Genomic DNA, 69,398 nt, shown 5'->3' on the forward strand with positions numbered 1-69,398 from the left:
ATATAAAATGAGATATCTTTCAGAATGATTATTGGATAAAATTAACCCATAATCCATTTGATTAATGTCCATCTGGAATGAGATAAAAGAACCGATTGAGATAAAGAATATTAATACCTCTCTTAATTATTAATGAGATAAAAGTAAATAAATGATTATAGTTAAAAAATATTTATAATTCAATAATAGACTTACGGTTCTTCAAATGCAAACTATTAAATTGATAAGTAATATTAGAAACACATTTTTATCCTACAACTATCTTTCCTCCAAATTTTGTTAGTGAAATTTATTTTATCCAAAATATATATTAAAATTACTAATGATTCTTCCAAATCCATCTATTAAAATTGATAAGTAAAGCTAGAAATATATTTTTATTCTACAATTATCTCATGCGCACGACACGTTACCAATGACACGTCACTAACGGTCCATTACCTAAAAAATTGAATTTTTGTAGCGTGCCAATCCACCTTTGAATATTTTTTTAACAATTAATTGTTAATCCAAAAGTGGATTGTACATACAATACTTTTGAATTATTTTTTTGTGATACATGGGTTAGTTTTGGCTGCCACATCTTCATAATAAGCTATAAATGTGGTATCATCTAGCATTTACATATGGAGGAAAACTTTATCCATATCAGAATTAATGTTTAATTAGGGAGGTTAACAATAACATGATCTATTGCTAATCAGGCTAAAGAAATTCCTTAACTTATTTGGATAAGTCCAACTATATGAAATTATCTAAAGGAAAAAAGACAAAAAATGAAACATTATGGAATGTGATTGTATTAGTGTCTTTGATTACTTTGATTAAATATAGGATTAATTCAGTAACAGCCATGCCCATGATCACCGCGCGTCTACGCAACGGAGACATACACTTTCCTATATTTATATACCATGCACCTCGATTACTTGCTCGTAATGTTCATGTCACTTTCATTTGCCTTTGTTAATTAATCTTGTTTTTTAATTAATTAATGTTATATTCTATATATGCTAATTCCATTAATTAATGCCCGGAGACCCTTCTTAATTAATTAAGATGAGGTCCAACTCTCAACTTTTTTAATTAGTTGCAAAAGGTTTGACATCATATTACTAAGCAGATTGTATATGCATTCACAATTTTTATTTTTATTATTTTTTTTCCGTTGGTTGTTGAAAATGAGTTAATAACCTAGTAGATTTTTATATAATTACCATATAACTGGATAACGTGGGCAACTGCACATGAGTTTACTTAGAGTCTATTTGGTATTGCGTTTGAGATTTTAATGTTTTGTAAAAAAAAAAAAAAAAAAAAAAACCTTTAAAAGTATTTCTTTAACTTTTTTTTATTCTAAAAAAATGTAAAAAAAAAACTCATTTTTTGGAAAAAACTTAAAAATAAAGTTTTTTATTTTTATTTTGTTAACTTTAAAAACTATATTTCTCAATGCAATTTCAAACGGAAAATGCTAGGTGCTCTTATGGTCTTAAGTTGATATTATTTTATAAAATAAAATAAAATAAAATAAAATAAAATAAGAAAGTAGCCATTATTTATCTTATCCGGTTTTTAGAAAATAATATCTACTTAGGACTAGGAGAACACCAGGAAAGGCACCTAGCATTTCCCATTTCCAAACATGCTCTAAATAATATTATTATTTTTTTTTTAACTTTGACAAACTTTAATGATTTGTTAAGCCTATTATCACCCTAACTTTGACAAAATTGTTTTATAGATTATTACTTCTAGGTGGAATAGTTATATTACTAGCCATTCAAAAATCTTAGGACTTAATCACTTAATTTATATACGGAGAATGCTATTTAATACTCTTTTTCTGTATAATTGGTATGTACTCAATTATATATTGTATATGAATCTACTAAATAAAACTACTCTGCTCATATATTAATATTATGATGTTCTAATCTTATTAAAAATGAACATGAAAACACATAATTTATTAGTTTAATAATCTAAACTGAAAAAATTTCTTCCGTCAAATTTAGAGGAGAATATGGTCGGATTAAACTCCATGCATCTAATGAACAATGTCGGTGCAATAAATGATTTTACCATTTCTGTTGTTGACCTCACAGAGAACTAGGTAGAAAAACGTCAACCAGACCGAAGTCTGCATGCCTTTATGATTGTTTTTTTCCTCTTTCCTTTTTTTTTTTAATTGGGGTTTGAGAATAAAAAATTGAGGTGGTAATATTTAAACCCGTCATCGGTGCCGGTGCCGGTGCGTTTAAGTGTGGTACTTGATATCATCGAGACTCTCAGCCTCTGCCCAGTCGATCCGTTGATCATCATCAATTGCAACCCTGAAAAATCGTGCCCTCCAATTCAGCTCCAAAGCTTAAAAAACATTAAAATAAATGGGACAGAAGAAGGGTGTTCCAGTTCATTTAATTTTATGTTGGGAAAAAAGTTAATTCATTTTTAAAAGGGTAGCATCAAATTTTCATTAACTAAATAGATGTAAAATACACATTGAGGGGGTAGGGATCTCAACAAGCTTCCTAGTACAATTGATACAAATAGCTAATAATTTAAAATAGGTCACATAAATAACTTGATCTAATTGCTTATTGGCCCATCGGCCAAGAAATTAAATGAGCTGCTTCAAAAGGCAGTTGCGACAGTAGCAAGAAGGAGTATTGATTGTTTTTGTTTTTTTTTTTTTTTTTTATATGTCCACAAAAAGGGAGGGAGATTCGAACTAGTGAAATCTGTTTCATGAGGCGTGATCTACAGCTAATTGAGCTACCCCTTGAAGACAGTCTTAATTGTTAAAGTTGGGTGGATTGCACTAAAATTAATTAAGAAACTTAATTAGAAGTCATGGCACCAAGATTAGTGGTTTCGCCACCATTGTTTTGGGCACTCCTCAATCGAATATTTGGCATTTGGATCTTGCCAATAAATTATCCTCAAGCATAAAACATGTCATTAGTTGAAAAGAGAAAATTAATGTAAGGAAAGGTAATAATGTGTTACCATTTCCATTTTGGATGCTAGAATCAGACCATTTATATTGGTATTTCCTTTCCTTCTGATTCTGTTTCTTACCTCTTCTTAGTATTATGTATTTGGACCACTGACTCCATATTTCAGAAATTTCCAAGCACACGATGAACTCAAGCTGCAAGCCTGCAAGCTAGGTTGGCACTTGGCAAAGACAGAAAGCAATGCAATTTATAAACCTCTTGGCTATTGCTCAGTTTCATTTACTGTATATAACTAATAAAATCCATGGGTAGTTGCTCTGTGAAAGCCCCTCATCGTACATGGTTTTCTTCCTTCTAGGAGTTCAAATCTTGCTTGCCATGAATCATTAATTAAAAAAAAAAAAAAAAACTTGATGCTATTGCACCAATTATTCATAAAATTGCATTAAGAGTCTGTTTGAGATTGTGTTTGAGAAATAAAGTTTTTAAGTCAAAAAATGTTTTTTTTTGGCAATTTTTAAGCTTTTTAGACCCTTAAAAACACTTTTAATTTTTTTTTTTTTTTATCAAATGAGTATTTTTTTTTCTTCAAACAGACTTTTTGAATATTAAAAGTACTTTTAAGCCTGTCAAACGTAATTTCAAACAAACCCTAAGTGGGTTAAATCGTGATTTTGAACGCATCTATTTGCAAAGACGGATTTAGGGGGGATCGGCAGTGGCCTTGGTCCCCCCAAATTACAAGAAAAACAAATTTTTAAGGCCAAAAAAAAAAAAAAATTGAAGGTAAAAATAATAATAATTTAAGGTATTTTTTTGCCAATTGGTTCCTCCCAAAAACTTTTTGGCCCTGAGTACCCTCCAAATTAAAAGCTGGCTCCGTTCCTACCCATTTGCCCGTGTATGTTTTACATTATTATTATTTTTTTCAAATGCACTTTAAATATGAAAGTTTTATGATTTTTTTTACTAAACAAAAAATACAAGTTTAGTCTACAAAATTAGGGGACTAAAACAGAGTCTATATAGCAATTGGGATGCGGGTGATGTATATAGATAGAACTCAAAAACTCTATGAACCACATCCACATACATGCATGATGCATGGGTAGTAGTAGTACCATCAAGCCACATCACAGGAACAGAACCGCAGGGTGTAATGAACCACGTGCAGTTGTGGAGTAGTCTAGAACTAGAAGACAACCCCCCCAGTCGAAGTTACCCGTTGTGGTGACTGTTTTGGATTTTCTATTTTGCATGTGATGTCACCGATCATAAAAGATGTCCTAAATATAGGATGGTGACATTTTTAGCGTGTTTTTATTGCTATTCTCCCATCACTCTCTCTGTATTATTAAATAAATAAAAAAATTCGATATATTTCAGTTTTTATTATGATTTTTTATTTATAAATTAATAGGACAGTAAACATAATGTTGCCTATCAATCACAAAAACCTTATAATAAAGGTTATATGTTATATCCCAATACCATATAAATATCTTACTATTCTAATGTGGCAAGGTTTAGTGACTTTTTTTTAAAAAAAGCTTATCTAATGACTACTAGACCCTATCACACCAGTACAGTGAGAATTGAGAAATGCTAAATATTGCACATCTATCCCACCCTCATCTTTAGTGCCTATCAGTCTGTGAATTTTTTTTCTGGTTAATTTTTTTTTTAACAATGGTTGAAGGAGCACTGCCTATTCAGTTAGTAAAATAAAAGTGTAGTATGTAATATTAATAGCTGATCCAAAGACTACTATATTCTATCACGTCATGTCATAAAAATAAAATATTAGTTTGATATATAGGATTCCTCTTTTTTTTAAAAAAAAAATAAAAATCAATCGTTTATGAAAAAAAAAAAAAAAGAGCAAGAAAAAATCACAAAATAAGAGGGAAATATGGGAATTGAAGGGCTTGACTTGTGTCTTCTGTCACCCGTCACTGAAGTAATTGAGAGGTGGACATACAGAAGAAGCCATTGGAGCCATCAATATTGACAATAAGGACGAATATGACCCTCAATTCGGAGGTCCATGCTTGAGTATATTATCCTTATATATGTTCTCCACCTCTCAGCTATTATCTCATAATTTAAGCAAGTTTCATGTGGCTGCCAATGAATAAGAACAAGAACCAGTTGCAGAAAAATTACAAGCACAACGTTTAGGAATTTGGGACTCTCTTTCAAAACGAAATGGCCAAATAATTTGGTCATTTCATCTCATTAATTAACAGCAGGACCATTAAATAGGGGTCGGCAAAAACCCGTCCACTCAACTTCTAACCCGCGTCGGTCCGTCCGCTTTAGATAAAAGTGGGTTGTATGTCGGATATCATTTTAGATTTTCGACTAGAGTCGGATTGGAAGTAGGAAACTCAAATTGGGTGGAAATCTTGCAATTAGTTTTTTTTTTTTTTTTTTAATAGGGCTTATGATTAACAAGTAAAGTTGAGGAGTCCGATTGAAGTCATAAATCCTATTAAAAAAAACAAATAGTTTATGAAGCAGTGTAAAAAATTGCTAGCCCTAAATGTTTTGTGCCGGCCCTATCGGGCATGAATTGTGTCGAATAATAGATATAAAACTATATAGATCAATCATAACCCGACCTATTTAAACAGGTTAAACTCTTCGACCATAATATACTAATTCAGTGTTGAATTCATGCACGATTCGTACTTAGTATAAAAAATTGGCCACCCCTAGAATGTAGATATCATTAACACTAATTAAAGTAACCATAGAAATTGGGAGACATTTAACGGGTCTAATTAAAGGGGTAAGAAAAAAGAAAATGTTTAACCACAACTAAGTACATGAGTAGGGCTTCTATTAAAATTGGCCACCCCTAGAATGCAGATATCATAAACACTAATTAATGTAACCAAAGAAAATGCTTAACCACTACGAGTAATGCTAGAAGTAGGGCTTCTATTCTCCTTTTATTCCCTAAAAGTAATATAGTTTTTATAATTACCAATTCATCAAAATTAAATAGTTATTATTCCAAATTCAATCCACAATTTTCAGAGGCAAGAGGCCTAAAAGTGCGTCTGTACATTGGGATGGAAGTGTAAATATATATACTATAATCTAATTCGGATGGAATCCAAGGGCACATTGAAAGGAATCGGTGAGAGAAGTGGGAATACAAGAAATTGCATGATAAACTCGGAAACAGAGGCCAATACAAGAGGACGCTTGGCGTGGGGGTGTAACCATTTATTACCAAATGTTCACCCTCTTCAACCCCAACTCGTATATCTCCTTCCTCAATGAGGAAAGAAAGTTTTTGTAGCTTGTGGAATATTACGCAGATTTTTTAGATAGAAAAACTTGAGAGGAGGAGGGAATTAATTTAATTAGGAGATCATATCAGAGAGAGATATGGGTGGAAGTTGTAACAAAAAGTGCTGGACGACATCATCGTCAGCTTCTGTCAAAGTTCTGTTGTTTATGGTTTCATTGATTGTGGTAACTGGGTTTGTTTCTGTTTTGGGTCCTTTGTCGTCCAACTGGTACCCCTGGCTATTGAGCTCTGGTCTCCCTGCCTCTTCTTCTTCTTCTTCTTCTTCTTCTTCTTCTGTAAAGTTTCCTGTTTCGTCAGTAAAAGAGAGCGAAAATCGTTTGGATTTGGTGGTGGTTGAGGTTCACAACATGGAAGAAGCTATCGCCGATGATTCTGTCGTGAACCGATCTTCTACTCCTCCACACGCCATGGAACCTCTACAAACACAGACTGTAAGCAGCTAGCTACAACTCTTTCTCTTTTCAGCTTTTCTTTTTGCCCCTTTTCTCAATTCCATTCTTTTCTCAAGATTATACTGACAAGGATTATCAGCTGAAACTCTATGATTTTCATCTTCCACCACCTATTTTAATATTGGCTTTGTTATATGTCATTTTCCATGTCATCTACTGCAAATTAGCTTGAGATCATTATTTTTTTTTTTTTTTTTTCCTCCTTTGAATTTCTATTGGGAAAACTTATTGTGATTTTAGTTTTCTATTTTTAAAGAAAAGCACTTTGTTTATACTAAAAGATGTGTATTCCTCCATGACGTGGCATATTGGTTTTGCACCCCCGAAGTAGTAAATGGAAGGAGAGACCTTTTAGTGATCTGTCCTTTAACTTTTGGCCTCATCAATTTAAGTAATTTGTAGATGGAACAATTTTTATTTTTATTTTTTTAATTGGGTCCAATTTAATTAATTAAACCGACATGAATAATTTCCTCCAAAATTGAGAGAACTTTGTGATTACACATTTATGAGTTTTATAGACATTAATGATTATTATATCAAAAAATTTTCATTGAATCCATATTTTAGTGAGTTTTTAACCAAGAATTAGTTAAACAGAATGGTACTAAGGAAGATATGGATTATACTCCCATGAGTGGATCCAGCAATAATATTGTTCCTCCCATGAATGAATCTGATCATGTCCCACTCTTGAAAGCCAGAAGAGATCACACCAACCTTGATAGAATTGAAGCTGGTCTCAGAAGAGCTCGAGCTGCAATAAAAGAAGCAAAACAGGGGAACCGAACTCAAGATCCTGACTTTGTCCCCAGTGGTCCGATGTATAGGGATGCCAATGCCTTTCACAGGTACGGCAATCGAGGTTTATCAAAATTTTCCTCAATCTTGTCTTGTTCTGCTTACTAATGGGGTAGCAATTGTTTGTCTGTCTGCAACAGGAGCTACTTGGAAATGGAAAAGCAGTTCAAGATCTTTGTCTATGGAGAAGGGGAGCCCCCAGTGTTTCATAATGGTCCCTGCAAGAGCATTTACTCTACAGAAGGGAATTTCATATATGGGATTGAGATGAACAACCAGTTCAGAACCAGGGATCCTGAGAAAGCACATGTTTTCTTCCTTCCCTTCAGTGTGGCAATGCTGGTCCGATTTGTCTACGTTCGTGACTCCCATGATTTTGGTCCGATTAAAAGGACTGTCATAGATTATGTCAATATCATTTCAAAAAAGTACCCCTATTGGAATCGAAGCCTAGGAGCAGATCATTTCATGCTTTCTTGCCACGATTGGGTGAGTACATTGCTCTGCCTATTCGTTTTATATTAAAAGTATTGATTAAGTAATTAAATTTATCTCTTTTTATCAATTCAAGTTTTTAAGAAAACGGGTGATTTAATATATATAAGATCCAGAGGTTCTGAGATTGAACTTTAACTTGATCAAATCATCCCTTGACGTGAGATTATTGATTAAGGAATTAAATTTACCTCTTTTTATAAGCTTAAATTTTTTGGATAACTGGTAATTTAACATTCTCTCATATGCAATTTATTCTTTTGTTTCAGGGGCCAGAAGCTTCCCGTTCCACTCTTCACCTATACAAAAACTCCATTAGAGTTCTGTGCAATGCTAACACATCTGAGGGATTCAACCCCGCCAAGGATGTGTCGTTTCCAGAGATCAATCTCCGAACGGGTTCGATACACGGATTTCTTGGCGGGCCGTCTGCGTCCCATCGTCCGGTCTTGGCTTTCTTTGCCGGAGGGCTCCACGGTCCTGTTAGACCCGTGCTTCTTGAGCACTGGGAGAACAAAGATGAGGATTTAAGGGTGCATAGATACCTCCCAAAAGGCGTATCCTACTATGACATGATGAGAAAGAGCAAGTACTGCATTTGCCCAAGTGGGTACGAGGTTGCAAGCCCAAGAGTTGTGGAGGCCATTTATGCCGGGTGTGTTCCGGTGCTGATTTCCGACCACTATGTTCCACCATTCAGTGATGTGTTGAACTGGAAGTCATTCTCCGTTGAGGTTCCGGTGAAGGATATTCCAAACTTGAAGAAGATACTAATGGATATTTCTCCAAGGCAGTATATAAGAATGCAGAGGAGGGTAGTGCAGGTGAGGAGGCACTTTGAGGTTCAGTATCCACCCAAGCGATTTGATGTGTTTCACATGGTGCTTCACTCTGTGTGGCTCAGAAGAATGAATGTTAGGGTCCATAATGATGTCGATTTGTTGTGACCATAACACTAATTTGTTTAGAATTTCTAATTATCATAACCACAGAGGGGTAGGCAACTCTTACCTTGAAGCTAAATAATAATAATAATAATAATCTTATTCATCTGTATTGTAAATTTCCAATTTATTCACCACCATCATTTGCAATAGTGTGAAATTACGGGCATGGTGGACTTGATAATCTTCCTTCTTGTCTCAAATGATGTGTATTGAACCTTATTCCCTCAAATCCAAGGTCATTCCTTTCTTGTACAACCCTTCTACGTGTCACCTTAATTTCAACTGGATTGGATTGTGTCCAATAAAATTTATTTAGGCTTCTTTGGCATGTAAGCGTTTGTTGTCTGTGTGGAAAACAATCCAAACTCATACAAACGGCAATGCTTGTTAAGGCGTGAACGGAGGCGTCACTAAACGTATTTGGTAATTGGTGCTGCATGTGGAAATACATAAGAAAATTAAATTTGTGCAAGAAGAGCGGTGTGAGGTATCCGAGAGAAAATTAAAGAGACATACGGTATTACGGTCAAAATCTATACGAACATTTAGTATTATTAAAACTTTTAAATAAATAATAATTTAATATAGTACAAGAATAATAGTAATCTCTCTTTCATATAGAATTTCAAGCAATGAAGCAAGAATATTTCTCGTCTCCGGCCCATTTTCTTACCACTAAGATGAAAACTTTAGATGCTGGTGGGCCGTATCTTAAAATTCTCTAGATACTGGAATTCACGTCAGAGTACATCCATGACCCGGGTCAAAATGGGGATCGTAGGTAAGCCCATTACGCCACGTGTATGGGACACGTGGAAGATAACCATCTCAAAGGACCCTTCTAGAGTTACTCTAACATGCGCATGCAAGACAACGTGTCAGTCCTCAGCAAATGTAAGACGCCTCCACGCGTCCAAGTAGTAGAAGCCGAAGCCACGGGGCTATCTCCGACGATCTCAGGCAATGCGTGTCATTTCTAAAGCAATTAACTCATTACTTTGTGAGGAATTATATATATGCAAATGCAATAAGCTGTATAGTACCTTCACAGAGTGGTGGAGCAAGACAAAGCGTTTGAAAAATCTGATTTTATATATATATATATATTTTAGAGAAAGTTTTGAGCGTGTGAAAAGCCATCAATGGCGTCTGCGAGGGAATTCAAGGAAAAGAGAGCCGAGGCCGCCGCGAAGCTTGCGGCGTCGGATCTCGAAGAGATTAACAGAGAGAGGGAGGAGTCTCAGCAGCAAGAAGAGAGGCCCGGTGTTATTGGGTCTGTGCTGAAGGCAGTTCATGAAACGTACGAGCATGCGAAGGAAACTGTTGTTGGGAAGAGCGAGGAAACTGCGGAGACGACAAGGGAAAGCGCAGAGAATGCCGCCGAGAAAGCAGGGGAGAATAAAGACAGTGCGGCGGAGAAGGCGAGGGAGGCGAAGGAGACGACGAAGGAAAAGGCGGAAGAGTACAAGAAGTATGCAGCGGAGAAGGCAAAGGAGACGAAAGACTCGGCATTGGGAAAGGCGGGGGAGTACAAGGAGTGTGCGGGGGAGAAGGCAAATGAGACAAAGGATTACAGTGCTGAGAAAGCAAAAGAGGGGAAGGATACTAGCTTGGGGGGCTGAAAGAGTCGGCTGCTGATGCTGCTCGAAGAGCCACGGGTTTCTTGTCTGGAAAGAAAGAGGAAGCCATGCAGAAGACGGAAGAAACCAAAGAGACAACCAAGGTATATATATAAATTCATCAGAAATATTGGAGTATTTTTTCTTCAATTCAATTAAATATGTTTTGAACTGTATATACTAGTTTAAATTTCATGAGAGAAAAATAATATGCAGGAAAAGTTGAGCGAAGCGGAGGAGGAAGCTCGGCGGACGGTGGAAGAGTTGAAGGTGCGAGGTGGCGAGGAGTACAAGGATGATGCTGATAGGTATTAAGATCGATTAAGATATAAATTAATTAATTAATTAATCAAGATGAGGCTTAATTAATAATTAATAATCAGGGGGAGTAGTGCGGCGAAGGTTGGGGTGGATGTGGAAGAGACCCGGCCGGGATATATAGCTGCGAAGCTGAAAGAGGCTGACCAGGTGTCCGGCCAGACTTTCAACGATCCGGGTCGCATAGATGATGAGGGCGTCATACGTTTGGACCGCCAGGGCAAGATGTGATATATCAACATGTTGGGTGTTTTGTTTTCTGCTTTTTATCTGTGAATTTTGTTGCTGTTTATATTAACTTAATTTCCTTGTTTTTTAATTTTTGGTTTTTGGTCCCAACGATTGAAAGGTCTTCGACATATATATATATACCTCGCGACTTAATTTGGTCGAACTAATTCCTAGAATAAAAATTTTGTACGCAATCTATAAAAAATAATATGCCGATGACATTTTTAAAGTGCTTTTTTCTTAAAAAAAAAAAAAAAAAAAAAAAAAATAGTGAATACTTAAACACATGTCATACGCAGTTTCCTAATAAATGATAATTTTAAAAGTTATTAGTCTTGTCATGTGACACAGTCTCTTAATAAATGGTAATTTTAAAAGTTACTAGTTTCAAATAAGAACTACGACTCATGAAGCGAAGTTCATTAGTTCGAGTGTGTTATGGTTTTAAATTAAATGATAAAAAAATATGACAAAAAAATATTTTATGAGGAAATATGTTTTTAAAAAAATTATAATTTGAAAATAATATATATAATGGGAATGGGTTTAGCTACATAAAGAAGGAAAGGCTGGACCTGGTTCGGCTGAGTCGATCGATGGATTGGAAACAAATCTCCATAATGGGTTGAAGAAACTCAACCTGGTGGGTTGGTGTTATGGTTGGGGTAATAACGCATAAATGTGGTCCATTTTAGTGCTTCTTTAATGTATTTAATTATCTCAACTTGGTGGGTTGGTATATGCACATTCACTTTTCAAACCCTTTTTTTTTTTTTTTTCAAAAATATTAATTAAATTATTTTATTTTATTTTTTTCTCAATTTAAAATTTTAAAATATAATAATATGATATAGTATTAGAGCATACTTAAATTCCAACTGTTTATGTAATTTACAGCTAACATCCTGAACAAATCCTCTTCAAATTACTTCTATTTACATGCTTTAGTACTTGGTATAAAAGGGATCAGATAGATTGGCTTAGAGAGTAGCTTTGCTTAACTGTGCCAGGCGATCCTTTTCCTTTAGGTCTTCTTCCTAGGGTTGACTAGATTGGTTGAAGATTTATACTTAACAAGTAACACAAAAGTCGTCGTGCTAACAAAGAAGCAACATATATTGAATTGCTATAAAGTTGTTGCGCATTAAAACAACCAACGGATTAAGTTGCCAATCTGCAGCCGACCAACCTTTGTGCAACCATTGGAGAATGTTTTAGCTGTTGGCCAATGGCCTCTGTTGGTTACCATTCTACAAGCCAGGATGAAGGGATAAGCAATAATCCTCCCATACCATATGGAAGATCCAACTCAGACAAGGGTCCGACGACTGTGACACTTTGTAAAGCTTTGTATCAATTAATAATGAAAATGGCCTCATTGTACGATGCCTCCTTTCATCATGATCACTTGGTTTCATCATTAAAGTAATATTCCAAAATTGGGGCCCAATTTCACACCTTCGTGGTGCTTGTTTTTAGCTCAACCTCTTCACCCTAGTGTAGCACACATTTTTAATATTAAAGTGGTAAATTCCTTTAAAGAAAGTTGTAAATATCATCCTATTAAAATGGCTGATAATTTTTGACACAATATGTAAATTCGACACGATCTCAATAAAAATTTAGTGGGTTAGAATTAAAAGATCTAATTTTCGTTTAATTAATTGGGTCCGATTAAAGTTAACATGAATTCAATACGAAATTTGCGCGTTAAAATTAGACGAAATTGTCATTGTTTCTCAACGTGCTTGTTCTTGTCGTAGTCATTGATGTTTGTTATAAGGCAGCAAATTTATCTGTCTTACAACAGAAACAGTAAAGATGTTATCATTAACCACATAAAGTCATGATTAATGAGAAAAAAGTTATGTTTTTTTTTTTTTTTCCTTTGATTAACATTTGAGTTTATGTCCTTCTCGTGATTTGTGGTTGCCTATTTGAGGAAGTTGCTTCACCTTTACTGCTGCTTTAGCCTGTGGCAGCCTTCTTTTTTGGGCTCAATATTGCCGTCAAGTGGACTGCCTGCCTGCCCACTTGGACTGGAAAATTATAAACAAAAAGAAAATATCCTCCAAAAAAAGAATTAACAAATGAGCAGATCGTGAAGCAATGATTGCGAACTCTCACTGTATTTTTCTGATTTTTGGCAATAGATTTTTAGACAATTTTTTTAATTGTTCTTATGCTAGAGATTGGCTGATTACCCACTTGTTCTAAAAGATCAAGACGCTGATAGCACACCTACCATTTGTAACCATTTGTGTTAGGTAACGACGTGTGGACAATGGAGATTATTACGTTGAAGCGCGGTCGTTGTTTGTTGTTTGTTGTTGTTTTTTTTTTTTTTTTCCAAATATAGAATTTTATTGATAAAATTTTACGAATATAAAGCTCTTACATCACTATCACTGAGCATACAGCTCTGAAAAAATATAGCAAAAAATTATGAAGGTTACAAAGTCATAAAAATGACTTCAAGCTTCCGCTAATCCATGTACAATTACATTTAAAAGAACAAATCTACTTTGCGCAGACTATATATATAGGACATGAATAGCCCAAATACAAATACAAAAAAAAAAAAAAAATCCTTCCGTAAGAGTTAAACCCCGCACATCAATCTACTACTTCCTCAACCGAAAGGCCATCAACCCGAAGGCAGGACAAACAAAAAAATATAAAACAAAAAACAAAAGCTCCACAAGCAGCAGCGAAAGAGCAAGGCATTTTAGATATTCCTTCGGCCGAAGAAGACGATAAAATCTAAGGTTGAAGATACTAGATCCGGATTTCGATCTAGATCTAAAGCAACCCGCTAAAAAGGAAATCGAAGGAGTTTACTGAGAAGACACCGAGCATTGCTACCGTAAAAGGGAGGAGGAAAGTTTCCTCCTCAGATCTAGATCTTTCCTCCCTTTGAAATCTAAGGTTGAAGATACTAGATCTGGATTTTGATCTAGATCTAACGCAACCAGCCAGAAAGGAAATCGAATGAGTTTATTGAGAAGACACCGAGCATTGTTACTGTAAAAGGGAGGAGGGAAGCTCCATCAGATCTAGATCTTTCCTCCTCTTTAAATTCTTTTTGGTGTTGTCTTCAAAAAAAAAAAAAAGATAAAAATTCTAGTTGCACCGTCGTTGTTCGTGTATATGCGATTGTGTTCGGATTGCAGCTAATTCTATGTGTAATCGTGTGAGAGTTTTTTTATGGTACTCACTTATTACTTGAACACTTGTTCAGATAACCGAACTTTTGATGGATCTTATAAAAAAATCTCTTACAATTACAAGAAACATCTTAAATTTTCTAATTAGAGAAAATCTCGATCCAATGTATATGTTGCCTTCAACAAGGACAAGGCTAGGACTTTTATTTTGAGGCGTCAAAATATGAATAAACGGTCAAAGCTTAAGCATTTTTTTTTTTTTTAACAAAATACATATATATTTAACTTACCAAAAAAAAAAAAAAAGACAGCTGGCATTTGTGAAAGCATATTTATCTCTCTCACGAGCCATGCCCAAGTCAAGTGGTACATTCAAAGGAAACAGCAAGTTTCGCCGTCCATCAAGAATCTTCTTAGCTCACACCACTGGTTAGTGGTTAGTGGTTTCTGTTCCATTCCACATGAATGGTCACGGTTACTTGGAAACCGGAAGGATTATGGGACCACATTTTAATCGTTCGCCTCTGAAATAATGTTAGAGAATGACCATTCCACATGGTTGCGGGTCTCACTTGGTATTGGTACCTTAAAGACGTGGAGTCCATCTATTCCGGTTTACATACAATCTTACCCAACAGCATGTCCGATTACATTTTGAGGTCTAAGGCAATGAGTAATGTTAAAAAAAAAATACAAAATACAAAAATTGATATAATTCTTAAAATTACCATTGAATTAAAATTACTATTGAATTTTGATTCAATAATAATTTTAAAAGTTACATCAATGTAAAAAAGATATGAGGTGATTTGAGCGGCCACTTAATTGGCCTAATGGTTGAACTGCCCAAGCCGGACAGTTTCAAGTTTCAATCACCTTGATCTACAAGTCTTAATCAAAGCAAAATAAACATGCTCATATATATCACTCTCATGTTTTAGCTTGGTAGTAATCAATTAATTGGGAGAATTTGGGGGATGTCTTTGAGCTTCATCCAAGCATTGTCTCGACAGGTGCCAAGAGATGAGACGGTGACATGCACTTAAAATCAAGTGCTTTGGAGCTTAGCTTTGAAATCAAGTGGTTAATCATTGAGCTTTTAATGGATATTGATTTGAATAAATCGTTTAACTCTATGACACGGACTCAATGGCAATCATTTTTCTTTTGGCGGTTTTAATCTCCAATCATAACTCATCTAGTGTCTGTTCTGATACTAATTTTTAAAAGACTAACCATTGATCCAAAAATCTTATGACTATTGAATATTAATTTGGTTAAACCCGTAATAACGATTAGGATTATAACAAAAGATTTATCACATGATCAATACGTTTCTTGTATGGCGATTTTCATTATTCTCCATTCTCTATTCGAAACCTCCAAATTTGTGTGGGACACATATTGGTTATGTTCTCCTAAAATCAAATTAATCAGGCAAGAGACACCAATAATTGTGTTAGGTTTGATTTAGACTGTGACTAGAGCTTAACATATAGCTTTGTTAAAAAAAAAATGAGCTTAATATATAGTGGATTAGGTGTTTAGACACCAATAATTGCATTGTTTTATGTCAAGCAAGAGTAACTCCCATGTAACTGGGGTCCAAAAATAATCTCCTTTCTATAATTTTTTCCTATTTTCTTCTAGATAACACCAAGAATAACTTCAAGAGGAAGAAATATCTAGATCTAGATCTTCCATCCTCCCCTTTCACGGTAGCAGTGCTCAGTGTCTTTTCTGTAGGTTCCACCGGTCTCCGTTTCTGGTAGGTTGCTTTAGATCTAGATCTAAATCCAGATCTAGTCTCTTCAACCTTAGATCTGATCGTCTTCTTCAGCTAATGCGTGTCTTCCAAAGAGATGTCTACGATGTTGTGCTCCTCCGCTGCTGCTTGTGGGGTTTTTGTTTTTGTTTTTTTGTTTGTCTTGGCCTTCGGGTTCAAGATGAAATTATTGTCCTAGCCTTCGAATTGAGAATGAAGTAGATCGGTGTGGAGGCTTAACTCTCATGGTTGAATTTTTAGTTTCAAGTTGTTTTTATTTTTGTTTTGTATTTGGGCTACCCATGTCCTAAATCTAGTATGCACGAAGCAGATATGTTCCTTAAATGTAATTGTACATGAGTTAGCAAAAGCTTGAAGTCATTTTTATGACTTTGTAACCTTCATAGCTTTTGGTTATGATTTTTAAGAGCTATATGCTTTGTACTGTAAGAGCTTTATGCTCATAAAATTTCATCAATGAAATTTCCATATTCCTCCCCCAAAAAAAAAAAAAAAAGTAACTCTCATGTAGACCGTAATTACAATTATATATAATATATAGATAATAATTTCAATTAGGTCGTGATGTAAATCGAGTATTTTGCACCTTTTAATATGAAGCAAACACCTTAGCTTGAAACATCAAAAAAATAATATAATCATTCACATCAAATCATTTTCATTTTCTTGACAAAATACATAATAAACAAAATACACATCGATAAAACTATTGAAGCCACCGTTTTGGTTGGTTTTTGAGACCATGGTGTTGAGGGCTCAAAGGTGAGTAAAAATTTCAGTGGTGGGTAGTAGACATTGAGTTAGAATGAATAAAAAAGTTTATATAATTGATTTGAATTAAAGATACATTATTTATATACATCTCGATTGAGATTTAAGTGCAAATCCTAAGCATTGCATCTAATGCAAATATGAAGTACTTTTTATTCGGATCATTTATTTCAAATGAACGGTCTAAATTAACCAAAAAAAAAAAAGAAGACAGATGTAGCTATTGGGATGGCTAACTGCCATTGTGGTAGGTAAATCACCAAAAAAAAAAATTTACACGGGTGTGGCATGCACGCGAGCGTGCTGTTTTGTTTCACCCGTACAAAATGTATTATGTCCACAATTAAATAATGGAGATAAAGACGAAAAGTAACTTGTATCTTACTTGATTGATTTGACCAAAATAATAAAAGTTAAGATGGTACGATTGAGGGCTTTTATCTCTATGCCACTCAATTGGACACTGGCCACTTTCATTTGTACTGCATTCTGATGACCATTAACCGTACAATCACCCTTGCACCTCATGTAGCCATCACCACTTGGGTTTATGCACATTAATTATTAAATATCTGTTTGATAATATTTGTTTATTTTCAAAAATACATTAATGCCCAAAATTACATCAATCTTCTGAGATAAAAATTGGTATTTTCTTTTTATACAAAAAAAAAAACATTCATTTTCTTTTCCTGGGGCCACGATATTTTATTTTAAACCATCTTGCACGATAGTGTAGGCGTGTAGCTCTCAGTCTCACGTTTGTCTTTGTCAGTTACATGATTGAAAAAAAAAAAACAAAAAAACAAAAAAGAAAAAACATTATAGTTTTAGTGACGCAGTTCCCCACGTAAGCATGCGCAGCTCTTGTTTACCCTTCCTTCATTCATCACGTTCCTACAAAGTAGAAACTCTAGATTTTTATTCTCAATTGAAAGTCATATATTTATGTAAAATAACTCTTTAAAATTTATTTTTATCTAGTTTAGTTAAGTTATTTTTAAGTGTCTTCACATCCGATTAGCTATATTTTAAAAAAAAAAATGTGAAAAAAGATTTGGGAAAAAGATAAAACAGGAGAGAAAAATACTAAAAAATAAAATGGCTTCCTTAAAAAGTGCTGCTACATTTAACTTTTTTTTTTAGCTCTTCTAATCAAATATCTATTTTACATATATTTTTGGCTCATCCAATGTGGGAGGTTTTTTGAACATTTGAAGAGCTATTCTAGATAAAAGTAATATTTGGCTCTTCCATTGGGAATGCTCGAGATTATTTGAGATTACGTTTGAAGGTCTTAAAAATGCTTTTAGGACTTAAAAAATTTGTTTGAAGAAAAAAATACTCGTTTAGTAAAAAAATTTAAAGCACTTTTAAGGGTCCAAAAAGCTTAAAAATTGTTCAAACGCACTTTTGACAAAAGTTTAAAAATAAAGTTTTTGTCCAAAAGCTCTTTTTGACTTAAAAACTTTATTTTTCAAACACAATTCTAAATAAGCTCTTAGAAAATTTAAAAAACAAAACCAATTCAAACATTCCAAGCTACTCGTTCTTTACTATAAATTATATTACAATGCATAAATTAACATGGTTGTTTAAATCTATCCTTGCTATTAGGGACCGGGTGTTATTACTTTTCTCATAAGTTTTTTACAAACTGACTTGATAGTTCAAGTGTCCTACGTACACATAATACTTATTATATTAACCAATAAAAAAATTAAATTTAATAATGTTATTATGTTAGTGTCACATAAATTATCATATTAATTTATAAATAAATTATAATAAAAGTCGTTGTACCTTAACCAATTTCCTAAAATCTACTCATGCCTTGAAGACTGTTTTGTAATTATTGGTTGTAAAGAAATAAAGAAAAATTATCAAAATTAAGGAAAAATGGTTCACTTTTCTGAAAGCTTAGGATAATCTTAATAACACTTACGGAAATAAACTTGCTTGGCATATGTTTTGGCTTTGGTTTTGTTAGGCTTGTATTCCTTCCAAGTTCCAAGGCAACCCTTTTATATTTTTGTGTTGGTCCATAAACGTCATTAATTACTTTCAACTTTCCTTTTATATTAAATTAATCTAAAACAAGTAACAGAAATGGCAAAACCAAAAGCTTCCTAAATTTCCTTAGGAAACCTTTGCTTTGCTTTTGTTTTGTTTTTTTTTTTAAAAAAATATATATATGCTATTTTTTTATAAAAAAAATAAAAAATAAAAAATAACCATTAAATTTGTAAAATCCACATAATTGAATGTGTGGGTTGACAAATTTAATGATTAATTTTCAAAAAGGAAGGATGAAAAAAATACTAAAATGCAAAGTAATTAACTATCAACAAAGAGAAATGAAATATGGGATGATATTTTCTCATGGGAAATACTAGGTGTTCTTTTGGTATTCTTCTCGTGTCTTCCTGATACTATGTGAAAATTATTTTATAAAAAACAAAAAAGAAAGTTCCTCTTATTTCTCTTACTTGATTTTTATAAAATATTTTTCACCTATGATGAGAAGAACACCTAGCATTTTTCTTTTCTCATATTGCCAACAATTAATATATTTCTATTTTCGCCATAATAAGAATTTCCCGGCCTCAATTATTTCTTCCAAAAACATAACATATATGAAGATTTTTTTTTTTTGGATTAATAATATATATGAAGATCGATGTTCCCGTTTAGGTATGTCAAGTGAAAAATTGGAGGTACAATGCGATATCGCATAATTTGCATAAAGTTTTATTTCAAATTTGGTTTGAGGAAATATTAAAAATGCATGTAATATATATAGTTTAATATATTGAGTTGAGGAAATTTCAAACCCAAGACAAATGTTTTATTTATTTATTATCTCCAAATTTATTTACAATAAAATGGGCAGGTTAACATTAATTCAATAAAATGGGTAGGTTAAAATAAATTTATTGGTTTCTATCATCTATAAGTAGTAACGTGGCCCATTTTTAAAAGAGAACGTATCCTAGTCAACTTGCAAGGCCGTGGCTATGACGTTGAGCTCCTATTAGATCGGCACCACCAAATAATAGTTATCTTTTTTCTTTGGGTTAAATACTCCATACCTCCTTAGAGTTTCTCAATTTTATTTTTTCTCTTTTGTGGTTTCATTTTTATCACAGGAGGTCCCTGTGATTTTGATAAGTGACCAAGTTAGTCCATCCGTTAGTTGACCGTTAGAACTGACACGTGGACCAATCAGACGTCGACACGTGGCACATTTTTTTTTAAAAAAAATGTATTTTTTTAAAATTAAAAAAAAAATGTAAAAGAAACGGAAAAAAAATTGGGGTTGGCTTTGGCCATGGGGGTGGCCTGGCCACCTCCAATTTTTTTTTATTTTTTTATTATTTTTTTTAAAAAAGCATTTTTTTTTATTTAAAAAAAAAAAGTTAAAAAGATTAAATATGTGCTACGTGTCAACATCTTATTGGTCCACGTGTCAGTCCTAACGGTAAACTAACGGATGGACTAACTTGGTCCTATATCAAAACCTCAAGGGGTCCTGTGATAAAAATGAAACCCCGAAGAGATAAAAATAAAGTTAACAAACCCCAGGGAGTATTTTGTATTTAACCATTTTTCTTTTTTGTAACTAAAATAATAGTTATCACTTATGACAACGGGGGGTCTATTTATGATATGCCACGCTTGCCACTTGCATAGTATGGTGACCACGTGGAAGTAGATCCGGATCTCTTGCACTTTGGTTCTGTTGGTTTGCAGAATATACCCAAGATTAGGAGGAATACTACACTTATTTTTATTTATTTATACAATTTTTAAAAAAATAGGTGGCCTTTTTTTTTTTTACATATCCGTACAAGAGAGGGAAGGAGATTCGAACTAGTAACCTCCGCTTCGTTAGGGGTAGTCCCAGCCGATTGAGCTACATCTTGAGGACCACATAAGTGGCTTTTAAAATTACAATTTGATCAAAACCCAATAAACATCTATCTTATATTCAATGGTGATTTTAAAAATCGTTATGGTTATGAAAAATTTGTGTAAATAAGTAGAAGTAAGTGTAGCATTATTTCCGGAAGTAGAATAACCATTCCTATAGAATAGTGTTTTTTTTTTAAAAAAAAAAAGCTTTTGTTCAATTCCAATTAGAACACATATATTGTTCCCAAACTAAAGAATAAGACTAATTATTTTATTCCACTATTGTTTATTCCTAGTAATTATAACTATTAATTTTTCTGGCGAAAATACAAATTGTACGAACCAAACGAAACCTTAGGGTTTTGAATTGCAAACAATTCAAACGATCTTATGAAGACGAGAATTGATCTATTTGGTTTGCAGAATAAACTCCTATAATAGAATGGTTATTCCTGTGGAATAATCATTCTTTTATTTGGTAAGAATATATTCCTAGGAATAGTTATTGCCGTAAGAATCATTAATCTCTTCCACATAAACATAGCTATTCCTCTCAAAATAGGAAGGAATTGACAACTTTAAAAAAAAAAAAAAAACCAATTTTTTTTCAAAAAGTTTATTTTAACCCTTAAATTTGTTTTTTATTAAAAAAAAAAAAAAAATCAGTTAGAATTCAAGGGGTAGCCGACCACCTCCTGGCAAGACCTGGGGGTGGTCGCACCACCCTCGGAATACCTTGGGGTGAACCCTCGAGGTGCCTCGGGGGCGGTGCGACCACCCCCAAGGTCATCGAGGGTGGCCTTGCCACCTCCAATGGCAACAGGGGAGAGGGGAGAGGGTGGCCGCGGCCTCCACCAAGCCTCGGGGTGGCCTTGTCCACCCCAAATCCACCGTTATTAGCCGGTGGCTTTGACAGTGACACCAAGAAAATATTAATAATAAATAAAAATAAGAGACACAAATATTTTAAGCGATTTATTTGCTCTTATTCACTTAATTATTGACTTGAAATAAAGAGTAATTTATTTCCATTTTACATTTGGTAAGAAATTAATGTCATGGCATATTTGAAAAGAGTAATATTAGTTATATATTTAAGAGTCATTTGACTCATTTATACCCTGAATTACAATAATTTTAAGAATAACGTGAACTTGATTTTTTTTCCTTAAACAAAAAAAAAAAATCTGTAAAACATCCACACCACCACTGTTATCATGCCACGTGTAACATTATCGTATTTAGTAACCTCATTTGATTTCGGTCTTTGGTCTGGCTCTGCCCTCTTGTGCTTGCGATGCATGTTAAATCACCTCCTACTTGCAGGGGCGGAAGCATTTGAAATTTCGGAGATAAAACTAAAAAAAATTAATTTTTAAGAGATTAGGGAGATATTTTTTGAAAGAATATTAGAAAAAACATCCCCAGCCAGCCACCATGTAATTCCCCCCTGCTTAGTATTTTCTATAAACGACAACCTAGTATCTCTCGCTCTCTCTGTCTCTCTCTATCTCTGTCTCTCCCTCTCTCTCTCTCTCTGTGACGCAGCAGTTTTTTATATAGCAGTTGATGATTGTATAGGCTCTTGAATAATTTAATCAGTGAAACCAGGCATCTGGGCGTTTCAGGAAAAAGAAAATTGTTGTGGTAGTTCTTGGAGGTAACGCCAATGGCGACAAGGGGATTCGTGCTCTATCTCCTTTCTGGTTTCTCTGTGGCTATTCTCTCTGTCCTGTTTATCAGCGACTTTAGCGGTTATAATCCAGACTATTCTCCGAACTCCGCGCTGCTCCACTCCTCCTCGTATGGATCCAGCACCGATGCTGTTTGGCCCGTATGTCTCTGTTATTCTCTTCCCTTTCGTCGTGTTTACATGAAAATACGAATATATGCGTTTGTAATTGTATATATGAGGGCATTGATGATATTTGCTTATTGGGTTTTCTTTTTTGGATGCAGGAATTAGAGTGTAATTGGAGACTTGTTGTGGTGACTCTGATTGGATTTCTGGGATCCGCTTGTGGAACTGTGGGCGGTGTGGGAGGGGGAGGCATTTTTGTTCCCATGCTTACTTTGATTGTTGGATTTGATACCAAGTCTGCTGCTGCGCTTTCTAAATGTAAGCTTCCTTCCATTTTTTGGTCTCACATTCTTTCTTCCTTCCTTTTCATCTCTCTCTCTCTCTCTCTCAAATATGGTGTTTCAATGGATTAATGACTTTCAGTAAAATAAATTTAATTAGTCAAATACGGTAACTACAATAGCTGAAAAGGCGGCTGAAACCTGCTCCTTTACATTTTCTGTTCCAATTGGTCCCTTTCAATTTCTGTGATTGGTCTCTCCGCTTTTCGCCTTTCCATTGATCCCAGAAATCAATTATTTTTCCTTTTCTGACCCCCAAAAAAATAAAAAATGTACCACTTTTTATGGGATGACCAATTGTATAATTCTTGTGATATATTTTACTTTACTTTTATAATTATAGAATTATATTTGTAACATGGAATTGTTGCAGGTATGATAATGGGGGCATCGGTATCATCAGTTTGGTACAATATAAGAGTTCCACATCCAACAAAGGAAGTGCCAATCCTAGACTACGATCTTGCCCTTCTCTTCCAGCCTATGCTTATGCTTGGGATCACCATCGGCGTGGCGCTTAGTGTTGTCTTCCCATACTGGCTTATCACTGTTCTCATCATCATCCTCTTCATGGGTCTGTTTAAAATCAACAATATTCTTTTACTGCTCTGTTCCCATCTGCAGAAATTATTGCTGACGTCTTTTTTCTTTTTTATGATCAGGGACCTCGTCAAGGTCCTTTTTCAAGGGACTCGAGATGTGGAAGGAAGAGACTATTTTGAAGGTCAGTTTCTATGATTTGTAAAGTATATACTGTTGTACTCTTTCTTGCAAAAGTGGCTCCTTTTGTGGTAATGATTGTTGGGAAAAAAAAAATATTGCAGAAAGAAATGGTCAATCGACAAGAAACAGTGGTTAACTCTCGTGGCGAACGTAAGGCAGCACATACAGAACAGAAGCCAAAGTATTTATTCCTTTTTCATGAATTATTTGTGAATGGCTTTAAGTCAAACTTTATTTTTTTATTTTTTTTTTGTAATTTTCAGTTCTGATTGATACACAGTATGAACCGTTAATACCTAGAGAAGAGAAATCTCCAATGGTGAGCAAAAGTTTACTTTATCATCTTTGAAGTTTCCCAATCCTCTTTGGTGAGACCAACTGATCTTATGCTCTATATCTTTCAGCAATTATTATGTTTCAACCTTAGGTGGAAAATGATTTCTGTTCTACTACTTTTATGGGTTGCCTTCCTCGCCTTGCAGATCATCAAGGCAAGTACTCTCTTTCTTAACAGCTCGTCGGGTTTTGGTGTAAAAAATTATGAGTCTTTATGGTTATAAATTTATTTTGCAGAATGATGTAGAGGTTTGCAGTGCATGGTATTGGGTGCTGTTCTGCCTGCAGGTGACACACACTTGCCTTTGATTTCTCCTACTATTCTGACTTTTTTTTCTGATGTGGGGTCAATCTCATCAACTCTTGGTTGCTTCTGTGTCAGTTTCCCATTGCACTTGGGGTGTTTGGATATGAATCAGTGAAGCTATACAAAGAACAGAAGAAGAGGATGAGCACCGGCAACACAGAATGCATTTGCGAGGCTTCCATCGAATGGACTGCTGTCCACATTGCCTTCTGTTCACTCTGTGGTATCCTAGGAGGCACTGTCGGGGGCCTTCTTGGTTCCGGCGGTGGATTCATTCTAGGCCCCCTTCTCCTAGAGATTGGAGTCATCCCCCAGGTTTAATAATTATATCTTCAATATCAATATATACTTTGAGATTTTCTGTTTTTTTTTTTTATTTATTTATTTTGTTTTTGTTTTTTTTTTTTTTTTGGGAAGAAATGAGAGAAGGGTTTGATTGAAATTACGTTTGAGATGCCTAAAAGTATTAAAAAGTTCGTTTGTACTCGTTTGATAAAAATCACATGGTTAAAAGAATATCTCCCTCGCTCTCTCTATTCATATTGAAAATTTTGTCTATTCATATTGAAAATTTTGTTGTTAGTGAAATCCTGTTGCTTGTGGTAGAGTAGTGATATTTGGCCTACCGGCGTGCTTGAATAGTAAGTACGTTGGTGTTAAAATATTATTAAAATAATATTTAAACATTAAAAAAATATATATTTTATAATATTTTAATACCAACGTGCTTACTAAACACGTCGTTTGGTGATATTTGGCCAATCAACGTGTTTAAATAGTAAGCACGTTGGTATTAAAATATTATTAAAATAATATTTAAACATTAAAAAAAATAATATTTTATAATATTTTAACACCAACGTGCTTACTAAACAAGTCGGTTGGCGGAATATCACTACTATTTGTGGTAATATTTTCTTACAGTCTCATAATTTTGATAAAGTAGTAATGATGAAGCAGCAAGAAAACTTGACAAACTTTTAACTTTTGTTTTTATTCGCAGGTTGCGAGTGCGACAGCAACATTTGTGATGATGTTCTCGTCGTCCTTATCCGTAGTGGAATTCTACCTGCTCAAGAGGTTCCCTATTCCCTACGGTATATATATATACCTCTCAACATCTGAAATATTTCTGCCATTATTTTTTTGTGTTCCATCTCTGTAATGTTTTTTTTTTTTTTTTCCTTTAACTTTTTGCAGCTGTATACCTGACGTTGGTGTCTGTTTGTGCTGGCTTCTGGGGGCAGTTCCTTATAAGAAAAATGATCACAATTCTTAAGAGGGCATCTCTTATTGTATTCATTCTCTCTGGTGTCATCTTTGCTAGCGCTATCACAATGGGTACAACAATTCTCTTTAACCTAAAACCACCTCTGGATTATCTAAAATCTTGGTCCCTTCGGTTTAGCAGTTTCATAAATACCAATTTCAAATTAAAAAAAAAAAAAAAAAAAGTTAATGAAACCGCTATTTTTAAAAGCGTAATTAAGGTCTATTTGAAATTGCGATTTCAAAACGTACGGTTTTAAATGTATAATTTTTAAAAACGCAGATAAGTGTTTGGTAAAATCGTAGTTTGACTTTTTAAATTGTATATTTGATTATTTTGGCTAATTAGTATGTTTTGGTTTTTTTCTTGTTAAAAAAAACTCTCAGGGGTCGTTGGTATTGAGACTAGCCTGGAAATGATACGCAACCATGAGTTCATGGGATTTTTAGGGTTCTGTAGCAGTCAGTGATATCTAGCAACGATTGGAGAAGGTAACCAAAATAGAAGTTCTATGAAGAAAATGGCAAGGAAAATGGGTTGAAGACCATTGGGGGAGTCATGGCCAATACCTAGTTGACCAACATTTCCTCCCTAATAAATAAATATATATTAAAATTTCTCATGGAACAATAAATGGCAGCTTTGTATCATTGTGTGGATTAGGCAGCTGGTTGCTTTGAGTGTTAGCTACTGGCTGACACCTCTATCATGCTTCTATTTTTCAAATAAATGCATTTGATTCTTTAATTGGCATATCTTTCTTTGTTAATTATTTGCTTCTTTTTATCAAATATTTGTCCATCTCCCAAAGTAGAATATTTGAAGTTCTCCTTCCACTCTTTCAAACTTATATCTCTCAGTTGAGAGATATATTTTTCGGTATTAGACGTCTCGAGTCTTATTAATATTTTAATTTGATTAGGTCAAATTATGGAATTAGGATTCCCTCGCCAGTTAATTATAGTATATGAATATTTTTATTCCCTCAAAAAGTAAAAAGACAAAAATACACATCTACTACTATAACTAATTGGATATTATCCAGTTTATTTGAACGGAAAAGAATCCTGTTTCCAAATTATGACTCAATCAAACTTGAGAAAATATTCTATACTTTTCAGCGAGCAAGCCAAAGTGCTACTATAATTACGTTCAAATAGAAAAACTATATACCATTAAATAATTTAAATCTCATTCCAACATACTATTCTCATGCTGATAAAAATGACATCTGTTTTGTTCTCTTATGTTAGCTTTTGTGCTTTTTGTTTTCTTCCGCGCACACATGGGCGGTTTAGATTGATTGAGACGACAAACACCCACTCCCACAACTCACATGGAGGTTCTAAGATAGACAGTTCGATTTGGTTTCTTCTCCTTTCACGTGTTATTTCTGAAAAAGTTGAAGGAAACAGGTCCTGTAGAGAGCAAAGCCAGAAGAACACGTTAAAACACCAAATCTTTGTCTAAAAGCATTTATAGATGGTAAAAAAATTTCGACTTTCTATGTAATGTCTCATAGTGAATTAAAAATTATTAATTGTAAATAAAAATATCAATAATTTTCAGTTCATACCAAACAACGAAAAATAATTTCAGGATGACTATTAAATTGTAAATCAAAAGCCCAAAAAAAAAAAAAAAAAATTGCAGAAAGTTTTTTCAATTAATTCTTCCGAAAATATTTTATGTTGAAACAATCACGCTTTTAATCATATGTTGTTGTCCTTGATCCTTGTGTCTTGGCCCTTTATAGACTTGGGATAATCCAGAACAGAAATCTTCAACAACGAACCAGTCTTCTTTATTTATTTATTTGTTTTTTTCTAGTCAGACGCAAGATTCCATTACAAACAATAGCAAAGCACACATGGGTGGGGAGAGAAGGACCCCCAAACAACAGCAAAGAAGGTTGTGATTCTTCTAGTGATGAATATCGAGGACGAAGGAAGACTGGTAGGAAGTTTAAAGGTTTACTTCCCACTCAGCAACTACGTCGTTTTCTTAACCTTATTGGAAATCAGAGAAATCGACGTCTGTAATAATTTAAATGTATAAAACCTGACCCATACGCTCTTAAACAAATAATTAATGATTGTTTTGGAACAGCATGCTTTATGACATGACATTTTGATCATTAAAAAGGAAAAGACCTTACCTCAAATGGGTTTGGCTTTGATCCAGTTCTAGTTGGAACTCAACACATTCCAACCGTTCTTAGTTTCAACTGGAATTCAATCTGAAAAGATGCTAGTCCCACTAGCCCAACCCGACCATCATAAAACTGAGAACATCTTATACAACATAAGCGAGCTCATAATGCAGATTTGGCTAAATTATGCATGAAGTCTAAAAGATCCAAAGAAAATGGAAAACCCACCTCAAATATGCTCAGGAAAAGATATAAGATTTGGTAAAGTATCAATACACTTTCAATAGAATCTGGATCCAGTACATGGGTCAAATTGAAATTGTTCAAATAAACAATGTTCATGAACAAGTCAGTCGTAACAAATGCCACACGTCCCGTTGTATGCGACTAAATGCGATGGAAAGAGCATCTTCTCAGAATCAGAGAATCTACTTTGTTTCAGCTGTTGCTTCGCTCAAGCTTCTTAGAGATATTAGAACCAAATGCTATCCACCCCACGCCCATTCACAAAACAAATACTCAAACGAAAACAAGAGAAGCAAGCAATCGTGTCTCTCATGAATGCCAGCGGCTATCTAACAAAATTATGCCGAAGATGATAATGATGACAAGGCAGGTTTAATAAGAAACGTGTGCCACGGTTCTACCTAGATGAACTACCAGAGGCTACCTTAGAAGGTTTATCTTTGACTTGTTTACAATCTGAGTTGATGGCAATGTTCCCCATACCAACCTCCATTGCTTCCCTTTCATCCTTCTCCCTCTTCTTTTTCTCAGAAACGACACTTTCCGCTGCATGGTTTTCATTAGAAGGAATAGATGGCTCCAAGAGGCGAGGTCCTGCATTGATCCATGGATGAAGGAGGCACTGAGCTGCAGTGGGCCGTTTCTCAGGGACAAAATCAAGGATTTGAATCAGGAAATCAGTCATGTCATTTGCATCTTGCTCGCTGAACTCGTACTTCTCTACAAGAACCTTGTTCAGCGGCCAGAAACGCAACCGACGGATGTGCCTTAAATCGCCATATCTGTTGAAGAAATCCCGGGAATAGCGGCCACCTAAGGCAATCTGAAAAAATTGTTGGCATTTGGGAAGTTAAGCCCAAGTGTCTTATGAAGTGAGCTTTTGTAAATGATGGGAAAGATACTTTTCTCACCTTGCGTGGCATCATTCCAAGAAGCTCCATCATTAATGCCAAGTGATCCTGAGATCATTAATTTTTTTTTCAAAAAGTTTATATTTGTCAAATATGCTGAAAGCTAAAAAAGTTGTATTACAGGTGAACACTTATCCATACCACTTAAGAAAACCCTGAATCTATGGCAGAAAGAACAGTTAGAACAGCACATATAATCACTCGGATCAATCCTCCTTCAAGGAAACTCAAATCTCATGTTATTAAAAAAAGAAGAAAGAAAGAAAGAAAGAAAAAGCATGCCATGTAAAACATCAAAACAGGCAGTCAAACACCAAGATACTCGAGGGTAATGCAAATGTCCACTCAAGGGAAACTAAAATGAAACAAGGAATTGGAAGAAGAACAGCTTATGCGACCACTCATATAAGACCATATCAGCATTAATATAATATGACCACTAGACAAACTTTTACAGATTTTATACAGAAGTGTTTGCATGTGAATACAGTGACAGGAATATTGTAGCACAGAATTTCATATAAAGGAAAAATATACAGAACATAAACTAAATTTAATGCACTTTTCAAATTAATGCGAAGAAAACGTTTGAAGTAGTGCACAAGTTCTAATCCAGTGACATGGAAAATTATTTCGAAGCACTTCATATATACATCCAAAAAGGCAGCAACAGCACAGCAGGTCAGCAATGAATAAGATCAATATCAAGCCAAGGAGAAACTCTTAATACTCAAAACCTGTTTCTGAAAGGACACTGTCGCAAGAGAATATACTGCTTTTTTTTCAAGTAATTATTTATGATGAAAATAAACTGCTCTTCTATCATCAAACTGATGCTTGCTAAGATGATTGTATGTCAAAATGCACTTTTTAATCCAATCCAGAAAAATATTTGAAATAATTAGTGTTTTAAAGAGACGAAGGATTTCGTAGTTCCACAATCCATCTTGTTGATAGTAAATTATATACATGCATATCACAGACTAAGAACATGACGGATAAGCAAAAAGGACTATGAATATACTTGTCTTTATTAGGTCTCTGAGAACTAAGTTTATCCTAGAAAAGCGCAAACAAAGATTGTTTATGTTCCCCCACTAGATATGCAATCTAGTGGACTTTAAAGATTCAGTGCTTGATCAAATGAGTTTTTGTTCCCCCCCTTTTGGAAATATCATCTCAGTTAAGATCAATACTTTGGCAGCTTGAGTTTTATTCTGCAAACCTAATTTGTCTTAAATTAGTACATTGAGATTAGGACCCCAAATGTATTCAGATTTTAATGTAACAACAAATACTAAAGAAGAAGACACAATCATTCCTTTTAAGTTCACATTATATTCATCAATTTTAAATGTAAATACTAAATATAACTCAAAAACCCATACTAGACTGCACCCAATACCTCATACTCCACCCTTTTTTTATGGGAAGAGGAGATGCCATTTGATTCAAAGACCATTGACAAAGGTAATATTCATATTCATCAGTTGGTTGCATTACCAACAGATGGTACCATATAGAGCTAATATATTTTTAAGTTAACAAAATATGGATAGCTTTTAGCTTGGGTCAGCAGCATCTCCACCCTTGTTTTATGGGAAGAGGAGATGCCATTTGATTCAAAGACCATTGACAAAGATAATATTCATATTCATCAGTTGGTTGCATTACCAACAGATGGTACCATATAGAGCTAATATATTTTAAGTTAACAAAATATGGATAGCCTTTAGCAGCAGCATCTACTAAAGTCCTCCAAATTTAAGTATCTGGGTTGTTTTAAAATCTGAAGCATTAATTTGAATTAAATGTAAAGAAAGGTTAGACAACATGAAAGTTGATGGAGATAAACATTACAGGCTGGGAAATGTCCTTCAACAGCATTGCAAATGATAGTCAAAGCTGTGGCCAAAGGCAAAGTTATGGATGTAACCAGGGGCAGTTGCAGAACTGTTCAGCAATAATTGATTACATTAACCTAACACTATGTTTGACTGAAAGCAGGGGAGGAAAAGGAAGGGAAAAGTTTCGTCCCTTGAGTTATTTAAAAGAAAAATATCATGGGTCCCACAAGAATCAAATATCAAGATACTCTCTCTCTCTCTCTCTCTCTCTCTCTTCATGTCCTTCCAATATGGGAGGAAACAAAAGGTTGGGCCCAGACAGAAGGGAGATCTCTCCATTTCCCTTCCCTTCCCCGCTTTTCTCCCCTCAATCAAACAAAAGACAGTACTTTCCTCTCAACATTTTCCCTCACCCACTTAACTTTCCTTCACTCTTCATTACATTGAAAATAGTGCGAGGATGACTATGAGCAACTAAACCAACATTCCCATGTTCTAGGAATCGGTAAGTTTTTTTTTCTTCTTCTTTAATATCTATCATATACTTGTAGGTTTATAAGAGTAATAGTATTTGGCATTCAAACCGCTAGATATTCTTGCTCATGTGCATGGCAGCTGTAGCATACATAAACAGAATAGAATAGTAAATTAAAGTTACATATGTGACTATAATGAGCTACCAAGAAATCAAGAATTCTATTATCTAGCATTAGAGAAATGTTATGACATGTCCGTGGAACTAGTCAAGATTGAGAATAAGTTGTGTGAGTTCTGAATCTAAGAGATCATGAAAGTGTCTGTATGCATAATATAGCATGGAAAACTTGGTTAAAGTCTACTTCATCAGTGTTGACACTGATTGTGTAGGATTTTGTTTGTATTGACAAATTGCTATTATGGTTAGCGACATGTTGCAAATGCATTATTGCAATATTACTAGCATTCTTGTCCAGCAAAACCACATGATAAAATCACTTGCAATATTATGTTATTCGACACTATCAGCCTGTTTTCTATATTTGAAAATCTTGGCTGAAATATTTTTTCAGAAAATAATAATTTTAATATTCTTTTTTTATAAAAGTAAACGAACTTCATTAAAACGCAAAGGACAACCCCAAGTACACAAGAAGTATACAAGAAAAATACTTAACCAGAAAAGGAAAAAAAAAATGAAAACTAGAAATATGCAAACGCTAATAGACAACCATACATTGAAATAGGGTATTGAAGAAAAAGGCATCCACCATTGTTCTCGATCGTTTTTTTCTCTCCAAATATACCACATCAAGCAAGGCAGGATCATTTTCCAATCAGTTTCACTTTAAAGACTATCATACTGCCCTCTCCAAAAAGCGAAGAGATTTATTACTCGATGGGGTATGACCCATGCTAAACCAAAGAAACCGAAGATAGAGTTCCATAAGGCACTACCTATCTCGCAATGAAGTAAAAGGTGATCAGCGGTTCCCCACTCTTCTTACAAACGCAATACCAATCTATCATAATAATCTGCCTCTTTCTTAAGTTATCCAAAGTGAGGATCTTACCTAAAGCGGTTGACCAAGCAAAGAAAGTCACTTTAAAGGGGGCCTTACTCCGCCAAATAATGCTAGAATCTTTAAGTGGGGAAGATATTTGTTATGTTTTCTTACTTGCGAACTCACTAATCGCGTGGAGAACAAAAATAATGCTAGAATCTTACACAGGACCTACAACCCCTATCTTCTAGAAGTATAATTTACAAATACAGCAGCAATTAGAGGATTGTGCAAATTGCATAACTCCTACTCATTTCATTATTGACCATTCCATTAGTACTCAAAAAAATGGCAAAAAATATTGAGAAAGAGGCGGGGGCAGGGGAGCAGAGATGAAATTAACATATACATGGCACAAAAGCAAAAAGCTAAGAAAAAAAAAGGGATGCAGTCCATATAACATGTTGCAAAAAAAAAAGAAAAAAAGTAAATAATTGAATAACAAACATACCTCATCCCTATCAAAGTTGTCGCCACTATGAGGATCAAAGAGTACATCACCAGTTGCAAGTTCAAAACAAATGCAAGCAAAGGACCAAAGATCGGCTGAAGTAGAATATTTAGATCCAAGGATCACCTCTGGACACCTATACTGTCTTGTCTGAATGTCGTTCGTGAACTGTTTGTACGTCCAACATGCATTCCCAAAATCGACCAACTTGCACTTGAGTTCAACTGATGCCAACAGCTTCTGCCTATTGGAGCGGTTTCCTCTCTTACTAGCCTGATTTCCTAGCCCAGTGCCCTTCGTTCCATCAGCATCTGACAATCTATTTGTCCCGGCAGAACTATTAGGATGGTCTTCTACAGAACCCACATTCAATTTCGCACTAGGAGAAGACTCCACAGCACTAGATGATTCTGGATCTGCATCCGCTTCCACAGAAACTTCCTTGTCCGCACAACCCTGAGCCGCTCGCTTAGCCTTTCTTCGAATCTTTTTCTTCTGGTTCTTAGTCAAATCCCCATTTAATGTCTTGATGTCCTTCCCAACTGCAGACTCCAATGCAGACTTATCCTTACTATTTGGAAGAATGAGTGAAGCACCTGACTTTCTGGGATCCTTAGAAGGGTCTATCATTGACATTAGCAATATATTTTCTGGCTTCAAATCAGTGTGTATGATAGAGAGTTGTCTATGCAAGTAATCCAACCCCGCCAAAATATGAAAACAAATCTCCTTCACCCTATGAATGGGCATACCCCGGTATTCACTATATTTTATAAGGGTCAAAAGATTATCTCCTAAGTACTCAAAAACCATACAAACATGCTGCCCATTGGGACCCGAATGCTTGAAATGATCCAAAAGCTTCACTACACACTTTTTATCATCTGGGTCACCTTCAGCAATTTGCTGCAGGATGGTTATCTCATCCATGGCCGCCTCAGTGTAATGTTGGGCACTCTTTTGCACTTTCAGAGCTACATATCGCTGCCCCAATTCGCAAATTAACATAAAACAAACAGGAAAGAAAAAATCCATTCATTCAGTTACTAACAAAACAATAGCATTTTTTGGGTCTCAAAACATGAAACATTTTTCAGAATTTAAAAGTTCACCTTTTCTCTTAAAATTTTCTCTCGGCAACCAAATATAACACAAACCCAGAAACGAACAAGATCAATTAAACACTACTATTCTCAAAAATCACAATCTTACAAACCCACACCAAGTCGCATTCAACTATCAAAGTTCACTGCTTTTCATTCACAGGCTACATTCAATCAATCACGAAGATCACCCAAAAAAAGCAGAGAGAGAGAGAGAGAGAGAGAGAGAGTTACCGAAAAGCGGGTGTCCCAAGCGAGCCAGACGGTGGAGAAATGGCCCCAGCCAAGCTTGCTCTGGACGACATAGCGACCGCTCTTGAACGTATCGCCGACTCGCACCGCGTGGTACCCTCCACGCCTGTAGTCCTCCGTGCCTTCGTCCTCCGACGTGTAATCGCTGCTCTCGCAACTCCCATCCTCCGAAGAACAACGTTGCTGCTTCTTCTTCTCCTCCCTTTCCATAACCCCTTTCAAAATTTAGCGATCTTTAACCAAATCTATATAGGGTTTTTGGCCTTGGGATTTAGGGCTTTGGTCTTGGTTGGGAAGAATGTGAAGAGAGAGAGGGAGAGAGAGAGAGAGAGACGTGACCGAAATTTCTCTTTGCTTCCGGAGTTTTGTCTAGCTGTAAATTTAGGGTTTCTTAACAGGCTGAAGTGATCGATGGGGGCTTTCTTGGGAATCAGTGAGGTGTCGTCATCATCATCATCATGAGAAATAATGAGAAGAACTACTGCTCCACCTTTGTGTGCTTTCACCCTCCTTTATTTATTTATTTTTTCATTTTCTATTTTATTCGTGTTTCTCTTTTTATTTCCCATTTTTTTAGCATTTTCTTTATTCTTTTGTTCTTTATTTTTATTTTTAAAAATAACAAAATAAAATAAGTGAACATTAATGTCCCACAGAAATAATAATATTGAAAGATATACACTTGAAAATGTTAAATAGCATTTCTCCTCTCTTATTAATTGAAAAACTTTGGCAATTTTCTACCGTGTAGAGGCATATGGGCTCCTAAATAATAATTTTTACTGTATAAATTTTTTAACACAGCCTATAAAATATCATGTGTTATTTGAGTATGTGAGAAGCACGTTCCGTTTTTGTAATGTTGTTAAAAAATATATACAACAACCTTATACTATAAAAAAATAAACATATACAGTTCTCATATGATAAGGGACGCTTATCACTTTTATAAATTGGGTTTAAAAAATCTTCCTACAATCCAATTTATTTTGTCCTGAATTTTATTAAAGTTAAAATAGATATTTAAGGAGCGGGAGGTCGATCTCCTACAAAAAGTCCAATGAAGTCAATACAAAGCTCTTGTATTGCTAAAAAACAAATAAAAGCAAATACAAGAGAGCTCAATCAAATTATTTGAAAAAAGGAGCATTGCCCAATCGAGTATCTTCTTGATTTGACCACCAAGAAAGCGCCATTAGATTGACAATTTTTTTAAGCAATCCAAATGATGAGCTATACTTATTTACATAATAAAAATAAAAATAAAAGAAAAAAGATGAACTACTTGAAGAGTCGCCTACATCAACATCAAGGGAGCATATATGCCATTATGAAAAATGGTTTTTCTGAGATCAATTGGACTCCCATGAGATAAATTGAATAAGGTTTATTTAAAAAATAAAAAATAAAAATTACAAACCATGATTTAATGGCTAATTTTTACTTGCATGTCAACCATTTTTATGACAGTTATATGAGAATTTACTAAAAATAAAATTGGAATTGCGTTAGGAAATAGAGCCTAAAAGCGATTTTTAGCAAAGGCGTTATTTCAAAGTTTTTTTCAAGATGCAGTTCTTCATCAAAGTGTTTTTTAAGTTTTTTTTTTTTTACCAAACAAACTCATTTTGTTTCCTACAAATTTTTATGTACTAGAAAGCACATTTTAAGTTTATTAGCGCAATCTCAAACGGAAAATAGCATTACTCTTACCATATGTATCGTGAGTATGTGACATAAAGGAAGTGAAAGTTTTCTCGTTTGGTAATGCTTTCAAATTGTGTTTTTTTGTATTTTGGTTGTGATAAACGTAGCGTAAAGATGAAAGTTGTTTGGAGTATTTTCTATGTAGAATATGATATTCTCAATTTCAAATGAAATGAAAAAAAAAAAAAAAAAATCTATTTTATAGGTTATGATTTAAAGTTGTATATGAAATCAATGCTAACATATTTTTTAGAATTTTTTTAATAATGCTTATAAGGTGTTGTCAAATGAGCCCTTAATTATTTTTGGGCCGCTCCAATCTACATGTGATGATGGAAATCAAGTGAGCCCATCTGAACCATACGCGGGCTGATTGAATGAGAACACGCTGGGCCGAATGAGAATTCACAGTGGCATTTTCGTGGTTCTCTGCCAATATAAGGGCTTAGTTATTCACCTTCCTCATATATATACGATATGTCGATATCTCCTTCTATTCGACTTCTAGGGTTTCTGCATCTGCCACACGACCACCAGCAGCCATGGTTCTCAAGTACGCCTCTCTCTCTCTCTCTCTCTCTCTCTCTCTCTCGTCTCTCTCGTCTATTGAAACGCATAAATCACAGTATTAGCTATGTTTTCGATCGATTTGAAGATTTTTCTTGGATGAACTTCTAAATGCATGAGTTTGTGCGTAAAATTGCTCGTGCAAATGTGGATTGTGTTGTGATGGATTATTCGAATGGTCCTTATTGTTGTTTGATATTCTGTCAATTGATGTATGCTTTTGGAATACCAGGACGGAACTCTGTCGTTTCAGCGGAGCCAAGATATACCCGGGAAGAGGCATTAGATTTATTCGCGCCGATTCTCAGGTAATTTTTTTGATTTAACAATTTGGGAGCATTGTTTGATTCATTTCTGGTTAGTTATTGAAAATAAGGACCTTTTTCTGTTAATCCAATCAGGTTTTCCTGTTTGCTAATTCGAAATGCAAGAGGTATTTCCACAACCGATTGAAGCCGTCGAAGCTTACCTGGACAGCCATGTACAGGAAGCAGCATAAGAAGGTGAGAAAGCTTTGATACATATATTCATAAATATGCATGTGTATATATATTAATAATGATTTACGTATTTATATTCATTTGGGATCTTTACATATAGCACCTTCTATCTCTTTCTCTTAGGTCAGGATTTGCTAATAACTGAGTTTAGATCTATTATTTAATTCAAAACAAGAAATAGGTTGATTAGTTTATATGAGCATTGAAAATGTACTCCATGATTCTTGCCCATGAAGCTCCCGGACAGTTGTTATTGGAATTTTAAACTTTTAAAGTTGATATTAGGATTGAAAGTGTAATTAATGATTCTTGCCCGCAAAGCTCCTGGGCAGTGGTTATTGAAATCTTACTTTTTGACTCAAATGTTTCGATGCATCATCTATTTCTCGTGTATACCTGGTAAAGAAGAAAGAACAAAGACACATTATTATGATATTTGATGCTGAATTGATTGAATGTGCCTCCGCTTGGCATCTTGAAAACAAATGAAAATTAGGGTGATCCCTTTGGTGGTAAACATATGTTTAATTACATTTGTACATACTAAGAGCGGTGCACCTAAAAACTAATTACATTTGCTTCTTGAAACATATGAAAATTACATTTGCACCTAGTAATTGAAAAAAAAAAAAAAAAAAAAGGGTTTCTGACACTGATCTTGACATGCTTAGGATATTGCCCAAGAGGCTGTGAAGAAGAGGCGACGTGCTACCAAGAAGCCTTATTCGAGGTCCATAGTTGGTGCCACCTTAGAGGTTATCCAGAAGAAGAGAGCTGAGAAGCCGGAAGTCCGTGATGCTGCCAGGGAAGCTGCTCTGCGGTGTGTTTTCTCCTCATTTAGATTGTTTTTTACATTTTTTTTTTCTTTCTCTCTTAGCTTTTCCTTGCACTTTGTTATAAGGTTGTCGGTTGTTGTGCAGCTCTTGCTACATGTCATATGCATCTTAAATGTTCCTTTACTGGTTCCTTGACCATTTGTCATATGGATATTTTGACGAATTGAATGTATTGTGCAGTGAAATCAAGGAAAGGATCAAAAAAACAAAAGATGAAAAGAAGGCAAAGAAGGCAGAAGTAATGTCCAAGTCACAGAAGTCACAGGTTAAGGGTAGCATTCCCAAGGGAGCTGGAAAGGGTCCTAAACTTGGAGGTGGTGGTGGAAAGCGTTGAGCCGCTGGACTAAACAGTTTCTATAACCTTTCAGTTTTGAATGTTTTGTAAGAGTTCATTAGCCTTGTGGGGCCGAATCATTTATTATTTCTGTTTTTTATCGCATGTCCGGCACCTTGTTCTTGAAGAGATATCTGCTTATCTTGCTGAATTTGAGTATTTCCGAGAGTAACTATAATTCTACAATTTTTCTACTGTGTGTGAATGTACTGCCGCACTGGTATGTGAAAGCTCACTATCTTGGGTTTAGGGGCTTGCTAATTGTTCAGATGTCGTGTTGAGGTAGCTGGATGATTAAATACGATTTTGTGTTGATGCCCATGTAGAAATGATCCCTTGATTCACATGCTGTAAAATCAAACAAGTAATCTATGTGTTCTTCTGACTAGATATAAAGACGAGAAGTTGTCCTAAAAATAGAAAACAAAATGTAGGAAAAAATGTTTTTAAACAAAGCGGTTTCATTTGGCATGGTGACAGGCTGACGGCTTTTTTACTCTTCTGATCACAGGAGAATATCTTTACTTTGCGGTTCTGTTTTAGAGTATTTTAATGGAAAATATGTTGTTATATGGTCAATATATTGTCACCTTATTTAAAATTTGTAAATGATGTGGTATTACGTGTACAATTAGACTTAACACAACAAAACTTGAACTGTAAAATGAATCTTTTCCAATTTATGAGAGAATTCTGTTCTTTCCGACACGACATTAATCATCTAGTTTAAACCTTAGGTAGTCAAATGAAGGCATTGCAAATGTGTCATTAGGTTTTGCCTATTTCAAGGGCTCTGCTTTGTTTGACAAAGCTTTTTTTTTTAGATGCTATAGTTGATATAGATTGATGTATATAAAAAAAAAAAAAAGTAAGAATATTTGGTATAAAAAAAATGAAAAAAATTTGTTTTGTAGTGATTTTTTTATTTAAATAATAATAAAAAATGAATGATGTGATATAAGAACTAAAAAAAATTGGAATATTTTGATGTTAATTCTTTTGGAAAATGGTGATAGACAACAACAAAGAATAAAGGGAAGGCTTTGTTTGGCAAAGCTGCATGCTTTGCTAAGGAGCTTTGCCAAACCTCGTTTCAGCTTGATGCCCGCGGTGTCATTCAAGAGGGTACTGGGGTCGGTGGGGTGGGGTTCAGGTGAAATTTTTTTGACAAAATACTTGATGTTTCACTTGAACTTCAAATTCTTTACCCGCTTCATGGGCCGGGGTTTAGGTGTACGGGGCCAATAGAGAGGGGCCCTACCTGAGCTCAAACTCTCCTGTTTGAAGCGGGCCCTTGTTCGGCTGTGCTCCTGCTCAGACAAGGGAAGTCCCCTTGATGACGTTTTCTAAATTAATTTTTATGATAATAACTTTAAAAAAAAAAAAAAAAAAAGTGTTTCACTTAAAGTATACTACATCAATCTTTATAAAATGGGTGGTAAGTCAGTTACTTAGTGTAAAATAAGTGTGATAAATAGGTGTAAAAATATTCATAAAAAACCCCGAAGCTAGGCCAGAACTCTAACCTCTCAGACGGTGTAACACCGTTAGCTTTCAGGAATGGAGATATGGTGCAATGAATTGTCTCTATTGCATGGTAGCAGTTGTCTAGAAAGTTCAAGCGTGTATTCGAGATATTCTCTTTATTGCACAAAAATAAAGTTGGGAGGTTAATCCAAGTGTTTACTTCTTTCATTCATCACATCACGCACCAAAAAGCAAAAACAATAGAAAAACCAAGGAACTAATGATCATCAGCATTATAACAGCAACAACAACTACAATAATTAGAACGTACATCATATCATATGCGAGTAATCAAGAAAATTTCAGGATCAGACGACAGTGTCTTTTCACTCAGACAGCAAACTACTTCCTCTCTCACCCTACTAACCTAGACAGACAAACTCTGTTAAAGATCAGATTATGAACAACCAAACAGCACAGTTTTATGGTTTTATGGGGGATAAGAAGGCAGAGCACCGCCCCAGTAAGGTGGCGGTACAGGGTTGTACTCCTCGACGATATTGAATAGATAGTTGCACTCTGCATTGGGTTGGTTGGTCGTCGTCGTTCCACGTTGCTTTTGAGAGGCGCCATTAATGGCGACTGACGTGCTCTCCACTGTATCTTCCCCAGAGATTTCTGTGTACCCTGTGGAGACTTGCTTCCTCGCCACTTGCTCTGTTCTTAGCATGGCTTTCAATTTCATAACCTGCACCAACAGACCGACTTAATTGCTGTGTTGGATGATTTAACAAAAAAAAAAAAACATTTAAATCAAAAATCTGCTTTGATTTTCCTTTTCCCAACATTTGCTGTTGTTCGTACATATTTGATTAATGTCTTGTTTATGAAGCGGAAGGAGGCGGCTTTGGGCTGGCAAAGCAAGCTAAAAGGCATGGGACACTGACAAATCTTTGAAAAGCGGGACACAGACAAGGATATGGTAACGAGTGTATATACATATATAATTTTTTTTTTCAGAAAATATTTCAAAATATATATCTTACTGCACTTTTTCTAATTAACAAAAACGACATGAAAAAATTTTTTTTATTAATTTTTTATTTTTATTTTTTTGGACATGTCTACACAACTCTTTAGTTAAAAGTCTTATATTCGCTATAAATTATTAAATTGAAGTAATTTTAGATGGTTTATTTATATTCTACTTGTATTCTACTAAGAATGATATAGTATTAAAATTAATGATCAATCAAACGCCCAATGATAATTTTAATAGCCACATCATTTTTAGAATGATACAAATAAGCCGCATAAAATTACTTATTAAATTGACTAAATTGAAAACCAGTATGTAAACCCGATCTCTACTTTGTTCTTAGAAAAAAAACAAAAATACCCTAAACTTGATAAAATCTTACAAGTATCTTGTTTTAAAAATTAAAGTCCAATATATATATATTTTTATGTACAAGGTTTCCCTTTAAACTACATTAAAAAAAAAAAAAAAAAAAAAAAAAAAAAAACTAATTTATTAATTGGGAAGAAAACTTTAACTAGTATTCAAATGATTTGCTAATTTAGTCACGGTTTCCCTCTCATTTAATGATTTAAGAAAGATATTGTTTATTTAAAAACAAAAAACAAAAAACATAATCTGACACTATGATTAATTTTATTTTTTATTTTTAGATTCAGGGCGCACACAAACATGTCTGACATATGTCGAAGATGCATTTAACGTTTAGCTTACACGCGTCCGTTTTTATTGTGCATTGGGAGCCCCCCACTCCCGTCCGAAGGAGTGTCTGTAAGTACTTACTTCAGGCAAGCAACAGTGAAATACCAGGAATGGGATCACCAAGTTTTGTTTTCATTTAGTTGGATATACAGCAAAAGATGCAAGCAAGTTGGTGAAATGTCTCCCATGGACCAGCTGGATCAGATCCTGTCTCCTCTATTCATTTTCAGACTCTGTTTCTTTTCTTTTTCTTTTTTTTGTTTCAAAAAGTTTTTTAATACGATATGAAGCTCAAATATTATTGTTCTTATATATATATATATATATATATATATATATATATATATATATAAAGATGTTAACCCTATGCTCTATCCAAGGTGCCTAAGTGACAATCAACAAGTGGGTAAGAAAAAAAACGGGTGGAATATAAAACAGATTCTCAAGCTACGTACAAATTAATAAGATAAAAGAAAGTTAGACAGAGAGAAGAAAGAAAAGAAAAGAGTTGATTATTTTATGCAGATTGCATGTGAATGTGTATGACTAATTTGATGGAAATTAGACGCGCGCACCTCATCTTGAAGCTTATGCTTCTCCCTAGAGATGACATCATAGTCATGCTTGAGCTCATCGTATAGGTGCTCAAGCTGCTTAGCCTTCCACCTGGCGCGCCTGTTTTGGAACCAAACAGCGATTTGGCGAGGCTGCAGCGCGAGCTCCTTGGAAAGCTTCATCTTCCTGTCAGGGTCCAGTTTTTTCTCCTCCTGGAAGCTCCTTTCCAGTGAATCTAGCTGATCGCTCGTCAGCCGCTTCTTCTTATCCTGTAGGCAGCTCCCATAGTTGCTGTTCTTCTCCATTCCCGCCATCATCCCCTGCCCTCCAGACTCCACTACCATTGCCGGGTGCTTCACCTCCATTCCTGAAATTACCAAACCAAAGCTCAAGATAATGCTTTTCTTACATGCCCTTTTTTTTACTAGCTTGTTTCCTTCCCGTTAAATCACCCAACTTGAAGTGCAACATATGAAATATTTAATTCAAATATGAGATGCATATCTCTGGATTCGAACTTAAAACTTGTGCTCTGGTACTAAAGCAGATGATATAAGTTCAAACCCTGATTCTATAACATTAAGTTTTTTAACACTTCATAACCCTCAAAGCATTTTTAAGTGTACAAGAAATTAACTATATAAATTGAAGAAGAAGAAGAAGAAAAGGAGGAGGAGGAGGAGCAGCAGATAATTAAGATCAATTAAGAGGCTAGCTAGCATATGCATGTAAAGTACACTTGCTTTAGTCTTTCAAGCAAAAAAAGAACAAAAAAAAAAAAAAAAAAGAGAAGACCGTGATTGAGAAAACAGTGAAGAGTGAGAGGGAGTGATGAGTTTACCTGGAAATGGGTCGTAGTTATAGTTGTAGAGGAAGCTTAAAGAAGATTCTGGTCGAGAAACAAAGGGTCTTAAGTTCCCATTCCAGTCCATTTTGGCCTCCACTTTCTGTCTCTTTGCCTCAGACGAACCCAAAAATTTGTCAATGTTATATGGACTGAGTGGGTTGGACCACAAAGAAAAACGATAGTAGGCGACGGATGGAATTAGGGAGGCGTGAAGGGAGTGGTGTAATGTAATTAGGTTCTATTCTTCTCTTTTACGGTGCCAACAAAAAAGTGAAGGCGTTTCTTCCTACTTCTCTTTTTGGGTGCTGCAAATATTTGTGTTTATTTTTTATAGAGATGAGATTTATAGTACTCGAAAAGAAGTCAGGAGGAGGCGTGAGAAAGGGAAGGCATATGTCAGTTGTATAGGAGCAGGACTATTGGGACCAGATGTAGACCTTTGATCCCACCCTTCCATTTTCATCGCTATCCAACCGACAACTCTCTCTCTCTCTCTCTCTCTCTTTCTCTCTCAATATAAATATAAACATAAATGACAGAAATTTCTTTCGGTAGGGAAGAAATATCATTTAATTTATTTAAAATAATTGAATCATAACTTTCTTATTAAATGCTAAAATATAACTTATTTTAAACGCTTAAATGAGATAAATGACTAAAATTTATTAATTTAAGAATCTTAAATTTTAAAAAAATTGTAAGAGATCTCAATTCGTCTAAGTTAGCAAACTGTTATTAATGACCTTAATAATTTAATGTGTATTTTAAATATTTATAAATATTTTGCACTATATATATATAGAGAGAGGGGGGTAGGGGTAGGTGTGGCGAAATTAATGACATTAATAATTTATTGTGCATTTTAAATATTTATAAATATTTTGCACTATATATATATATACTATATATATATATATATATATATATAGAGAGAGAGAGAGAGTGAGAGAGAGAGGGGAGGGGGGGTAGGGGTAGGTGTGGCGAAGATGCAACGTAGGAAGAGACGTGGGGATTTATAAGAGGGTGGCATAGAATCACTACGGACCTGCTCTCTCTTCCGCACCAATAAAAGACAAATAAAGAAAAAGAAAAGAGGAACTTGCATGGGGCTCATCCTACACCTTCATAAAAACTTGGCAGTGTGGCAGAGAAGAAAGCTGACTCTCTCTCTCACACACACACTCCTGTCGATCTCTATATTTTTTTAGTAGGGTTGAATTGCAATTGAATGAGAGGGGGGAGGTGGGGCGGAGTCTAGCTAGGTGAGTGAGTACGTACGTACAGTACAGAGAGATTAGAGGGTATCTTTCCACAAGAAAACGTGAATGGTTTAACGGTAAGAGAAGACATATGGCACCCGAAATGGTGAAAGAGATGGATGAGAAGTCAGAGGGTCTCCCAGCTCTTTGATATGAAATGTTCTTCTACCGATTTCTGAATTCATGATAACTACTACACCTCATTGTTAATGGCGAGACCACCGTGGGATCTGAGACAAACCCCAAGCTCTAAAAATGTTCAGAAAGCATTGATTGAGTTGTGACGCAGGAACAGTACCGCTGCATGTTGCTGCTTTTTTGGGTGGTTTTCTGCATCCAATTACATCCTTTACAAACATGCATGAACTTCTAACTTTTTCTTATAATTGTCTTCCCAACAAGCTAATCGGTTTATTAATTCATGAATGTTTAAGGTTTAAATGGCATGGCCTTTAATTTTGCAAATTATTTTGTTTTACCCTTTTGCCACAGTAGTAATGAAGTCATTGTGACCCAAAGACTTGACAGAGCTTGAAAATCATTGAGTAGCATATTGATGACCGTTGAGCACTGGTCACCAACCAATCGGCCCGAATATAACCATGATCAGGCATCACGCACACCAAATCCCATCTCTTAAGACATCAACATTGGTCGATCTTCACGATCTCAATACAAAATTATGGTCAGCAATAGTCAAGGACCTAGGGAACAACACATGTAATTGGAGAGCATCCAAAAAAAATGCTGCCACGTGGCTGTTGGCCGTGACAAACCGACTATAAAAGACGGATCCTTTTTACATGCTGTTATTAAAATAACAGTATGTATGTTGTAGTTTAATCAATGGTCAAGATTGAATCTTAAAGTTGACTTACTTTTATAAATTTTTAATATGAGAGAGAAAATGAAAAGAGATTTTGAGAAATTCAATTTTTACCGTTGATTAAACTACAACATACATGATAATAGCATGTAAGCCGGATCCATAAAAGACGATCAAAAGTAAATAAAAATGAGACTTTAGACTCCTTCTCTCTCTTAGAGCATCCGTATTAAGCTCTTCAAATAAAAGTTAAATTTGAAGAGAAAAATTCATTTTTTGTAAATTTGAAGAGCTATTTTTAAAATGAACCAAATATCAAACTCACTATATATTCCTCTACTTTAGTTAAATATTATTATTATTATTATTTTTTAATTCTTTTTTTGTTCTTAGTAGATGATCATAAGGGAGAAGGAAAATGAATATATATAAGATTAAAAAACTAAATAACTTTCATTTTTTAGCACTTGGTATTTGGAGAGTCTTATTGATTAAAGTTAAATTTAAAATAAAGTAGAGAGCTTGTTCAATAACTATTTTTATGAGTTTTTTCAAATTTTTTAAGAAAAGTCAAATATAAAGAACTCAATATGAATGCTCTTGCTCTCCGATATTATTATCTTATGCCGGCTGGTACATCCGAGAAGCTCTTTTATATATATATATATATAGATATATACACGCTAATATATATACACGCTAATATTTCTTTCTTTTTCTTTGCATATACTTGAAGCCGCTGCCACGGCTAAAGGTCAACTGATGTAACAATGACAAATGCAGATAGCCTCCAATCAGTCCCCGTCATGCAGTTAATTGACCTTCAGTACTTGGGATTAACGCTCTTTAAGCCTAAAGATGACGAGTATTAGAATATTCGATCTTTTCAAGTTTTTCCATGCATTCCTGCATCTTGAATTATTTCCTCGAATCCAGGCACATATGAAACTGTTTATCTCTGCACTTAACGTCGTCCTCGGGATTATTATGATGAATGGTCCATGATCCTGCATGTACAATCAGTACTATATATTGACACTTCAGATCAACAGGATACACTCATTTTATTTTTATTACAAAAATCCTTTGGGTCTAAGATTTTCTAAACTTAGTTAGGTATTCTATCCAATAAATTTCCTCAAATCCTAGCCATTATTGCTTTTAAATTAAATGGTTAGGATTTTGTCATGTTAGTATTTATTATTATTATTATTTTTAAATTTAAAAAATATATATAATACCTACTGAAGTCATGATAAATATTGAGTTGATGATATATAGAGTTTGAAAGCAATGATTGATGATGATATATAATTAAATACTTAGCCTAAGAATATTTCTAAAGTATCCTAATTAATCCGAAGTGATAGAAAATAAATTTACTTTTTTTTTTTCTTTTTTTTTTTTTTTTATGTCACCACAAAAATCCAAAAGCCTACAATGCCTAAAAGGTTTTCCCTTTCTAAAATTTTCTTGAGTCTTTTTGTTGTGGAAAAGTAAAATTGTCCTTGAAGCTTAACTGACTAGCGTAAGACTTTGGCTCCCGACACGGCAAGAGTAGAGTCCAAGAAAGGTATATGCATGCATTCTTGAATCAGGACAAGTTTCTGAATTGGACCACCTATCCGTTTGAACTATCACATACAACTTTGGACCATCTAATATTATATTATACAACCCTTTCAATGCGTCAATTAATCCTTCCATGCTTTCAAAACCTGATTCAATTGACCAGTTTGCTAGTTCTGGAAACTTGATAGGTGAGGTGACATTCCAAAGTTCGTTTGGACTGAATTGGATCTTGAGCTATAAACGTGAGAGAGCTCTTATAAGGTCATAGTCTATCTAAGCAAGTGGTACTGATCGAAACATATTCGGTCATGTACGTGGGCCTCTTAGGAGCTCTTCACATTTGTTGTCCGAATTTGTATTTATCGTTTGGTAAAACTTTTTAGATTTTGCTTTTTATTTATGGTATGGTATAAATGTTAATGTATAGTTTGTAAGTATTTTTAGTTGTTTGTTGAGAAAGCAAAAAGTTGCCCTAAAAGGTGTTTGCCATACGAGCTCAATTTTTACTTTTAATGTATGGGTTTTTTAAGTTGAATTTGCAGCTGGCTTTGAAAACCTCACACAGAGTAGCATTATTGTAGTTGTTGATAATAGACCTAGGGAGATTATTCTCTTATCCACATCGTTAATATGACACATGTCCAACATACATGTAAACACGTGTCAATTTATTCCTCCGACCCAGTTGAGGAAAACTGTGTAGTTAGATATTTTTCATTTTGCAGCAGCAATCAAACCAAATCTGTTGCAAGCCATGAATGTGTGAAAACCAAGCTTCAAAATAACCTGAAGTAACTAGCTTCATACATGCTCATTGAAGTACAATGTGATTTCCATTGTGACTAACAAGACCTACATAGTTTCCAACTCCATATTGCACCATTTGGGTCAGAACAACTGTTGCAGAAGCTTCACTTGACCAGAAAAACACTAGGTATTTCAGTGAAAGAGGTACCTAAAAAGCTCCACTAGCCTAAGAACATAAGCTCTCTAGGATAATCTAGGTTTGGCCAACATTAACTCTTGACCAGCTAAAGACGACCAAGTATATATTAGGTTGTTGACAACCGCTGCTGCCTATGAGGAAAAACTTTGGGTTAGACAGAAAGATTTGGAATATAGGTGGTCCAGGGGGTAAACTATATATTCAATTTTTGAACCATAAAAATGAACACATTTTCCGCAGAAGTAAATGAAAATCGAATCTATGATGCGTCCCCCCCGACAGGACAGCCTAAGAGAATTAGATAATGGGAAGTGGCTGCAAAAGAAGGCAAACACTGTACTCAGGCGGCGCCGATTCTAGACCTGTGTGGCTGTGTCTAGTTATCTGTCTACGTAAATACACATGAATGATGAAGCAGTATTTAATATGAAGTAGTGGATTATAAAAGTTCTACCAGAGATCTGCAGTTCGTATATATATGTATTATATATTGAGAAAAATATATATTATAAGACTAGAGACTAGACTTAAAGGGAGTTGAATAGGTGTATGCTAATAATATGTATGTGGAATTAAAAAATCAACCAACCACAAACAAACAATGACCAACATATGATCAAGTAATAAAGAAACTGACACATAAATTTTTATGGATACCTTTTAATCGAAGAATTCTGGAGCAGCCTATCTAGAAAATTAATTAACTAAAAGAATAATTAAGTTGTACAAGTAATTACACTTACATAACCTTTGTAACAGGCTTCCTCTTGTACCAAGACAAGCGACTTACAACAGAGAATTATCGCTTACGCTCTAGATCTCAAAAGCTCACTTGATTCTTACACAGAATCTCTAAAGAATTCGTTCATAGCAATTCCCTATATATAGACTACAAGAGACCCTAGTCTAAGATAATGAAATACAAACTAAATCAGGATAACTGCAAAACTTAATCCGCGTCCATACGAGGTCCTTACTTGTCCAAACGCAACTAGATTAATCACAACTAAACCAAGATTCTTGTGGCAGCCCGTCCGTACGGATTGCGGACTAGCCACTTGATGGGTTTCAAAAATATATCTCGTTCGGACATATGTGTTACGAACGAGATTTTCAACAAGCTTCTCGACGGGTATTAAAAATCAGCTCGTTTAAACAATTTTTGGACAAGGTTGCGGATGAATATCTCAATGGGTCTTCTATGAACACCTTATCAAAACGGATTGTAGACAAAAATATTTTGTCACTAAATTGGTAAATTCAAAAACTTTTATTTACATATATCACAATATCTCTACATTATTATCGTATAATGCAATAAAGAAGTTGGTCCAAGTATGGCTTGCTTTCCATTGCAAAAAATTAACGGTGAGGATTGGAAGATTGGAAGACAATTCCAATTTTTTATTTATTTTTTTATTTTTTTATTTTTTTACTAGAAACAATCTTCCTTATTAATTTTTGCACAGAAAGAAGTCAAACTCATCATCCCTTACTTTTTGACCTGTTTCCTGCTTTTCCATCTGTTTTTTTCCCTTGAAAGCCTAGTAAGACAAATGAATGAAGGGAGTAAGTAATAAACTCGATCAGCTTTTATTGGAGTTTTAAGGAAAAAAATGGTTCCTAAATCCTCTGAAAAAGAGGTAGTTTGTTGAACAATGTTCCACAGTACGGCACAATTGGTCACAGGTGCTAGGGTGACACACGTCAAATTCTCCCGCCCTTTTCTTCTAGTGGAAGTATTCGGGATGCAGGTAAATCGTGAATTGTGCAAAGATGTATAGCACAATTTTTTATTTTATTTTTATTACATCATCATATTAAAAGAAAAGAGGAACACAGATTTAAAGAGGGATGGACTCAATAATAAATTCTAAAAATAATAATTAAAAAAAAAGAAAAAAAAAAGCAAAAATGAGTATAAAAAATCCCAAAAGAACGAGAGTACAATTAAGTTCTCTTTCAAAAAAATTGTTCGACCTGTACAGCTATAATAAATAGTCTTATGTGAGAAGTAATCGATCTAGGTTACACTTATTCGGGTTGTTTGTGCGGTGGACTTAAACTGTCTAAACACTTATACGAGCAATAATATTTGAATAATCTTTCACATAAGCTATCAATTACAGTGCAATGCAGCCTCATTACACATGATTGTGGTCATTCCGCTAAATCCAATCATTAATCACAGTATTTTGTTGGTCCACATAAACCCGGTTTCTTACTAACTACCCACAGAAAATAAGACACTAATTCCACCAGGAATGCAACCAACATAGCAAAGTTGCTAATATTGATTCCAAGTGGTCCTGCAGTGGATCGTAGCTTTTGAACTCTCTGTACAACTGGCCACACAGCTATTCAAAGGATGCAACTAAGTTTTGTACAAGTTGGTATCATCAATTCACACTTCATCAGTAGTTGCCCGTACCAGACCAACCAAAGTGAAGAACCGGCAATAAAACCCTCAACAAGTTCACTTCTCACTGCTGCAACACATTTAATTACATACAGATTTTATTGTTTCAAATCCTTCAACAATCTCAAATATCAAATCCTAAGTGAACTGAACATGAGAAAGTTCAACCTACCGTGGAAACACAACAACATCAATTTCCACATGTTCCTGATCGAAAACATGAAATATGAGGTGAAGAAAGGAGAGATGAAGAGTAGAGGAAAAGGAAAAGGGTAATTTTCGAGGTAGGCATTATTGTGGCTCACAATAACTTGCAACCTTAAAAACCCTAAGGCTGTATGTTTCGACATAAAATATTTTCTCTATTTTTGAATGTTTGGCGCGGCATAAATCCGAACAACTCTTAAAATACCAAAACAACTACGCCAGAAAGTAAGCTTCACAAGGATCATCTCACAATTTCATGTTGAAAAGCACCTTGAATTTTGAGTTTTAGAAAAAGTAAAAGTTAGAGAATTGATTTGGTGGAAACAACATAAGAGAAAAGTTGTAAAAGTACTAGTTCAGTAAAATTTTGGAAGTGTTTTATAAAAAATAAAAATTGAGAGATATTTCTACAAAATAAAAATATATATTAACAAAAATTTAAAAAGTGTTGAACTACAATGGCGGTGTCGCCACCTAGGTGGTGTTTTGGCGGCCTTGGCAGTGGCCACCAAATCTAACTAGTGGCAATTGCAAAGTCACCAAAATTGGCCGATGAAGAACCAGTGGGTCAACTCAAAACACATTTTTACCTTAAAGTCCCATCAAAACACATTTTCAAACTCCCCTCCCCCCGCAAGACTAAAAACCAGTTGGTCAACTCTTCTACCTTCTGTTCCTTGACTATAATGGCGCGTCAAGTTGGTTTATCCGACCCAACAACCCAAAACCACTGGCTCTCCTTTAACAGAACTGAACCAAGCATAGGAGCTAAACCTGCCCAATATGGAATGCTTTGGATCAATTCACAGGTTGGGTAAGTTGCACCCGCATTTGATACCATTTTCCATGTGAAATCAGTACAAGAGACATCATCATTCACCACCCAAAACATAATGCCTAAGCAATATTCATGAGAAGCATAAATATTCATTGCCATTGCAGATATTCATTAAATATGCAAACGATGAAGATATGTATGTAGCTCAGTTGCATCAAAACTTAGTTACAACGCTAATAGAAAGCGCCTGGCACAATCAAAGGAAAGAAGCCATCGCATGTTTTCATAATCTTGTAGGCAAAGGTAATACATACAGACAGACAAAACTGGAATACACAAATTTGAATTACATAACCACAGAGGACAAAATACCTACGGCAAAAACCTACAAAGATGACTTCCTTCAAAATAAAAAATGCCTTCAGAAGTATAAGCTGTATATTAAATCACATCTAAAGTCCTCTGGGACGACTGACATCACTAAACAATTTCACTGTTAAGTCTATGGTTACTTCAAAACCCCTCTTCTTTTATGCTTTTTTAAATCACTGGGGATAATAAATAGAGAATCTACACAAAGCCCACCTTTAGAATGTGTGCAATCTATCTGTTTCATGGAAAATCTGACTTCAGTCACAGGTTCCGAGTCACTAACAACAAATTCACCTACCTTGTAATCTATCCAGCATCCACGCTTATGATTGCCATTGGCATCATCATGTTCAGTGTCATCTAAACAGAACTCACATGATGCCTGCTGACCATCCGAAGTAGAAAATTCAAATCGTACTGGCTTTATATCCCAACCATGGGTGTGCTCAAAGGTACACACACGTCGTCCCAGCCTTTTGGAAAACCTTCCAAGATGAAGTCTGAATGACAGAGTATAAGTATCAGCAGGAAAGGGGAACTTTACCAGCCCATCTACTTCAAACCACCATATTTGCTGCAAATAGGCCACAATATTGAACCTGCAAACAAAGAGGTGCACCTTCAAAGTGTAAGTGCATAAGACTATGCAAAAGTACGCAGAAACAATAAAACTAAAAGTAATTAGACGAGTGGCAATTGAAAATCTAGGAAGAGTCCCAGCTCTTGCAGCAAGCCCAATCACAGTTTAGTGGGGGATGAAGAAAATAAAGGAATTTAATCATTTAGTAAACATTCTCCACCGACATATTTCCACTATCTAAGGAGGCAACCCTAAAAACAGAAATCCACAATGAGCAATTAAAAAGAAAAACATAAATCTGTAGAGGAAATGACAAATGAACATTGGAGTCATGAAGTGACACTTCCATGGTCAGGACCTTACAACTGAAATTAACTGCAACAAGAAGTATCTAGGAAAACCACTATAGCGGAGTCAAATGATGCAAAACACTCCATAGCATATATAACAAACGAACAAGGGCTGGCTGTCATGAGCATCAACTTCATGTCAGAGGCAACATAATAATTAAATGATGTTAAAGAGAGAAAATATGAAACTTCTCTTCAAATTCCGAAAAGCCATCTGCAACTATCACCATGATATTGTGTCAAAGTTCATAACAGACAACAGCAGCATGAGAAATTCTAGACCCCAATGAGTACCAAAATAAAAGTTTGCAATTCAGATTGCAAAAGAGGGTCATAATGATCATTAATAAGTGCTCAGGTCCTGGTATCCGACGTAAGTCAACATTCCAGAATGCAGAACACAGTTGTTCTAAACTCTGAATTTCATTTGAAAATATAGTTCTCTCGTTCAGTTACTTAGAACATTAATACTTAACATGATAGAAGAGTTAGGGACAAGAAAAAAAGGACCTACCATGCTTTTACTATTCCAGAAGGGCAAGTACAAAGAATGTTGCACAAAGCAGGCAAGCCCATAAGACACCAACCTGTGAACCCTCCAAGGCTAATGAAATGAAATATTCATGTTTTCTGATCTCGAAGCTCACCATCAAAAACTTATAAACAAGGAAAAATCAACAGAAAAGATTGCAGAACAAAGAACAGTTCTCGATCACAATAAATCACTCCCCATAAGAAATAAGGCTTTTCCAAATCAATATTCAAAAAATAAAAGCAAATCTTTCTTCAAATATAGTTAATTCATGAAGTCACAATAAGAGCCCCAATGAGTACATATCCCACATAAGCACCAGCATCTTTCACCACTATTCCAAGAGCTTAAAGCTTCAGTTGGAAATCTTCCAGTCATATCAAGTTGCTCATTAAGAGAGCATATGGTCAGCCCAGAGAGAGAGAGAGAGCATATGGCCAGATCTTGAGTAGGCCATAATCAGGCTTTGTTCAAAGTCTTATATCAGCAAAAATAAATAGGTAACTAAGAATTGTTAGGAATGCAGGGTTTCACGCGGACTAAATCAAACAATATAAGCGAAGGCACAACAATAAATCAATAGTTTTAAGTTTCTTGTCTCTCATCGACACCAAAAAAGATATGAGAGACAATCAGTATCCTTTCATCTCCCCTCCTTTCCCTAAGTATATGCTCTGTCCATTATTCTCCCTTCTCTCCAAAATTCCCAAACATAGACCACAAGTAATATACTGTAATAGAAACAGATCAAACAACCTAGTTAGTAAGAGATCAAAGAAAGAGTAAAGAGTAGCATGGTTTCCAAAAAAAAAAAAAAAAACCAGTAACCTTTTGGTCTATCTGGAAGCACGAGAATTTATCCTCCAATTTCTACCAATCAAAAGAGATTTTCTGAAAATTAAAGGAAATACTAGGTCCAAAGTGGGACAGAAACTAGACAAATTTCATTAAAGCCTTTCACTTCTAGTAGGTTTAGAACCATTCAGAAGTAGCAAATAATGTACAGCTTTTAATATCCACTTAAGGGAATGTTAGGAAATCGTCGCATTAACAGAACTTATTCCTTGAAAACTTAATGACAAATTACTAACATCACAGAGCTTGCAAAGCAATTCCTGTTAACTACACCCTTGAAATATTCAATCCCAACCCTCTTACCAAAATTATCCAAGATGCACACATCACGTCATGAATAGAGTCTAATTATATATTCTTCCAAAGCTTTGATTGATAGATTGGCATTCAAAAGGCTTAGATAGAGCACTCGGACATAACCCAACAACACCATATGTGCAAATAAAAGGGCTAAGAAAAATTTGGCTTCCATAGGGACAGTTGCTAAGTACCACGTATCTAACACCAAACAAACAAAATGTCACACGAAGTTGGCAGCTTTAACTTCACGAGCATGTCAATATCAAGCGGATTCAAGCCTAATTCAATGCATGTTGACCAACTTCAAAGAAGATACATTTTCAAACCATATGTATCAAAACCTAAAATAATTGCAAAACCCATTTCCAAAACCACCACATAAAAATGTGACACTGAGTGAAAATATCTAACCTAGATTCTTCGGTAGTAATCCAATTCCAGTATCTCCGGTCATCAATTCCGGTTATAGCCATGCCTCTCGCCGATATTGCCAAGCAAACCCTTCCCGTCACCCTATCCAACCACGCTTCCTGCACATCAAACCCCCAAATTCCACAACAAACGTAAAAATCCCAAATTCTATCCCTCCAAATCCCTAAATTGACAAAAACCACTACGATTTTGTGCAAACCTTATTGCCTTGATCGAAGGGCACGGGGCGAGAAAGGAGCGCGAAGATGTCCTTCTTGGACAGGTTCTGGTGCCGCTCCGCCGGCAACAGATCGAGCAGATCTTGGTAGTTCGGCGGCAGCTTCGACTCCCAGACCGAGTCTGACGACGCCGCGCCCCGAAACGCGCGGTTCAGCCTCGCCAAATTGCAAATTTCCGGCGGTGTCAGGTACATGAACACGCACGCCACGCAGCTCTCCGGTATGTCACCCAGACCCGGACCTATACCCGACCCGTTCGCCCCGTCCCCCAGACCCGACACCGCCGCTCCCATCTCCCAACCCACTCTCTTCGCTATACTCAGTCGTTCAAGTCATGGCATCCCAGTCAGGCCCCGATGAAAGAGAGAGAGAGAGAGAGAGTTGACTGTACGTGTTTGTGTTTGGTTACTGAGAACGTAAGGAGTAAGACGCTCAGGCGCTGTGTGCTGATTTCCCTTCGTATTTACCGGGAAAGTTTTCCTCTTCGGTCAGAGAGTGTGACTTTTGCGACTTGCGTTTGCGTGTGCTGGTGAGTAGTTGGGGACCTGGAAGAAGTTCCGGTGAAGGTGGGGACAAAGATCAAGTGGCATTGGAGCACCACGTGTATCACGCGGCACCATTCATGCTTGCTCCACAAAAGTCCACCGAATAAAATGGTGGTTGTTCAGCTCTTCTTGCCTCTTATTGGACTATTACTCTTTTTGTGGTACACCCTACCCCACCACAACACAACCTTCAATTCAACCTCGCTTCTCATGTCCACTACACACCTCTATAAGTCTTCTTAGAATCATTCCAAATGTAATATAACTTTTAAAATCACCTCGATATCAAAAGTCAATAAATCATATCTCAAAATACACATTTTACTCAATTTTGATATTGTGAGAAGCTTCAAGTCAATGATGAATCTAACAATATCTCTCTCTTTATTGCTTTATCAAACTGTAATGAACAAAAATTGAGCGACATAAACATTTGTGGGAGGTGTAAAGAAACAGCATGATTTGGGTCCAAAGTGGGGGAGGTTAGATAATATGCATGTGGAGAAAGCTGAATCCCTTTGAGAGAATTGCTTCAACTCTAAAGCATTCCATCTGGTGGTCCAAAAGAATTAAGTCTGAATTAAGTGGATGACACTCAATCCTTACAAAGTATTGTTATAATATAAATTAGAATGTTTAAGATTTAAACATAAATAGTATCATATCAATAATCATGAGTTTGAATATTGCATCTGTCATTCACTTTTTTTTTTTTTAATTAAATATTTCAAGTGTTGGGTTTCACTAATTAACTCTTCCACATTATAGCTTAAGTTTTTTGAATAAATTATGATTTAAGAAGTTTCACTACTACTTTGACGTACAGTTTTACTTCCAAAATTTAAGACGTGACACTCAAATCCTACAAATTATTTCAGTTGTGATACTTTGTACCTTCAGTTAAGTTTTGAAATCTAGTCGGACGGAAATTGCATCAAGTATGTTGCATGTGACATTTTAGCCTCGAAATCATCCTGGATTAAAATATATTTTTACTAAACTTTGTGGAATGCTAAAGCAACTTAATTTATACCCTTAATAAAAATTAAAAAATAACAACAACGAATTTGCCGGCGGTTGATCCACCACTATGACAAATTAAAAAAAAAAAATGTTTTTCAACTTATCGATTAAATCTATGTTGTAGAATAAGTCTGTCGGAGTATAAAAATATTTCTTCATTCTTATCCATTTAGATGCTTCTTTGGAATATTCTGTCGAATCCATCTATAATGAATGTTATTTTGATATCCAGCATCCCATTTTCAATGGCCCTAATTCATCTATGATTGATTTGAATTTGATGATTATGTTATTGGTATATACCATAGCATTCTTCATTGATGCCATACTTTCAGAAGATTGATGTGGCGGTGCCTTTTCTCTTTGCTGTGTTATTGCAGCTGTTCTTAGTGACCATAATGGTTTTATTCTGGCTGCCTACCCCAAAATATTGCCTCCAGCAAAGCTGCATCGATCTTTAATTATTCTGTCAATTTACAAATGCCACATTTTCATAGACCGGCTGCATGTCTCCATTATCACCGATATTTACGAGCATCTATCTACTTTTCTTTAAAGGGTAGATTGTTTTGAAGATTTTAAGATGTGCCAACTTTTGAACATTGCTATAATTATATGTTTGGAACGGAAAATATCCCTTTATAATTCTTGCGCACTTTATCGGCTTTAAATAGGCAAAAAAGGGGACAAAACAAAAAACCATGACACTACAAGGGTCTCGTTTTTGTTGTTATTAGGTTTTGTTACGAGGTTGGACTATGGCACCGGGCCATGTGCATGTCTAATTTCCTGAAAACACTTGGAAGTGGTGATGAAAGGGACTCGAAAACAATGAAAGAAAGGTAAATATGACTGCTGCTGCCACTTCATAAACAAGAATAATTGAAGGGTCTAGTTTATGCCAATTCATTTTTTTTTTTTTGGTTTTAGTGGTGCAAGGAAATAAGAGCACGATTCATGGGCTTTCATGCAGAAACTTCATGGAATAAGATGCTCCATTTAGGTGGAGATCGATGGAGCTTCCTGTCCATCAACGTCGATCTCCAAGTTGATTGTACTAGGCCCATGGGCTTTTTTGAGACAATCCATTGCTGCTCCTTGTCGGGCGGAACTAGAGATTTGTGTTTGGGGGCAAAATAAAAAATAATAATAATAATTTGAGGGTCAAAAATTAAATTTTATAGAAATTTTATAATTAATTTTATTTTTTTGGTTGGGACCACCTTTCCAAAGCCCAAAGGCCAAGAAAGTCCCTCTAAAACCCCCTTGCACTTGCAAGTCTTTTTCTTTTATGGGTTTTTTTCAATTAAGTAGGGTCCAAAAGAACAAGCAAGAGAATTCGGGTAGAAAATGAGAGAAAGAGAAGTCCAGAACCGGCACCCGCTCTCTCATTTCAAGGGATCCCTGCCCATCAATTCTTAGGCTTTGGACCCAAACTAGTCTAATCAGTTGGGTTATGTTAACAAAAGGTTAATTGTTGCAGATTGTGAGTGGAGAGGTAGGAAAGAAGATGCTTGTTGGTTGCTTGCAGGCGCAGCTTCAATCTTTTTCCTCTTTGAAATGGGTCCCAGAAGATGAACCGGATTTTCTGGTCCATCCATCCTGGGTTAGGTGAAAATCCAGGAAATTAACCTCACAAAGCTCCTTCGGTGGTGATTATTATTAAATCATAATACCAAGGAAACCAAACCTTGTGCTGCGCTGCAGTCAACTCCTTTTCCACCAAAATACCTAGACATATTATCTTGACTTTCTTTCGTCGTTGAGAATGCGAGACCACTGATTTCCCATCATGATTGGACCTTCACATTCACATTTTCCATTGTAGTAGTTTCCCTTCAATTCAGAGAATCAGATATATGTATTTTTTTTTTTTCCTTTTAGGATGACATTGAAAAGATATGATGGCTCTGTTTGTTAATCATTTTTAAAGGAATTAATTTTTTTATTTAAAAAAGTTGTATGACAAGATATACAAATAAAAGTAATTTTGAATATTTTATATTTTGAGTTATTTGTTAATATTTTTGCTTTGAAAAAAATAAAATAAAATAAAAAAGGAAAAAGTTTTAACAAATAAAGTTTTTTATTTATTTATTTTTTATGGTATTCTTGGACAGATCTATCCATAAACTCCAATTTTTCTTTTTTCATCTTAATTGTATAAACAATTTTTAATATGTATTTGATCAACATATAAGCTAATGTACTAATTAATAAGTTTCTTTTCAAAATAAACTAAATAGTATTTCAAGAACCCACTATTTTAAAAGAACAGCCTATAACATGACAAGATATAAGAGATAGTGAGTGGTTTGTACGGTTTTAAATTAACTATCATATTGTTGAAAACTTGTAAGAAGATTTCTACTAGTTTCCTAAATTATTGTTGAAAACTTCCAAATTTAGAAAGCTTCTAACTTGATTCATAACTACTCTATATGCATTGTGACTATTTATTATGAAATTCAACTTTCAAGCATACATCAATTTTTTTTTTTTTTTTATTTTAATAATTTAGTATTTTAGTTTTTTGGTGTGTTGTTTTGTCGAAAACAGAAAGTACTTTTAGAATATATTACAAAATTTTGATGGTATATCACTTGCATCGCTAGCCACCAATATATTTGCTTGTATTAAAATAAAATGTATTGACTCGTAAAGTAGTTGACTTTCTTTTGGTTAAACGGGGTGATGCCATGTAACAAAAAAATCTCAGAGGGCCTTTGTTGGGTTTTGGAAATAGTACATTGGTTTTGGTATTGGAAATCCTGTGGGTTTCCCAATACAAAGCAAAGCAGGAAGAAGCAAAACCATGGGCAGTTTTCTGTCAGCCCAAACAAAACCTACCAATCCAAAACCGGCTGCTCCGCTCTTTGTATATATGTCTGTCTTTTTCTATCCCATCACTCAATCTAATGTATCTCCACCTTTTCCCTCTTTCTCTCTATCTATCTCTTTCTCTGTTGTGGCATCTGTATCTGCAAAAGGTTCAAGAAGCCTATTTTATCGTTCTGGGCAGCTTCAGATGTGACAATTGGATTCCAATCTTTCGGATTTTAGCGCTTTGGGCAGTTTAATTTTCTGGGTTTTCTTCAAATTAATCCATTCAATTTTTGGGGTATGATTTTACTTCTACTTCCCTGAATGTTTTCCTCAACCAGTAGGTGGTGACAATTTTCTCACCCGGGTGTTTGTGTTTTTGTCTTGGAAAGAGAACAGCCTTTGATAAGTACCAGTCTTGGTTTCTGATGGAACCAAATGGTTTAGGTGGTGGAATGTTTCCGAACATTGGTTCTGGGATGCTAGGACTAGAACTTCCTCTGCAGCAGCAGCAGCAACAACAACAAAAAAGCCCCACAAACGCTCAAAATCCTCACCACCTCCTCCACCCCAACCACCTGCCGGTAAGGGTTTCCTATCCACAGCATGACCACGCTGATCACCACCCATCACAAACCCAGCAATCCGCGAAATACCCATTTGCCTCAAAACCCAAGCAATCTGTGACGGCGCACAGTGATGAAGACGAGCCTGGCTTTGCTGCCGACGACAACAACTCAGGGGATGCCAAGAGAAAAATGTCGCCTTGGCAGAGAATGAAGTGGACAGACACCATGGTGAGGCTGCTAATAATGGCGGTGTATTACATCGGCGACGAAGCTGGGTCCGAAGGGACCGATCTGACGGGGAAGAAGAAGTCTGCGGGGTTGTTGCAGAAGAAAGGGAAGTGGAAATCTGTTTCTCGGGCAATGATGGAGAAGGGGTTTTATGTGTCTCCGCAGCAGTGCGAGGACAAGTTCAATGACTTGAACAAGAGGTATAAGAGAGTGAACGATATTCTCGGGAAAGGCACGGCTTGCAAGGTCGTGGAAAACCAGAGCTTGTTGGAGACGATGGAGTTGTCACCTAAGATGAAAGAAGAGGTTCGGAAGTTGCTGAATTCGAAGCACTTGTTTTTCAGGGAAATGTGCGCTTACCACAATAGTTGTAGTCATGGGGCTGCTGGTGGAGGAGCAGGTACGTCGCCAGAGCCATCTCATACGCAGCAGCAGCAGGCTCAACAGCAACAGTGCTTTCATTCGTCGGATAATGCGGTTATGGTGACCGAGGGGTCGAAAATTGGTGAAGAGGAAGAAGAGGGTTATGAGGATGATGATGATGATTCTGATGAGGAAGAGGATGAGGACGGAGTGGAAAGCGGCGGGCATGGACACGAGGACGAGGACGATAACGACGAGAGGTGTTCGAGGAAAAGAGCAAGAAAGGGAATGTTTTGTATTTCGTCGCAGTTGATGCGGCAACTGAGCGGCGAGGTGATGAGCGTGCTGCAAGACGTGGGGAAGAGCCCGTGGGAAAAAAAGCAGTGGATGAGAGCCCGGATGATACAGCTGGAGGAGCAGCAAGTGAGCTACCAAGGGCAAGCGTTTGAGCTGGAGAAGCAGCGGCTCAAGTGGGTGAAGTTTAGCAGCAAGAAGGAGAGGGAGATGGAGAGAGCTAAGCTTGAGAACGAGCGGAGAAGGCTTGAGAATGAGAGAATGGTTTTGCTTGTACGCCAGAAAGAGATGGAGTTGTTTGATCTTCAGCAACCACAGCAACACCTACAGCATTCTTCTAACAAGCGGTGTGAACCATCCTCTGTTACCGGTTGAATGGTAGTATAGGTTAGATTACAAGACAGGTTAGGTAGACCGAAAAGGGAAAAAAAAAACAAAGGTTGTTTTGTCCTGTTCAGTTTGGATTTTTCAAATTTTGTTGTGAATTTGGGTACTTCTGTATTTATTCCGGCTCTTGTTCTTTCATTTCAATTACATCTTATTTCTCTCAAGCTGGAGTTAAAATTAATTAAAGGTGGTGGGTTTATTTTTATTTTTATTTTATATATATATATATATAACACAATAGAACTTCTTTCTAGGCATTTGAATATCAGTACGATGTTGTTCTGAGTTAAATTTGATGCAAAAGAAAAGTTGCAGTTGGTTCTGGATATGTTCATGTCCAACCATTTTTGGAAATTCTGCGGATCGCACCCTCTGGATCTGACTAAATGGGTACCGCAGCATTTACATTGGATCTGTAAATGTGGGGGAAACGCAGATTCACAGTGCCATGTAAAACGTAGCAAAACGGTAATAGAGTTCAGCATTACTCCAAATCTGCATTTAAATGGGAAAAAAAGAGAGCATAAAATTGATGCTTGAATTTACCAACCGACAAAAATATTCCTACCAATTTAATTACAACCATGCCATTCTATAAATATCCATTTTCAGTCCTATATTTTGCTCATCAGAAAAGAAAAAATGAAAAAAATGAGCCCTACTTTGGATTAAAAAGAAAAAGGTTCTAACTTGATCAATTTGAGATCCTATAGAATTATACTATAAATGGATGGTATAGAGTTTATAATAAAGCAAAAATGGGTATCGCGGGCATATTTCCCATGACTAACTTTCGATAAACAAAAATAACTGCCCGAGTGTAAATTCTTAATACATGTCAATTCAAAAGCTTTTCTCCATAACCCTGGAGATATAACACTTCATAGGTGACAGCAACAGTCGTCCACCACTTGAAAAAATTTAAAAGTCCTCAAAACTGAGGGCAAGAAGAAAACATATTTAATCCTCAAGCTCAATTATCTTCACCACAGACGAATCCCCAACTTTCTGGCAAACAACAACTCGATCGTGTGACTTTATGACTCCTGATGCCTTTCCATGATCAAGTGCAACCTTTAGAACTGACTCGTTTGTTGCACTTGTCGACTCCGCCTGCAAAAGTCATATAGGAGGAGATTGAGAAATTTAATCAAATATAATCAATCAATACCAAGGTAACCAGGAAAGCATTGGGTGTTTCCAAAGAGTGCTCTAGCTCTGTTTGTTAATGTGTTTTGGATTGGATGCTCAAAAAAAAAAAGTGTTTTGGATGGTGTCTCTTGTTTTTAGGAGGATTTTGTGTTTGAGTTGTTTGTTGATGTTTTTGTTTTGAGAAGAGAAAACAAATATTTTAACGATCAGAGGAAGGCATGTTTGGATGTCAGAAGAAAACTTATAGAAAGAGTTGATCCCTGGAAAGTAATTGGAATCAGCATTTTCAGCATTAAAATAAAGGTCTTAACTGAAGACTAATTTTATCATGATACTGGAGGAGAACCCCACTACAAAAAATAATTACATCTCCTTCCTCCAACAAGAATTTTCTTTTTGGTGGATACTTTCCAACAATAACACTTATCAAGTTACAAAATATAAAGTAAAATCAACTTACAGGATGTCTGGGATCCGCAAGCATGGGGAAGAGGCCTCTCACAATAAGTGATTGCCTTGCCTAACAATTAACCAAACAGATAAAGATTCATTAGCTTGAATATAAAAAGGAAGGTACGAAGTAAATGGCCATGAAATTACAACAAATTGAGAGAAGAAAAAAATTGAGTTCAGAAAAGTGCACTGCAATGCACCTTTCCCCCCAAAAAGAAAACATGTTTCAGCAAATTAGTTAGTAACATAGAATTAAAACCATAGATAACAATATCCAGTTTATACAGCAAATTAAGGCAATATTTTTTGTAAACCAAGGCATAATAAGATTTAGCTACACTTTCTAGATATTAACCGAGTTTGGTGATACAAGTAATAATCCAGTGAGTACTAAATGAGAATACATAAAAGGAGTATTACATTAAAGGGGTACAACAGGCTTTCCCACATATGATTCGATAGATTACACAGTGGGTCCTGGACAAGAAAACAAGAGGACATCAACCTGAGCTTCAAACCAACAACATGAGGGGAAGATAGCATAAACAAGAAAAGAACAGCACAAGACAAAGTTTTAATAAGCATTCATTCCCCTAAATGGTCATTGAATTACTGATTAATCTGGCTTGTATTCACACGCTGAACATTATAAGAACAGAATCCTTAGAGGGAAACCAATTTATCCTTTCAAACCTCACAAAACTATTTGAACAAGAAGAATTTGTTACCAGAAGGAATTTCTTAAATATATTTTGTCATGCCAAAAAAAAAAAAAAAAAAAAAAAAAAGGCTTCTTTCAAGTCAAAAGAACAATCTAGTTTTTTTTTTTTTTTTTTTTTTTAAGATCACAACCACTGTAGAAGCTAAGTAAGAAACTTCACAGTAAATGTGCATTAGATAATTCTGAGTCAAGGGCATACCTCAAAGGCTCCAGTAAAGCTCCATTTTAGCTGATTTGTCTTAAGCCGGGGGATGACAACAGACAGAACTGGCATTGTTGGCCTATACTTAGCAATCAATCTGCATATACATGAAATTTATTTAGAAATTCTGTAAGGTCAAAACAAAATCTCTATGCACGCTCATAAATTGGAAGGACAAAAGGATACATTTAATTTTCAAGGATGCCCAGGACATATGCACATTTGTATGTAACTATCCACCAAGAAATTACCTTGCTGCCCTTCCTGAAGAAGTGAAACAAATAATAGCAGATGCCTTCACCTTAATGGCAGCCCGCACCTAGATAAGTGAATATTGGCTTATAAGACATCCAATTAATAGCGCAAAAATTTCAACCAGAACTACAATCATGAATTTAGTTAATAACAAAATAAATTAGTAAATAAAGGGCAACATTAAAAAGTGAATACCGCAGAGGAAGCAATAGATTCCAAGTGGGTCATCGGCTCTCCAACATATTTGACAGTCTTCTTGAAATAAAGGTCTTGGTTGAAAACCTTCTCTGCCTACAAAGGATTATTTCGGAGGGAAAAAACAACATTATGAAAAACCTTGTACAAGGTGTACTAACATAAATCAAGCGTAATAATACATGTTATTTCCAATTCTGATAGCATTGATAATATATACATATTGATGGCAAGTCCACCATAACTAATCACCCCGAGTACTTGACATGCAGCAGTATGAAAGTATCCAGACCGAAATGGAGATTAGAGTGTCTTCTGATAACACATTAAAACAAAAACTGATTTCTTCTCAAAGCAACTTAAAAGAAATTTGTGCACATCATCGGTCTGAAATAAGACATCAATATAGGAAAAATAAACCCAAGCAAAATTAGGGAGGGAATGCTTGGTACATTGTAATAATCACTAAATTTCAATTTCAAAATTTCACAACTACAGGGGCAACAAATTACAATTGTTGACATTTCATGCAATAGTACCACAGCAATGTCAATGAACACATGTACAGATATTATATTACTTAACAGGAGTGTCAACAGGTTGGACATAAGGCCAAGAACAGCTTGGTTTTGTTCTGATGCTATCATTCTCAACCATTCAGGGTTTTACTGGTTCAGTAATTAACATCCCGGATCCATGCTGCCGAGTACTGGCTCTCCATCCAAATCCTTACGTTTCAACTCTTAATGTCAACATCTCAATTTAGTAAGCCAAATCCTTGTGTTCCAACTCTTAATGCCAACATCTCTATTTAGTAAGAAAAGGCAAACAAGATAGAGAACAATGACAATTCCCTTCTAAGAAAAAGAACACTACTAGCACCCACAATCATTACGCATGCAAGTAAATTGTACATGTGAATAGCTAATACAAGGATCCAACCCTGCACAAGGGTAGCCCACTGACATCCTACCAAAATATTATTAGGGTCCAAAGAGAAGGACCTCTAAATAAGGGTGAATGATGAGCTTCGTTAAGAAAATAGGTATGAAGACTATAATAAGATCCGTAAGCATCCATGAGGAGTACACGACTTTCAAGAACAAATAGAAAATAACAAACTTTTGTCTAGATGAAAGATGCAAAGTCAACATCCAGGTCCAAGTTCAAACAGAGAGAATACAAAATAAGCACCATAAAATAAATGCTACGGATAAGAAAAAAACCAAAACTTTCCAAATGCCAAATTTCAGAATTCAACTCACTAAAAGGTACAACGAGGTCCATAGTTTCAATTTGCACAAGTTCGAAGCTCACATTTAAAAACAAATTTACTTTCTCAACAAAATTATAAATGGCCTCAAAGAAAAGATATACCTCAGCACAAATTTTACCAACAATAGAAATAGTCTCAACAGGGTACAACCCACGCAGAGTCTCAGCACCCAGAAGAATTGCATCACTTCCTGCACCCATTAGAAAATGTGTCAGAAAAGAAGTCCATTTTGCATGTCGTAACATTAAAAAAAAGTCAAATGGAAATCATATAAAACTCAAAAGGAGAGGAGAGGAACCATAAGATTGACCTAAATCCGACAAACACAACCTTAGTATTTCACATACAATCACATATTATGTGCAATTCCATATCAAGGAAATCCATGACTTTGGCCTCAAAGGCCTCTAAAGCAATAAGTGTTAAATAAAAAAAACAGTGAAATACCATCCAATACAGCATTGGCAACATCAGTTGCTTCTGCACGAGTTGGCCTCAAGTTGTCAGTCATACTGTCCACAACACGAGTCAGCACTGCAGGCTTTCCAGCCATGTTACACTTGTAAAGAGCAGCTTTTTGAAACAAAAACACCTGCAAGGTACGTAGGATATGTTAGCAGTAGGCTACAGTAATGACATGAAGCTTATTCAGTTATAGGATACAAAGGATACAGGCCCTTCAGTATTTAACGTATTTGAAGTATGAAAATCTTGAGTGTTCGGAGACCCTTCCAATATTTTTGACAATTTAAGGCCAAAAAAGGTCTGTTCTAGGCATTTTTTAATAATAAAATATTTGTTAATGCCCCCAAAATACTTGAAGAAACTGAGAAAGAATTTGAAGGATTTCTCTTGGATCTCCCCCTTTACAAATATAATTTCTCCATGCTACATAAACCCAACATCACTTATTTAATCCTCTTCTAAGCAAGCACAAACGACAATTATCTTTTTCAACTTTTAAAGTGTAAAGGGGCATTTAAGAGTTTTCTATGGTAGGTAAACTTTTATAATATTGGTACTTGAAAATCTGGGCTTGGAACCTAAAACATAAGCTAAAACAAAACATTACACATCACAGGTAAAGAGTATTGTGAAACTCCATTTTTTTCCCTATAAATAGGAAGATTGAAATGTGTGTAAATGAGAATATAATAATAGAGGTAAAGAGATACGCATATGACTTATATCTATATATGCAGAAAATTTGTCCATGTATGAGAAAAAATAAAGCATTGTATATACATCTCGCTTAGCTGCCTAATTCACAAGTGCAAAAGATTAACTTTGGCTAGAAACGCTTAACATCATCAATATGACTACTTTGTCCAAGTTAGGAAACTAACCTTCTCAGGAGGGAGATCAATCCCCAAATTCCCACGGGAGAGAATGATACCATCTGCTTCTTGAAGGATCTCATCAAAATGGGTTAACCCCTAAAAAGAGAAACATAAATGCATAAATAGCAATCCACTCAGCACAGATATTGATATCAAATTTGACTTGTCTAAAGAACTCAGTCAATATTATGAACTAATAAGATATGCAACTCACCTCTATATTTTCAATCTTTGCAAAAATTTGAGTCTGACTGAGGTCACCCAACTTAGAAAGGAGATCACGGGCCTGCATTTCAGCATTAAAAAGCCTGTTATTGTAAGTTATTTAAAGAACCCTAATAACTAGGGTATAAAGAAACATTATCCATTCTAGAAAGACAGAGTAAAAAGCATTACTTACCTGGCGAACGTCTTCTGCATGCCGGGTATATGACAGAGAGAGGAAGTCAATTTTATGTTTAACTCCCCAAGTACTTATAACCTGATAAGAGGAATAAATATCACAAAATGCACTTTAAAAAAATAAAAAATAAAAAGTTACCAAAAAATATGAGGGAGGCACTGTAGCCCATACATCCTTATCTTTATCGGTGAGAGTTGGCATATCAATATGAATTTGAGAGGCATGCAAAGTGAACAATGCACCAGACAGGGTTGCAGAATTCTTTATGACACAAACAACATCTTCCCCTTTCACTTCAGAGACCTGCTCAACTCCAAATATAACTAATCAGTTGTCCACAAGTTAATCAGTTCCATGCATGCTTGTGTCAGAAATTCTACTTGTAAAGAAAATGAAATACAATTCTAAGATATTCTAATGGCATTGGCCTTCTAGGACGCCTAGCTCTTACCTCCAACCAAACAGAAGTAGTTTCACTTCCAGTAAATAGATATTGACCCATAAAAATGGTGTCTCCCTTCTTCACTGCCTGCAAAAATCAAACCACAAAGAGGCAACATTACAATGTAATTACACATTTCATCTGATTTAAGATAAAACTGATGCACATTGTTTCACGTGTATTGTTGTCATACCTTTGACAGGCCATCAAAATTGATGGGCAAAAGCTCCGAAGAGGCTTCTACTTCTTGATTTGGTGTCAGAACAACAAAACCATCCGCCAGAAGTGAAATAGATTTCTCACTTTTATTAACGACCTGCAACTCAGGGCCCACTGTGTCCAGCATAACCTGAAATGCAAAGAGGTGAAATTTGCTAAATTCCTTTTCATAACAGCAGTCACTTAAGGGACAAGCCCCACTGTTTTTGCAAAAGCAATTAGTAAATGCTACTTAAATACTAATATTTGGCAAAAACTAAATATTGTTTGGTGACCATTTCATGCCCAATCTTTTCATTTCAATGGCCAAATATCAAAATCAGCGCTTCCAAAAGCAATACAAGTAATTAAAAAAAAAAACCAAACAATGCCTAAAAAATTACAGAGGGCCCAAATGAGTAAACATTAACTCTCCGTCCTTTTTTTTCTTAAGGAGTGAGAAAAGGATATCAAACCCAAGAAAACAAGAAAAATAAACAAACACAGGTTTTATTCCAAACAAAAACGTTCAATGAGCTCAATTCATTGGCTTCTTTATATTTTTCTTCTCTCGAAAACAGTTATTCGAAAAAGATGCAATATCCTGCTTTCTCATCTACGACTTTAATCTATATCTTACAATAAATTTAAGTAGAACAAGGCAGCACTATTAACAAATTCAAACTCTCACACATTCATTTACCAACCAACCCACTTTACTCCATATTATTACCACCATAGTAAGAAACCTAATTATTTATTTATCGATTAATACTAAAATGCACCAATACTATTATCCACTCAGCACCCAAACAAAGACTTAGGAAAAAGAAATTCATAGAACATTTGATATCAGACCCTTAGAAACGCAACACAACATAACATAACATACAGCGCAAAGCTTCTTAGTACTCTTCACAGCCGCCTTCAGATTCTCCAGAGTCTCCTGGTGATATTCCGGGTCTCCCAAAGAAAAGTCGAACCGGGCCACTGCCAATCAAAGCACCAACCAATTCCAAGACCATCACAATCCTACTAACAAACCTTGCAAGACCATCTGTGTGTGTGTGTAATCAAACAAAAAGCAAGCAAAAGCCGTCATACCCGACATTCCAGCCTTGAGGCAGCCAGAAATAACCTCCACGGATCGAGATTTGGGTCCCAGAGTGCCCACGATCTTCGTCATTGCAGGAAAGAAAGTCTGAAAAAACAATAAAAAAATCCCCAATTACAATCAAAACTAAACAGTTCAGCAATGGCACATCAAATTTCATTGGCAATTTATTCCCAAACAAAACCTATCAACGAGATTGCGGCACAGATCCACGTCACAACAGATTAAGAAAAGGCTTTGGTTCAAAAACAAAAACAAAAACAAAAAAAACAAAAAGCAGATTGAAGACGCTTACAGCCTTGGATGGCTCGAGAATCGAAGCCATCCTAATCGGCTCCTCAAGAAGCAAGTGGGTCGAATGCATCTTCGCTCACACGATCAAACACAGCAGCGAAGAGAAAGGTCGAGAGAGAGAAAGAGAGTCTTCTATCAGAATCCAGGTGCGCGAGGGCTTTTGTTGAAGTTCTCTGCAAATCCCAGAATATGCTTTTCTACTTGTGCTCTACTTTAGATTAATTTTTTAAAACATATATATTTAACTCCCACCAGAACTAGAAGACCACTTCACTGTCTCAAGGAGAAATTAGGTATTACACGTGGTGGTCATCCAGCGACCGGACGCGCGTAACTACGCACGAGCGGGGGTTTCGTGGGGAAGGGGAAGGTGCGAGTGGCCACGCGAGTGCGTGATGCGTGCTGGACGGACCAATCCGAACGGGTCCATGCCGTGCGCGTGGTTTACAAGCTTTAGGAAGGGAGCGCGTTTTCAAAATTAAGAATCCACGTGCTCAAGGAAGTAGGTGGCTTTTAAGGCAGCGCAAAGGAAAGGGGCACGTGTTGCCGTTGCTGGGTTTTGGTGAAGCGGTAAAGGTAAAACCGAAAATGAGCGTTACTGCTTCCGCCCAACGAAAATCACAATCCTGTTTTGGACGTAGCAAGGGGAGCTTTGAGCGGTCAATTCCTGTGGGCTGTCGCTTTAGTACGGTCGTTGTGCATGCGTTTTTGGCTGCAAATAATTATTAAATTATTGCTTGTTATTTGAGTTTATAATAAATAAATCCAACTTGTTTCAAAAAAAGTTTATAAATTTCTATGATACGACTTTTTATTAACAAAATGATCATTTTTTACTAATTTTGATTTT

The 69,398-nt window shown here is 35.5% G+C and overlaps 9 protein-coding genes across 11 annotated transcripts; 5 read left to right on the top strand and 4 right to left on the bottom strand.

The window, feature by feature from the left end:
* Positions 1–6,131: 6,131 nt before the first annotated feature.
* Positions 6,132–9,092, top strand: LOC132162637 (probable glycosyltransferase At5g03795). Its single transcript, XM_059572916.1, has 4 exons — positions 6,132–6,719; positions 7,341–7,591; positions 7,682–8,030; positions 8,306–9,092. The coding sequence occupies exons 1-4, from the start codon at positions 6,366–6,368 to the stop codon at positions 8,981–8,983; spliced, it is 1,632 nt and encodes a 543-aa protein (XP_059428899.1). The 5' UTR covers positions 6,132–6,365; the 3' UTR covers positions 8,984–9,092.
* An 857-nt stretch (positions 9,093–9,949) lies between these two features.
* LOC132161656 (late embryogenesis abundant protein At3g53040-like) lies at positions 9,950–11,239 on the top strand. The gene is given in 4 exon segments (XM_059571819.1): positions 9,950–10,588; positions 10,591–10,706; positions 10,819–10,910; positions 10,986–11,239. Coding segments are annotated over 4 exon segments (837 nt in total). The 5' UTR covers positions 9,950–10,125; the 3' UTR covers positions 11,152–11,239.
* Positions 11,240–22,260: 11,021 nt separating this feature from the next.
* On the top strand, positions 22,261–26,321 carry LOC132191838 (sulfite exporter TauE/SafE family protein 4). Its single transcript, XM_059606951.1, has 12 exons — positions 22,261–22,624; positions 22,750–22,909; positions 23,306–23,506; positions 23,595–23,656; positions 23,757–23,805; positions 23,919–23,974; positions 24,060–24,146; positions 24,229–24,279; positions 24,374–24,613; positions 25,302–25,395; positions 25,499–25,639; positions 25,955–26,321. Exons 1-12 carry the CDS (start codon positions 22,460–22,462, stop codon positions 26,035–26,037), a joined length of 1,389 nt encoding a protein of 462 aa, XP_059462934.1. The 5' UTR covers positions 22,261–22,459; the 3' UTR covers positions 26,038–26,321.
* Positions 26,322–27,928: 1,607 nt separating this feature from the next.
* Positions 27,929–34,549, bottom strand: LOC132161875 (uncharacterized). The gene is made up of 4 exons (XM_059572086.1): positions 34,054–34,549; positions 32,717–33,700; positions 28,878–28,925; positions 27,929–28,789 (listed from the first exon to the last, which is right to left on the bottom strand). Exons 1-4 carry the CDS (start codon positions 34,279–34,281, stop codon positions 28,364–28,366), a joined length of 1,686 nt encoding a protein of 561 aa, XP_059428069.1. The 5' UTR covers positions 34,282–34,549; the 3' UTR covers positions 27,929–28,363.
* A 1,713-nt stretch (positions 34,550–36,262) lies between these two features.
* Positions 36,263–38,209, top strand: LOC132161876 (large ribosomal subunit protein eL24-like). Its single transcript, XM_059572088.1, has 5 exons — positions 36,263–36,331; positions 36,578–36,653; positions 36,747–36,848; positions 37,517–37,665; positions 37,862–38,209. Exons 1-5 carry the CDS (start codon positions 36,321–36,323, stop codon positions 38,013–38,015), a joined length of 492 nt encoding a protein of 163 aa, XP_059428071.1. The 5' UTR covers positions 36,263–36,320; the 3' UTR covers positions 38,016–38,209.
* A 1,540-nt stretch (positions 38,210–39,749) lies between these two features.
* Positions 39,750–42,948, bottom strand: LOC132192309 (homeobox-leucine zipper protein ATHB-22-like). Its single transcript, XM_059607604.1, has 3 exons — positions 42,620–42,948; positions 41,799–42,145; positions 39,750–40,230 (listed from the first exon to the last, which is right to left on the bottom strand). Exons 1-3 carry the CDS (start codon positions 42,708–42,710, stop codon positions 39,973–39,975), a joined length of 696 nt encoding a protein of 231 aa, XP_059463587.1. The 5' UTR covers positions 42,711–42,948; the 3' UTR covers positions 39,750–39,972.
* A 7,918-nt stretch (positions 42,949–50,866) lies between these two features.
* LOC132161641 (F-box protein PP2-A15) lies at positions 50,867–54,909 on the bottom strand. Of its 2 annotated transcripts, XM_059571800.1 has the most exons (4): positions 54,253–54,909; positions 54,033–54,151; positions 52,449–52,538; positions 50,867–51,603 (listed from the first exon to the last, which is right to left on the bottom strand). In XM_059571800.1, the coding sequence occupies exons 1-4, from the start codon at positions 54,562–54,564 to the stop codon at positions 51,141–51,143; spliced, it is 984 nt and encodes a 327-aa protein (XP_059427783.1). In that variant the 5' UTR covers positions 54,565–54,909; the 3' UTR covers positions 50,867–51,140. The 2 variants fall into 2 exon arrangements, with proteins under 2 accessions (XP_059427783.1, XP_059427784.1); XM_059571801.1 differs by lacking the exon at positions 52,449–52,538 and having other exon boundaries at positions 54,253–54,907.
* A 3,719-nt stretch (positions 54,910–58,628) lies between these two features.
* On the top strand, positions 58,629–60,692 carry LOC132191870 (stress response protein NST1). The gene is made up of 2 exons (XM_059606986.1): positions 58,629–58,960; positions 59,055–60,692. The coding sequence occupies exon 2, from the start codon at positions 59,091–59,093 to the stop codon at positions 60,489–60,491; it is 1,401 nt and encodes a 466-aa protein (XP_059462969.1). The 5' UTR covers positions 58,629–58,960; positions 59,055–59,090; the 3' UTR covers positions 60,492–60,692.
* Positions 60,693–61,251: 559 nt separating this feature from the next.
* On the bottom strand, positions 61,252–68,776 carry LOC132191543 (pyruvate kinase 1, cytosolic). 2 transcript variants are annotated; one of them, XM_059606629.1, is made up of 16 exons: positions 68,550–68,775; positions 68,245–68,341; positions 68,033–68,130; positions 67,136–67,291; positions 66,952–67,029; positions 66,672–66,803; positions 66,498–66,578; positions 66,312–66,383; positions 66,104–66,193; positions 65,205–65,349; positions 64,859–64,947; positions 63,482–63,577; positions 63,283–63,350; positions 63,029–63,128; positions 62,116–62,175; positions 61,252–61,616 (listed from the first exon to the last, which is right to left on the bottom strand). In XM_059606629.1, exons 1-16 carry the CDS (start codon positions 68,616–68,618, stop codon positions 61,464–61,466), a joined length of 1,584 nt encoding a protein of 527 aa, XP_059462612.1. In that variant the 5' UTR covers positions 68,619–68,775; the 3' UTR covers positions 61,252–61,463. The 2 variants fall into 2 exon arrangements, with proteins under 2 accessions (XP_059462612.1, XP_059462613.1); XM_059606630.1 differs by lacking the exons at positions 61,252–61,616; positions 62,116–62,175 and adding an exon at positions 62,484–62,585 and having other exon boundaries at positions 68,550–68,776.
* Positions 68,777–69,398: the final 622 nt, after the last annotated feature.

This window comes from Corylus avellana, chromosome ca9 (assembly GCF_901000735.1).
Source record: "Corylus avellana chromosome ca9, CavTom2PMs-1.0".
Lineage (NCBI taxonomy): Eukaryota > Viridiplantae > Streptophyta > Magnoliopsida > Fagales > Betulaceae > Corylus > Corylus avellana.

Coding starts and splice junctions, on each gene's coding strand:
- LOC132192309 (XM_059607604.1), bottom strand. CDS start 42,710: ATGGACTGGAATGGGAACTTAAGACCCTTTGTTTCTCGACCAGAATCT. Junction 42,146..42,619: donor TAACTACGACCCATTTCCAG/GTAAACTCATCA, acceptor TGGTAATTTCAG/GAATGGAGGTGAAGCACCCG. Junction 40,231..41,798: donor AGCATAAGCTTCAAGATGAG/GTGCGCGCGTCT, acceptor CTGTTGGTGCAG/GTTATGAAATTGAAAGCCAT.
- LOC132161875 (XM_059572086.1), bottom strand. CDS start 34,281: ATGGAAAGGGAGGAGAAGAAGAAGCAGCAACGTTGTTCTTCGGAGGAT. Junction 33,701..34,053: donor CTTGGGACACCCGCTTTTCG/GTAACTCTCTCT, acceptor GAATTGGGGCAG/CGATATGTAGCTCTGAAAGT. Junction 28,790..28,877: donor TTGGAATGATGCCACGCAAG/GTGAGAAAAGTA, acceptor CAATTTTTTCAG/ATTGCCTTAGGTGGCCGCTA.
- LOC132191838 (XM_059606951.1), top strand. CDS start 22,460: ATGGCGACAAGGGGATTCGTGCTCTATCTCCTTTCTGGTTTCTCTGTG. Junction 23,975..24,059: donor GAGAAGAGAAATCTCCAATG/GTGAGCAAAAGT, acceptor TATATCTTTCAG/CAATTATTATGTTTCAACCT. Junction 24,280..24,373: donor GGGTGCTGTTCTGCCTGCAG/GTGACACACACT, acceptor CTTCTGTGTCAG/TTTCCCATTGCACTTGGGGT.
- LOC132191870 (XM_059606986.1), top strand. CDS start 59,091: ATGGAACCAAATGGTTTAGGTGGTGGAATGTTTCCGAACATTGGTTCT.
- LOC132162637 (XM_059572916.1), top strand. CDS start 6,366: ATGGGTGGAAGTTGTAACAAAAAGTGCTGGACGACATCATCGTCAGCT. Junction 6,720..7,340: donor AACCTCTACAAACACAGACT/GTAAGCAGCTAG, acceptor TTAGTTAAACAG/AATGGTACTAAGGAAGATAT. Junction 8,031..8,305: donor TGCTTTCTTGCCACGATTGG/GTGAGTACATTG, acceptor CTTTTGTTTCAG/GGGCCAGAAGCTTCCCGTTC.
- LOC132161641 (XM_059571800.1), bottom strand. CDS start 54,564: ATGGGAGCGGCGGTGTCGGGTCTGGGGGACGGGGCGAACGGGTCGGGT. Junction 54,152..54,252: donor CCTTCGATCAAGGCAATAAG/GTTTGCACAAAA, acceptor TTTGATGTGCAG/GAAGCGTGGTTGGATAGGGT. Junction 52,539..54,032: donor ATTACTACCGAAGAATCTAG/GTTAGATATTTT, acceptor TCATTTCATTAG/CCTTGGAGGGTTCACAGGTT.
- LOC132161876 (XM_059572088.1), top strand. Junction 36,849..37,516: donor ACAGGAAGCAGCATAAGAAG/GTGAGAAAGCTT, acceptor TGACATGCTTAG/GATATTGCCCAAGAGGCTGT. Junction 37,666..37,861: donor GCCAGGGAAGCTGCTCTGCG/GTGTGTTTTCTC, acceptor TGTATTGTGCAG/TGAAATCAAGGAAAGGATCA.
- LOC132191543 (XM_059606629.1), bottom strand. CDS start 68,618: ATGCATTCGACCCACTTGCTTCTTGAGGAGCCGATTAGGATGGCTTCG. Junction 67,292..68,032: donor GTACTAAGAAGCTTTGCGCT/GTATGTTATGTT, acceptor TTTGCATTTCAG/GTTATGCTGGACACAGTGGG. Junction 67,030..67,135: donor ATTTTGATGGCCTGTCAAAG/GTATGACAACAA, acceptor TGATTTTTGCAG/GCAGTGAAGAAGGGAGACAC.